The sequence below is a fragment of the Euphorbia lathyris genome, chromosome 1 (genome assembly GCF_963576675.1).
Source record: "Euphorbia lathyris chromosome 1, ddEupLath1.1, whole genome shotgun sequence".
NCBI lineage: Eukaryota > Viridiplantae > Streptophyta > Magnoliopsida > Malpighiales > Euphorbiaceae > Euphorbia > Euphorbia lathyris.
This window is the reverse complement of record NC_088910.1, coordinates 88,000,676-88,072,764: the sequence shown is the minus strand read 5'-3', so window position 1 is coordinate 88,072,764 and position 72,089 is coordinate 88,000,676. Positions and strand designations below refer to the sequence as shown.

The following is a 72,089-nucleotide window of genomic DNA, read 5'->3' as shown; positions in this document are numbered from 1 at the left end:
ATCAAACCACATAGGTTTTTTTTGGAATTTACCCTATTTTCTTTTTCTAATTCGAATTTTTTGAAATAATAATAATAAAATAAGAGATTAATTAAAAAAGTATATTAGATACAATGAAAAACCAAAAGTTAAATTAAACTACAATAAAAATTCAACATTATATCTATCATACAAAAAAAATTATATATCTATGTTGAAATGAGAGCAACATCAATTTATTATGCTATAAACTACTACAATCAATATTTTTCTAATGTTGTACATGGAGAGACTTTATCAATTGCATATGTTAGATATACACATTTGATCTTTGCATTAATAAACTTCAATTACTTATAAAAATTAAAATTAATAAAAATTATTTACAAATTCATCTTGATGATAATCATTTTGCTTAACAGAATTTCATGATCATCAAAGTATTCGAATTCAGTTATTCATTAGGTTACAATAATCCAATATATCTAATTGTATCAGCTTAAGGTGGCGAGTTCCCATATTTTAATCTTATAATATTTATTCAATCAATCTATTCTTCATTCTTTCACTATATACAATATTAGTAACGCTCGCAGATATCATTTCTCTAACTTCATTAATATTTTCTAGTAATCATATATCCTTGAATTCCGGAAGCAAAAACACAGAACAAACATTGGAATAGAGACTAAAAATATAAGGACGAAAAGGATAATTGGAAGAGAATTATTTATGCCCCGTTTATTTATTTATTTCGAAAATAAGAGAGAATGTCAAGATATAGACATATAAGAAGGGGAGTGGAAATGTTTTTGATCCATTAATTCAAAAACTAATTTTTTTTAATGAAGTATTTAATCCATAAATTAATTTGAGTTAAACAGAATTAAATTGCAATTCTAACAACTTAGTACCAAAAAAAACGTTAAAAATTAATATGTGAAATTAATTCTATTAATTAGATTCATTAAACTCAACATTTTCAGAAATTGAAAAGACTCAAATATAATAACATTTTTCAACAACTTGTCCTATAATCATGTTTCATTATATGTTCGTTCTCCTAACAATTATAGATAGAGACAATATTAACTTGTGTTATAGATTGGAGTTAATAATTAAAGAAATATTAGGAGACAAATTATCATTTTCAAATACTATATCAAGTTCATCCTTAAAAATTTGAAAAATAGATAATCATTAAGGGTACGTTTGGTAAGACGTAATGGACTTCGTAATGGAATGCCCATTACATCAAAAGCCCATTACTATGTTTGGATGCACTCTATAATTTTATTGGAATGTAATGGGAATTCCATGACTTTAATTTTCTTCAATAAGTTTTGTAATGAGGATTACCAAAAAAATCAATAGGAATTCCCATTACATTCCAATATGTATTCCTAATTCCTTCAATCTAACATTTTCATTTCCTCCATTTTTTACATCACATTATTATTAATTTTTTATTATTACTATTGTTATATATATTTATAAGAGTAAATAGAAATTTATGATTATACATAGCAAAACAAACATGATAATTAGGGGTGTGCATCGGTTCGGTTTAAACTGCATACCGAACTGAGTGAATTCAGTTTTTCGGTTCGGTTTTTTTAACAATTCAGTTCGACATCGATTTTAATTTTAAGTTTACTTCGGTATTCGATTCGGTTCGTTTAGGTTTGACAGAAAATGTAAAAAAAACGAACCGCACTGAATTACACATATTTTACATTTATATAGTGATTTTTATTTGTTATTTGTTATTTTTAACTTAATTCGGTTTGTTCGGTTTAAACCGAACCGAACCGCATATTTCGATTCGGTTTTAATTCGGTTTTACCTATTACTCGGTTCGGTGTCGGTATGAATTATTTTGATCATTTTGGTATTCAGTTTTTTCGGCTCGGTTCGGTTTTGCACCGATGCACACCCCTAATGATAATGTAATGGTAATTACATTACATCAATTGTAAAATTTTACTAACCAAATATGGTAATGTAATGGTTATTCCATTCCATTACATTACAACATTGATTACATTACAATCTTGATTACATTACATTGCATTACAGCGTACCAAACACACCCTAAGAACTTACCAAATTAACATTGAAACCCAACTCTTCATAGCTAAATGAACATTCAAATATACAGATTAAAAATACTTATGGATAATGAACATTCAAATATACAAATTTACCCTTTACATATGGATAATTTGCAGACTTAGTTCTTATATTTGTTCCAAATTATTCATTTTTCGGGTAAATAATCACGTTATTAATTTTTGACAAAATGCATGTGTTTGTAAATTGCTTGAGCTTTTATATTATATAGATCAAATACAATAGATACAACAATACAAACAACAATTTACTGTCCATTTTCCCATGTCAATTCTGAAGATTCTCACATGACATGAAGACTTCTAATTAGGAGAATAAAAACCTTCGAAATCTTCAAAAAGAGTTAATGTGAATGCAAGAAAAATCTTTTAATGGGCTAAACACTATCTCACTATCTCACAATAAAATTTGAATATTTTAGTCTGCTATTTAACATTACCAGAGAATATGAATTCTTTTTTTTGGTGACCTAGAGGGCAAAAGCCCAAGAACAGAAAAGAAACAAAGAAGGAGAAAGGAGCAGACTACACAACACGGCTCAGAGTAGTTCCCATCTGATCAGCAAAAAGGATGTTCCGAAGGTCTACAGGAGGCACATCAAACTCATGATGACCCAAGGTGTGATTCCCTGAAAAGTTCGCCAACCAGTCGGCAGCCCGATTCCCTTTCCTGTAAGTGTGGGTAAACAAGAGGACCCAATTCCTATCACGTAACTCATGACACTTGGAGATAAACCAATAGTAAGGATGATAGTGTTGTATATCCCCTGTCATAAAGCCCAAAACAACTCTAGAGTCAAGCTCCACCACGAGCCGATGAAAACCTCTCTTCCAAGCTGACTGAAGGCCAAAGTATAGCCCCCAGAGTTCAGCAACAGTCACAGTACATATGCCTATGTTCACAGAGAAACCTGCAATCCACATACCCCTTTCATCACGAATAATACCTCCAGCATAGGCTCTGCCCGGGTTCCCTTTGCTTCAGTTTGACCCATCCAGATTCCAGAGGGGTCCAACTCACCCAAATAACATCTCTTGGCAAATTCAGATTAGTACCACCCTGAAGAAAAGCATCTCTACATTCCCTTGTCTTCTCTAAAATAAAGGACACCCTGTCTCGGCTACAAACTTTGCCATTAAAGATAAACTCATTTCGCCATTTCCAGATCCACCAGACTGAGACGGAGAAGATCACAGGCCAATCAAGGTTCTTGAAAACAAAGTGAGCTTGGAGATTCCCATCTAACCAGTGATTCCAATCCAGAGAAGGGACTAACCTGTGCCAAATGGATCTTGCGTTGCGACAATCACGAAGAACGTGCAAGACCGTTTCTTCCTCACCATAAACAGCACAATCAGTAGAGACACTGAGGTGTCGGGCCACGCGAAGCGAATTACACATTATTCTTTTATGTCTCGTCAGCCAGAGAAAAACACGAATTCTTTCCGGTACCTTTCCAAATCAAGGAACAGATTTTTTCATGAACACTAGGAGCGCTCGAGGTCAACAGAGTGTAGCTTGAGCTAACCGTATAGGAACCCAATGCTGAGGCCGTCCAATACCACCCGTCCCTTTCACTATTATCCGGAAATAAAATGAAAGAGGCAAGACGAAACAACACATTCTGAGGGAGCAATGGAGATAGCACCTCCCACTTCCACCCGCCGGAAGCCAAACAAAGATCTGAAACGCTGCTTTGGGTGTCCACACTTGCAACGTTACGGCCTATATACTGAAACAAAGGCTCCTCCCCACACCAACGATCAGGCCAAAAGTTAGTGCTATCCCCATTGGTCACCATTTTTCCCAAACCACTTCGGAGGACAACATTACCCTTCACGATTCCCCTCCAAGTTGCGGAGGAGTTGCTCGGACACCAGAACATATTAGGGCTCGGGCACTGCCCCCCATATTTCTCTTTAAAAATCTTGACCCAGTGAGCATCTTTCTCCATTAACAGTCTCTAACCAATTTTCGCTATAAAAGCAAGGTTCAACTCCCTAACCTGTTTAATCCCAAGACCACCCTCAGATTTAGGACGACACGTTGTAGCCCAGTTCACATGATGTATGCGTTTAGAGGAGTCAGTGGAACCCTAAAGGAAGTTTCTATTATAAGCCTCGAGCTTGTTATAGATAGAAGAGGGGAGAACTGCAGTCTGCATGGCATAACTAGGGATCGAAGAGGTGACTGAGCGGATCAATGTAATTCGAACAGCCGTAGAGAGACATTTGGCTTTCCATCCTACAAGTTTTTCTTGTACTTTGTCGACCACATACTTGAAAGTATTTGTGGAGACCTGGCCATGGATTATGGGCATGCCGAGATACCTTCCAAGATCCTCTGATTTAGCAAACCCGAGGATGTCACACACCCCTCTACTAAGCTCTTTCGACACATTCTCAGAAAAGGATATTCTGGACTTTACATTGCTGACTTTTTTATCGGAGCTGGCGCAGAAGTCATGGAGGATGCTCCTAATTACACATGCCTGCTCCACTGAGGCTGCTGACATCAACACAATATCATCCGCAAAGAATAAGTGGGAGAGGGGGTCCCTCTTTTGGTGAGGAGGATAGGCTTCCAAACATTACTATTCATAGCATCATTAATCAGATGGCTCAAACGCTCCAAGCAAAGAACAAAAAGGTAAGGGGATAGTGGATCACCTTGGCGAAGGCCCCTGGAAGGTTTGAATTCTTTCAATTTCTCTCCATTCCAAAGATTTCTTATGGTTGCACTCGAAACACAATTCATGATGAGGGTAACAAACCTGCAGGGGAGGCCTAAAAAGAAAAGAGTATCTTGCAGAAAATGCCAACTCACATTGTCATATGCTTTCTCCAGGTCAAGTTTCATAAGCATGCAACCTGACTTCCGTTTTCTATACCTCATAGAATGGATGACTTCTTGGACTATAAGAATATTGTCTAAAATCTAGCGACCCGGGACAAAGCTGCTCTGAGTGGGGCTGACCACATACCGAAGAAGAGGCTTTAACCTATTGACAATGCACTTGGTAATCGTTTTGTATAAAACATTACAAATGCTAATCAGTCGGAATTGAGTCAAATTTTCAGGATTGGGGAGTTTGGGAATCAGCATGATCAAGGTGCGATTCCAACTGTCGCCCAAAATTCTAGAGTTGAGAGCTTGAGTAACCGCAGAACAAACCTGATTGCCCACTGTTCCCCACATCTTCTGGTAGAACACTGCATGGAAACCATCTGGACCCGGGGCTTTATAGGGATCCATACTAAATATAACACTTCGTACTTCATCAGGCCAAAACACTCCCTCAAGAGAAGCTGAGATAGTAGGGTCCTAAGGAGGAAAACTGGTAGAAGTAGTCAAATGTGGTCTTGAAAAATTCTCTTCCAAGTTCAGAGTAGTAAAAAAGGAAGTAACCAAACCTTTGATGACTGCGTTGTCCCAAATCCAAATGTCATGTTCATCTTTCAAACCCTCGATCTTGTTTTGATGACGACGGATAAGAATGGAGGTGTGAAAGAAGGTCGTGTTTTTGTCACCAAACTGAATCCACTTGACTCGGGATTTCTGGAACCAGAGGATTTCCTCACGTTGCAAAATCTCATTTAGTTCGTTGATCAACTTCCTCTCGATCTTCAAAAGGCCTCTTGTCACTCTATGGCTAATGCAGTGTTGAACCCCCTCAATTCTCTTAGTTAAAGTCCTTTTCTACTGAAAAACGTTGCCGAAGACACTACTGTTCCAATTCTGCATCAAGGGTGTGATGGACTGAAGGTTGTCAGAGATTTTCTTATCAGTTTCCCAGTTGTTATCAACAAAGGGTATGAACTCTGGATGTTGCAACCAAGCAGCTTGAAACCGAAAAAGGCTTAGCAATTGGGGGGCCCTTCATCAGAAGTAAGTCAATAAGAATAGGACAGTGGTCTGATTTGTTACAGATGAGGTGACGAACCACGGCTTCCGAGAAAAGATGACGCCAATCGAGATTAGCTAAAGCCCGATCGAGACAACAAGCAACCCTAGTCCTTGGAGTAGTGCCCCTGAACCAGGTGAAAGAGGGACCAACAAAGTCTAGATCAACAAAACACAGCTTATTAATCTAGTCGGTGAAGAAGATACACCTACCCAAGGTGCGAATAGAGCCTCCTTTTTTCTCTGTCGGAGACTTTATACAGTTAAAGTCACCTGCTAAAAGCCAAAGACCACTGATGGAATTTTGGAGAGTACAGATATCATTCAGAAAGATTCTCTTATTGCAAAACTGAAGGTGGACATACACTGCAGTAAACAGGAAGCTCTACGCATGAAGAGATCTGTCCATAAAGCTAACCTGGCAATGAAAAAAATGAAAGTTCTTTTCTACCACACAAACATTAATCTTATCAGAATGCCAGAACAACCATATCCCCCCACTGAAACCATCAGCCTCAATACAAACAACATTTGAAAAATTAAGTGTCTTACAAAGCTTGTCCGCACAGGAACTCGGCAGTCGAATCTCTAGCAGTACAAGAATCATATGATCATGGAGATACAACAAGTGACGAAGAGTCCGGTGAAACTCATTACCACCGGCTCCAAAGCAATTCCATGTAATAATCATTAACAAAAGAGCAAGAAATAACAAACCGGGATGGGCGTGCTAAACATCTCCACTACTGGCAGGCCTCACATTTGAGACGTTATCCATATTTGCATCAACTTCAGTCAACGGTTTCGCCTTATCATCACTTGCATGAATGCGCTTGGAGCGATTGACACTGAATTTAAATTCAACAGAATTTTCCTTACCAAGCGTCTGATCCTCATCCATTTTATCCAATAAATTATCCATCAAACCCATAAATGTATTTTGGATAGGAACCGTGGAGGTTGGACCGAAAGTGTTGTTGGTGTGCTGATTATCAAGAGCCTCACCACGTTGATTGTATTTGAAGCTTCCTCGTCCTCTATTGGAGCTAGAGGAGCCCCGACGAGGGAGGAAGTCAGCTGCTGGTACCTAAGAGAAAGGCTTTGCAGCAACACCATTAGGGGTGGTCTTCTCTACCTGCAAGGTGCTAACAACAGGATTATTGTGATCCGTTTGATTCCACGTGGGCGGGTGTTTAGGACGGGGAGTGTATTTCCTACGGGGAACCATCATCCATGGTCCATAGTTCGGGGTTGTCTCAAGCGGCACAGGGGCATTAGCCACATTGCCAAGAGTGCTTTCATTAGCATCCAAAGTTTGCATCACAACGTCTCCAGAATTTTCCACAGGGGTGGCGAGTTCAGGGCTAATGGCACTAGGATGGAGACAAGATTCTTTCGCATGTCCATAGTGACAACAGTTCATGCAGGCAATATGCAAACCCTCATATTCAACCCGGTATTCCTTCTTATTCAGACAGAATTGAGCAATGAGAGGCTTGTGGAGATCAATTTCCACACAGACACGTGCGAAATGGCCACGAGTTGCCTGTCTTGTGTTCTTATAAACCTTTACTGCCTTTCCCAAAGAGTTACTTACTAGCATCAAGCAATTCCCATCATAGTACTGAAGTGGAAGATGTAGACAGCGAGCCCAGACTAGAGTTGATTCAATTGCAGCTTCAGTAGGAACAAAATCTGGGGACCAAATATGAATAGTCAAATAATGCCCTTGAATTATCCAGGGACCTTCCCCGATCACACGATCTCTGTCAGACAGAGATGAAAATTGCGCTACATGGAAACCAAACCCAATATCCATTAATTTATTTTTCCCTTTTAGTTTCCATACCTCAAGAACTCTGTTTTGCAGAGCAATGAAACCAACATTCTTACCCAACACCTTGATGATAATTGCATCTTTCCAATTTTCTGACTAGTGTTTAACAAGGCTTGGAGCAATGGTAATTTCAGGTCGCAGGGGGTTTGTGAAATCGATCGATGCTAATCCTTCCTCTCTCAAATCAACAGTTGTTCTGATTGTAGGTTCATGTTGGTTGCCGATTACGGAATCGACATAGGATCTTGGAGAGGTTTGGGTAGGAGACTCGGAGGCGCCACCGTCTAGCGGTTTCTGGGGCGGTGGTGCTGGTATTGTGCAGCCGTGGGGATCGGCGGCAACCATCGGGTTGAGCTTCCCCCTTTGAACCGGTGTCAAGCGGCGCTGCTGTATAAGGGAGAAGACGAAGTCACTGTAGCAAAAAAGAAAACGAAACTACTGTTCATAGAAGACCTAGAGAGGTAATTTATAGTGACAAGTAGGGGTGAGCATGGTCCGATTCGGTCTAAAAACCGAACCAAACCGAATTGGACCAAACCAAATTACCTCTATTTTTTAAGACCAAACCAAAACAAATTATAATTCGATTTGGTCTGGATCGAACCAAATTATTTCGGTACAGTCCGGTTTGGTTCATGTTTGGACCAAACAAAGCACTAGAGACCTACAACTACTTGCACCTTCACTAACTAAACAATTATATAAAGAAAATAATCATATAATTACTTTTTCTTTGATATATATAATTAGTTGAGAGAGAGAAAACATGTTTAATTGTTTTTTCTTTTCTATATTTAATTAGTTAATTAATTTAAAACCTTAAAATTGAGAGTAGTACATATTGTATTTCGGTCTGATTTTATTCGGTTTTGGACCGGACCAAACCGAAAACCAAACTAGCTTAAAAATTAGGACCGAATCAAACTAAAATATAATTCGGTCCGGTTTGGTTTGATTTTTTCGGTCCGGTCTTTGGATTTTTGGTTCGGTTCTGCTTACCCCTAGTGACAAGGACAACTTAAAGGTGTGCAAATCTAGAGAGTATGAATTCTAAATGCATTGAATTAGGATATAAATATAAGAGGCAAAATTATACATCCTTTTCAAATTATGGTTTATGATCAATTTAGTGTCAAACTATGCAAATCTTATAAAGTTTTTCTAATTCAAAGATAAATAAATATTCTCGTGACATTTAGTTTTTTCATATTTCTTTAACATTTGATATTAGAAAAATAATAATAAAAAATAAAAACTAAATGAAGAAGAAAAAATAAAACCTGGACGCGGGAATCGAATAACAAAAATATGGACATTTATAAAAGATTAAGGCTATAAACTGTTAGCCCCTTTAGCACAGCAACAGTCCGTGAAAAAGATTAAGATAAAACATTTGTTTAAAAGATTGGATGGATCCTGGTAGTAGCTAATCATACCAATATGCCACAAAATCCCTTAAAGTTGTGGAGAATAATCGCTACATGAGAGCATCAGTCACCGTTGTGGTCTAGAAAGCCCTAAGGAAAATTTTGACATGTAGAGTAGGGTCAACCATACCATTGTAATCCTTGAGGATTGGGTATTTGAATCCCTGTGGTATGGTCCGCACTGAGAGGCCTAATTTCTATGCCGAAAGGAACATCCCCTTCGAAAGTCTCTTGCCTCTTGGAATTTAATCCCTCATCCTTCATTGTCTACCGAAGCTCTTTGCAGAAGAGATTATAAACCTCATCCTTCAAAGAGTTTGATTATTCCTTCTTTGGCTCTAGCTTGTATCACCGATTTCTTTGATCTGGAGATTTATAAACCTTCGGCTTCTTCTTGTGTGCTTCGTAGCGGCGAATCAAGGATTCAACTGAAGGCGAACGATAATGCCTTCGATATGGAAGACTAGCATGTTTCTCCCTAGATCTCTGTCATGCTACCTTTGGTTGAGACTCCTTAGAAAATCCTCTTTTCTTAGGACATATTTGGTTGTCGTGATGTCCCGTTGAACAAGCTGTTGAACTATTTCTATCTCCATATCTACTAGCTTCCCTAGCCTCATCAAGCTCTATTCACATTACCTCCATCTACGTCGCATGCTCTGTTCTAAGAACATTCATACATTCTTGAACATATCCAATATTGTATATTAATTGCTTTGTTAGGCCATTCATAAACCTACGTTATTCGTGGTCTAACGATCCCAAACAAGGGTCTATCATTTGATATACGCTTGGACAAACAAGTAATAATGGTAAAGGATTATTGCTTGAATCAACGAGGTCGTTATTAGGTACAACCGAAGTACTTAGAGCATCGCCATCTTGTTGAATAATCAGTTGCACCGCAAAACTGAGTAGATTAGTCATTTTTACGAAGATCGTCCACCTTCACCGCACCAAATGATGTTTTCAATAATGAACACACTTTTCGATCACGTCTTCTGATCACCTGAACCAATAACAAACAGTCAGTGAGGGTCCAGATTTCGATGTCCCCTCTCTGATGCTTAAGTCCGCAAAGTACTTGAGACTAGACCTGTTCAAAAGCCCATTGGCCCGCCCAGTCCGTCCAAGCCCGCTCTTCAAAGACTGGGATTGGATGTATATATTTTGTAATAGGCCCGACCGGTCCAAGCCCGCTTAGGCCCGAATACAGAGTAGGTTGGGTTTGGGATTTGTCTCAAAACCCAGGCCCAACCTAGCCCGGTCCGAAATTTTAATAATAACTTTAATTTTATAAATTTTAAAGTTTAATAAACTTTATATTCCAAAGATAAAAATTTTAAATTTCTTCAACATCAAATTTTCCAAACCATATATTTTTTAGAATTGGTAAACATATACATATTTTTGTTACTGTTTTATTTATTACTATCAAATGAGTATTTTTTTATTTAGAATTGCGTTAATTGATTTTTATTGAAATAATCCTCGGGTAAATTACATAAGTGGTGTACAACCTTTACCTGTTTTCACACTTTGGTGTACAACCTTTAATTTTGCACACTAAAGTGTACAAACTTTAGGTGACCTCTCACTAAAGTATACAGCCGGTAATTGTGACCGGTCAACCCAAAGTCAACGTGCCACATCATCATTTTCATCCTACCCATTATAAAAAGTGGGACCCACTCCTTATGAAATTATAAAAATACAATTTACGCTTATATAATTACTAAAATGCCATTGTCTTCTACCTTCCTCCAATTTTTCTCCATCTTTCTTTTTCCTTTTTTCTCTAAATTTTCTCTCTCTAACTCCTCTCTCTAAATCTCTCTCACTCCTCTCTGTCTTGGATCATCACAACCTGAAATTTATTACCATTGATAAAAAAACGAAATGGTTGGTAAAACGAAGTTTATTACTTTTAATCACCTCACAGGAGATATGAGCAGCACATGTTTTCCATCACTCCTAATTACATAAACAAAAATGGAAAAGCCATCTACTTTTATACTCTATCTCTTCACCATTGCCATTTTATCCACCATTGCACAAGCTTCAGTTCCTCCTTCTGCTACTTTCAAATATATAAACCAAGGCGAATTCCGAGAATACATCATTGAGTATGGCGGTAATTATCGAGTTTTATCCCCGTTCAACCAGCCATTCCAACTCTGCAAGTTCAGAAAATGAGATCCCTAACCCAAATTCTCTTCAATTTTGCTTCGATTTCACTTATATTGTGAAACCCAAAATCGTCGATTTCACTTCGAGGCCGGATTTCCAAAGTTCGAAATCGATTTTGGCTGCACACTCACCAGAGAAAGTCGACTATAATAGTAAGGGTGCAAGACGGAAAGAATGGCTTTGAAAGTTCTTGTTGTTCTCTGATTCCAGTGCTACTTCCGATTTTCACCGCCAATCGTCCATCCCCGATCTCCATTACATGAAGAGAGTTAATAAATGAGTTTTGGAATTCAATTTCAAAGTCCCTTTAGAGAGAGATAGGACTTAGAGAGAGAAAGGGTAAAAAGAGTGGAAGCTTTAGAGAGAGAAATTGCAAAAAGAAAATGGAGGAAGAAGAAAGGGTTTTTTTAGTAATTATATAAAGAATAAAGGGTATAAAAATAATTTTATATTAAGTGAGTCATTTTTTGAATTTTAGAGAAGTCAAAATGGTGATGTGGCGCGTTGACTTCGGGTTGACCGGACACAATTACCGGCGGTACACTTTAGTGGGAGGTCACCAAAAGGTTGTACACTTTAGTGTGTAAAATTGAAGGTTGTACACCAAAGTGTGAAAATGGATAAAGGTTGTACACCACGTATGTAATTTACCCAATAATCCTCTAAAATTTAGTTTGTTGTATTTTATTATTTATATTTATAGTTTAATTTTAATTTTTAAAAATACAAAAATATTACTTGGGTTGGGCCGGGTTGGGCTTGGGAATTAGTTCTTTTAGCTTGGCCCAGCCCGGCCCGAGCCCGATGTAAATATAGTGCGCGCTGGGTTAGGCTTGGACAAAGTAATTATGTGACAAACCCGCTTAGGCCCGGCCCAAACCCAACCCATGAACAGGTCTACTTGTCTCTACAAAATAACTTGAAAACAAGTGATAATAGAAGAATTAAATAAGAAAGGGTCTCTCTGCTAGGGCGAATTACGTCGTGAGAGTGTCGTAGTCCCTCCGAACAACTCTGTGAGGGTGTCGCCGCCTGTAGACACCGAGTCGGAGAACCTGTGACGAAAACCTGTAACAAGACGGTCGAAGCGGTTGATTCTGGAAGTTTTAAAGCAAAAAATATATAATAAAAAGACGTGAGGTCAGTAGGAGTTGCGGTCGTCGAATGGATGGCTCGCGAGTGCTCGGCAACGTGGTGCGAGCGCCTAGCGATAATCGGCGCACGCCCGACGACAGTTGGACGCACGCCCGACGTCCGCTGGGCGCGCGCCCGACAGCGCGGGGCGCACGCCCGACGTCCGTTGGGCGTGCGCGCCCGACAGATACCGATCTTAAGGTATTATCCGAGGACTAGACTCATTTTATTTTATTTAAATTATTTTTCTTTATTTATTTTTATGTTATAGTTTTTTTATTTATTTCGTCTTTTATTTATCACATTTTATTTAGGGAAAAGTACAAAAATAAACCTTGTGGTTACACCTGTTTTCGAACAACACCCATGTGGTTTAAAAGTTTGCAAAATGGTACCATGTACTTCATTCCGTTAGCAAACACATACTAAATTGACTAACGGTGTTAAAAGTCAAAGGAAAAAGAGTTAATTTGGTCCTTATATTTATTTATTTTATAAATTAACCTCCATTATTATCTAATTATTACAAATAAACCCCAAAATAAAAATTAAAAATCAAATACATCATCTTTTCCATCTCTTTAATTTCTTATTTTTATTCTTCTTTCTCTCTCTTCTTCTTTCTCTCTCTTCTCCCTTCTCTTTGTTAATTTCTCTCTCTAAAATCAATTGAATTCGAAGGTGTTTGATACTTTTCTAAAGATGGAAATTCTCTAATGGAAATTCTAATAATTACGTGGTAATGCTACCATTTATGGGTCAAGGCCATCTGATTCCTTTCCTCGACTTAGCAACAAAACTCATTCAAAAACACCATTTCATAATCACAATCGCAAATACTCCACTAAATATCAATTACCTCCTTCCACAATCTCCACTTCTTTTTCTTCATCATCATCTACCAAATTCCGATTCGTTGAGCTTCCTTTCTGCAGCACAGACCACGGCCTTCCACCGGGAATTGAAAATTCCGATAACCTCTCATCTGAAGAAGAAATCGGGAAATTTATTTTAGCATCAGCTACCCTTAAAACCCCATTTCTTCAAGCCCTAAATGATATCATTACTAAACAGGACGGCCGTCCACCTCTCTGTGTAATCTCAGATGGCTTTTTCGGATGGGCTAATGATGTTGCTCAGATTGTAGGAACTGTTAATCTCTCTTTCTCTGCTTCTGGTGCTTATGGAACTTTGGCTTATGTTTCTATTTGTCAGAATCTCCCTCATCTAAATAGTATTTCCGATGAGTTTAACGTGCCTGGATTTCCTAAACGCTGCCGTTTTCATGTAACTCAGTTGGATCAGATTTTCAGAGAAACAGATGGAACTGATCCAGGATATCGATTAATGGAGTCACTATTTTCATCTTCCTTGGAGTCTTTTGGATGGTTATGTAATACAGTTGAGGAAATTGAATCGTTGGGATTGGATTGTTTGAGGAAATATACCAATATCCCTATATGGGCAATTGGGCCTCTTCTTCCTGGAAAAAGTATGCGACGAGTAGGGAAGAAACCCGGAATTTCAATGGCGGAATGCTTAAAATGGCTTGATTTACAAAGAAAATATTCGGTTGTGTATATATCATTTGGTTCGCAGAATAACATTAATCCTTCACAGATGATGGAATTAGCAACCGGATTAGAGAAGAGTGGACGGCGGTTCATTTGGGTAATACGGGCGCCGGCGGGTTTTGATAGAAAATCTGAATTCAAACCGGAATTGTTACCTTTAGGATTCGAAGCAAACACCTTGAAATTAAAGAAAAAATGTTGAAATTCAATTGATTTTAGAGCGAGAAATTAATAAAGAGTAGAAAGAGATGAGAGAGAAAGAAGAACAAAAACAAGAAATTAAAGATATGATGTATTTGATTTTTAATTTTTATTTTGGGGTTTATTTGTGATAATTAGATAATAATAGAGGTTAATTTATAAAATAAATAAATATAAGTACCAAATTAACTCTTTTTCCTTTGACTTTTAACACCGTTAGTCAATTTGGTATGTGTTTGCTAACGGAATGAAGTACATGGTACCATTTTGCAAACTTTTATACCACATGGTGTTGTTCGAAAATATGTGTAACCACAAGGTTTATTTTTGTACTTTTCCCTTTTATTTATTATTCCGTATTTATTTAATTTTCGTCACGTGTTAAATAAACGTTCGGTTTTGTTTTGAAATAAAAACCTCGTTTTAATATCCCAATACGAACCGGGATCCGATTCAAAGGTAGTTCGGGAATTAAAAAACGTTGTAATTATAAGTTTTTTGAAAATATTTCTAAATAATGTTAATAAAACGTCGTTTTAGAGATCTCCGTTATAGACTATGATCCAATTTTGGTAGTTCGGGGACCCAAAACGATAGAATAGATCTAATCTAAAGCTTTTGAACAAATCTGGAAACTTCTGGACTGTTTCTGTAATTCTGCCTTTTCTGTTGCTAACAGCAGATTGGCGACGGATTTCCGTCAGTAATCTGCTGGAATCCGAAAATTCCATTTTTAACCCTCTTTTCTCTTCTTTTTTACATTTCTATTTGTATATATACATATTTAATTATGTTATGTATTTGTAAAAATTATTTTTGAGTCCTATAACTATTAATTACGTATTATGTAGCTATATATTTCGTATTTGGGTTTAATTCATTTGGATTTGGTTTGGTAAGGTATGATATTCCTATATATATAGTTTTGACACATTTAAGATATATTAGCTATTATTTAGGGTGAAAATTATTTTCTATATGTTTATTACTTAAAACCATTTGGAACTCAATGTTATTCTTCCCATTTATGAGTTTGGCTCATTGTTTTTACATGTTTTGAATTAGAATAAATAGGTATTATATGTAGTACTCCTTTTCATTTTCTTTATTATATCATATAGTATTTCGTACTCCTTTTTATTTATAGGTATATCCTTATTTTTAGATAAAATTATATATATATATATATATATATGTATTTCTATTTTATTTTTGTGTATATGTATATATTCCAAATGAGTTTTACTTGGTGAATTTTGGTTTAATTGGTTCATTAGTGTAATTATGTTCAAGTAGAGGATAATTGAGTGAAAAAGGGAAAAATAAAAGACAAAAAGAGAATTTAATTTGTTTGTTTAAATTAAAGTTTTTCTAGATATTCTTAAAGTGTAAATAACGTTTTCTTGACGTTTTTTTAAACCATTTCCAAAATATCACGTGTTGAAACCTTAATCCGTTCCAACGACGGATTAGGCGAACATTGTAATTAAAATTGTTTTTCTTGTGAATAATGAAGTTTTGAATTGTTTTCCTAAGTAAATGGTTTTGTACCAAATAAATTGACTTGTATGATTAATCACGTTTTTAGATTAAAACTGTTTGCTCAACGTTTTCAAACGCTCGAGTCGTTCCAACGGTGATTCGAGTGAACATAATTAACAGGGCTTTGAAACGTATCTAAATCGTTCCAACGGCGATTAAGGTACGAACCGTGTAAATAAACTCGTTTTTTGGGAGTGAGATTAGCGTAGATGTAATATACGACGTAAAGCCTAAATCACACTGTGAATAAATCAATTCTTCCTTCTCCTCCTCTCTCTCCTATGTATTTTAAATTTATGCAAAATGGGTGATTCTTTACTAAAGTGGCTTTTAATGACATGCTCAAAACGGTTTTCAAAAGCGAGAAAGAAAAGGTTTCAAATGAATTTTAAACTTAAAGAAATATGCAATTAGTCCGTTATCGCCTAACACGCTGAGTAGGAGGCCGGTGGTTCATAACCGGGCGATGTCGGGGTGCCTAGTAGCCTTTCTCCAGAAAGGAGCTAGCCTTCTCGGCTCGTACCTAAGTTTTCCGAACCCTCACCGGTCTCCCGCAAGGGATCGGTGTTCATTTTTCCATTCGTGGGTGGCGACTCTTCCATACTCCGAGCTCCGGTCCTGCCGAGCAGCTTGATTCCACGATTGGTTGCTTTCGGCGCCAATCACCGCTTACGTCGCCATGAGGTGTCCACCCCCCGGTCCGCCCGGGCGAGGCCGTTCGGCACCTTGTCTAACACCGCCGCTGGTGTTAATCAGGGCTGGTTGGATGTGCGTGAAGTAGAGGAGTGATCTTTTGAAAAACAAAACCTACGATATATCAATACTGGTGATAACCGAAATAAAAACTCAGAAAATAAAACCTATACCTGCGTAGAGGAAGAAAGGAGGTGAAAGCAAACAGCAGACGAAGGGATTATTGTGATTAAAAGAAAAACAAATGGAGGAAAACATGGCAAACCTAAACATCGAAGATGAGGAGTACGAAGGAATGGAACTAAGCTTGAACAGGGGAGAGGGGGAGAAGGAGGTAAGGGGACTGAGGTTTCTGGGGACCTTCATAGCGGACAGACCTGTAAATTTCCAAGCAATGAAACTGAAATTAGCAGGGCTTTGGAGGCCAGGGAGAGGCGTTACAATTACGGAAATAGTGCCCAACCTTTATTCATTTGAATTCTTTCATGCCATGGACAAGAACAGAATAATGGCAGGGGGACCTTGGAGTTTCGACAACTACGTGCTAGTGATGAATGAATGGCCTGAGAGAGTAAAACCAGAAACGGTTGAGCTCCACGTGATGGCAATATGGGTACAGGTACATAACTTACCATTTGGTGCCAGGAACGAGACCGCAGGCAAGCAGATAGCAGAGTTCCTAGGGGAATTTGTGGAGTACGATGCTAAGAATGGAGCTGGGGCTGGGAATGCCTATATGAGGATTAGAGTAAAAATTGATGTCACACGGCCATTGAAACGATTTAAGAGAATAGGTAAAACAGATACAACACCGACCTTCATACACTTTAAATACGAGAGAATTGGTACTTTCTGTTACTTATGTGGCTTGTTAGGACACTCAGAACGATACTGTGAAAGGCAATTTGAGGAAAATAGCCAGGATATCCCGAGGGAGTGGGGACAGTGGTTGAAAGCAGTAGTTAGAAGAGGGGGTGACCAGAGTGGGGCAAGATGGCTCAAAGAACCAGGGGACCAGAACGACGACCCCAACATGCCAGGAGGAAAAAGATTCACGCCCGCAGGACAGATGGTTAAACACAGACAAGGGTTTTTCTATCACGTTGGGGCATCGGGAAGTGGTCAAGGGAGGATATATGGGAGCCAGAGTAATGTACTGAAGGAACAGAATGTTGAAAAAGAAAAGGGAGATGAGGATATGATAATGGAAAGCGCTGAAGAGGTGGCACTAAGAATTCTGGAGGACAGAAAACGCAGGAGAGGAGAAGTGCAAGACCGGGGAAAAAACATTGAGGAACCAGCCACAACTACTGGTTCTAATACGGAGGAGTCCCATTCCATTCTGGATAAGGATTTTTTCACTGAAGTTGTAGCGGCGAGGCCCGAGGTACAGGCCCGCCGGGAGGAATGATTTGCATAAGTTGGAACTGCCGAGGTCTGGGGAACTCTCGAGCAGTTAAGGCATTAGGGGATATGATCAGATCATGTCAACCTGATGTAGTGTTCCTCATGGAGACTCTAGTAAACCAGAGTCGAATGGTGAAACTAAGTAAGAAACTGAAGTTCGATGGATGTTTTGTAGTGGAAAGCAGAGGACACAGTGGGGGCCTAGCAATGATGTGGAAGACAGAAGTAAAACTGAGCATCAATAAATACTCTGATAGACATATTGATGCAACGATCACAAATACAGAAGAAGGGAATTGGAGGTGTGTAGGGTTCTATGGGTATGTAGAGAGACAGCATCAGGTGGAATCTTGGGTAATCCTCAAAGCTATAGCACAGGAATCGAATCTACCATAGGTAGTAATGGGAGACTTTAATTGTATTAGGGATCAAACTGAGAAGCAAGGAGGTGCAGAGTATCCCGAAATTCTTATGCGAAGATTTAACGCAGCGCTGCAGGATTGCGAGATTCATGAGTTAAGACAAGGAGGCAGCCCTTTCACTTGGGAGCGAAGTCGTGGCTCTCCGAGATGGGTTAGAGAAAAGCTGGATAGAATGTTTGGGAATGGTGAATGGATAAACCGCTTTCCGAGATACCGGTTGATTAATACTATTACTGTTTATTCGGATCATTACCCACTTGTACTGACAACAACAGAACCCAAATCAAAAGATGGAAGAGGAAGGTTTCGATTTGAACAAGCATGGCTGCAAGAGCTAGAATTTGAACACCTTGTAATAAAGCAGTGGAGGAGCAGTGCAAGCAGATGTATGCAGGATAGACTGGCGTTCTGCGCAAAGGAGATGGAGATGTTTGGGAGAGGATGCAGAACCAAATTTTTGAGAGAAATTGAGTTTCTCAAACGCCAACTAGTAAGATTCAGAGATAGAAGAGATGAAGGGTCAGTGCAAAAAATAAAAGAAATCGAACGGAAACTAAATCAGGCCCTGGAGAAGGAAGATATTTTCTGGAGACAGAGGGCAAAGTAATTCTGGTTGAAGGGTGGGGATATGAATACAAAATTCTTTCATGCATGTGTAAATGCCAGAAAGAAGCAGAACCAAATTTTGTCTTTGCAGGAGGAGAATGGGCGTGTGTTGAAGGACCAAAAGGAGATGATGGAGCAAGCCAAAAGGTACTTTCAACAAGCGTATAAGCAGTCGATGGAGTGTAATCTAGAACCGGTTAGTGTTCTTACTGAAACATTCTCGGATAGATATAATCTAAGCCTAACAAAGCCTTTCACGATGGAGGAGTTTAAAGTTGTCGTGTTCCAAATGCACCCTGACAAATCACCGGGACCGGATGGACTTAATCCGGGGTTTTATCAGTACTTTTGGCCAGTAATTGGGAAGGAAGTTTTTGAGGCCTGTAAAGGATGGTTAGAGCGCAGGGAATTCCCTGCCAACTTGAACGACACGATTATTGTTTTGATTCCTAAAATTGACTCTCCAAGCTCGATGTCAGATTTCAGGCCTATCGCACTCTGCAATGTGTTGTACAAAATAATCTCAAAGGTCCTTACTAATAGGTTAAAGCTAATCCTCCCTAACCTTATTAGTGAGACTCAAGCAGCTTTTGTCCCTGGAAGGTCAATAATTGATAGTGTCCAAGTAGCCTTCGAGGCCATACACCATATGAAAAGGAAAAACAGGGGGGAGCAGGGAGATGTTGCACTCAAAATTGACATAAGCAAGGCCTATGATAGAGTGGATTGGAGATTCTTGGAAGCAGTAATGAAGGGAATGGGGTTTAGTGAGACGTGGATTCAGTGGATAATGTTATATGTATCGACAGTTACATACTCTATTGCAGTGAATAAAGAGTTGGCGGGGCCGGTCAGCCCTGTGAGAGGAATTCGACAAGGAGATCCGCTCTCACCGTATTTATTTATACTTTGTGCGGAAGTTCTGTCCCAGTTGATATTTAAAGCTGAGAGAGATGGCCTGATTAGAGGGTGCAGGGTGTGTCGAGGAGCACCAGTGGTGGCTCATCTACTCTTTGCAGATGATAGCTTCCTATTCTTTGGGGCGTCAGATGCAGATGCTGAGAACATTCTAAAGATCCTATCTGATTTTAAGAAAGCTTCAGGGCAAGCTGTGAATGTTAACAAGTCAGGTATTTTCTTTAGCACTAATGTAAGTAGTGAAGTCAGGAATGGTATTTGCACCAAATTAGGTGTATACTCCCCTTTGAACACAGGAAAGTACATGGGATTGCTTTCTTTGATTGGGAGGTCGAAGAGGAGTTTGTTCATGTTCTTAATTGATAGATTAAGGAATCGAGTTAATGGGTGGAGTTTTAAATTTCTGTCTAGTGCTGGGAAAGATGTGCTAATCAAAACGGTAGCCCAAGCGTAGCCTACTTTTTGTATGAGCACGTTCCTCCTACTAAAATCAATTTGTGAGGAACTACAAAGAATAATGAATTCGTTTTGGTGGGGCAAAAAGGAGAATGGGGCAGACAGAATGCATTGGTTTGGATGGGAGAAGTTGTGTAAACCAAAAGAGAAGGGGGCCTGGCTTTTAGAGACCTGCAACTTTTCAATCTAGCCCTTCTAGGAAAACAGGGATGGAAATTCATTGCCAAACCTAATATGCTAGTCAGTCGAGTGTTCAAGGCCAAATATTTTCCAACTGACAATTTTCTAAATGCAAAGTTAGGCAGAAATCCTAGCTTTATTTGGAGAGGTATATGGAAGTCAATTGAAGTTCTAAACCTGGGTCTGAAGTGGGAAGTAGGGAATGGAGAATCAGTTAGAGTCTAGAAGGACCCATGGATTGGAAGGGAGGGAGCGTTTCGAGTTCGATCTAGAATGGTGGAAGGAATGGAGGAGTTGAAAGTGATAGATTTGTTCGAGGAAGGGTCGAGGAGTTGGGATAGAGGGAAGATTAATGAGCTGTTTACAAGTGATGAGGTGGAGGAGATTGATAGTATAATCTTACCCTTGAGATCTAGGCCTGATAGATTGGTTTGGCAATACACCAAAAATGGATGTTATTCGTCAAAATCGGGATACAAAGCACTGGAGAAATTGAAATGGCAAGGGGAGCCTACTGTTGAATGGAGTAACTTGTGGGACTTACTGATACCACCTAAAATGAAATCATTTGTTTGGAAACTGGGATCAAAGTGCTTACCTATGAGATCGGCACTGAGGGCTCGCCATATGTTGATTCCTAGCCACTGCTTAGTGTGTGAAGTTGACATTGAATACAGCTGGCACTTGTTCTGTGCATGCCCGTATGCAGTAAACTGTTGGCAGGAGATGGGACTTAGCCCGCCGGCTAGAGAGTATGATGATGTGGTGGAATGGCTCCAGGTAAAATGCTCCAGCGAAAGAGTGGAGGTCTTAATAAAAATTATTTGTGTGTTGTTCTCCATTTGGCAACACAGAATGACGTATTGTGGAATAACGAGTTGATAAATGCAGCAGTGAGGACCCAGAGAACGTATCAGTATGTAACTGAATGGAAGGAGGCGAGGGAGAAAGTAAGGAAGATGGCGGTAAGTGACCAGTGGGAGGAGTGTGAAGGGAATGGGGAGAGAAGAAACGAAAGGGTTAATCAGGAGGAGGGGCGTCGGGTAAGAAACAGGGGGGTGGAATCAGAGAGAGGACGGAAGGAGGAGAGTGAGGTCAGAGGAAAGAAGAGGGATGGATCGAAGGATAGCCGAGGAAGAAAACCCTTGTACCGAACAACAGAATGGACTGGGAATTGAAAACCCAGAAACAGGAGAGCAGCAGCAGATGCAAGGCGTGAGATCTGCAGAAAGGAGAACCCAGCAGCAGCGCTACAGGGGGTTATTAGGGGATTCGATTCAACAGCAAATGAGGAGGTGGCAAAGACCGAGAAATGGCGGACTAAAGTGTAATTTGGATGGGGCAATCTTTGCGGACTCGGGTCAATGCGGGTGGGGGGCAGTGGTAAGATCGGATGATGGGCAGTTTATGGCAGGAGCAAGTGGAGTGGCAAGAGGAGTTCACTCGGCTCGGGTTGTAGAAGCACTGGCTCTGCGAGCAGGACTACTTTGGGCCCTAGAGGTGCATCTTGACAACGTAGAATTTGAGATGGATGCCCAATTAGTGGTTAAAGGGATTAAAGCAAATGAGCCAGATTTATCAAGTTTTGGAGACATTATTGAAGATTGCAAAGAATTGTTGAGTAAAAAGACGTTTTCTGTGTCTTATGTTCCGCGACTAGCGAATAGAGCTGCTCACCAAATAGCTAGGCAGGCTCGTTCCAATGCTAGTTTTTATTCGTTTTTTGATTTGCCGGATTGGCTGATAAATGTAATTGAAGAGGATATTAATGCCTCAATCGTTTAATGAATGAGTTTGAGTTTCAAAAAAAAAAAAAAAAAAAAACAAGTGATAATAGACAGTAAATGATTATGATGTACCTGGGGTTTAGATTCTATAACTATTATAGGCAATTATGTACCTGAAATACGTATGTACTTTACATGTGTCAGCTTCTAATTGGCTTTGATAATAAGTTATATACGTATCAGCATGTGATTGGCTTCAGAATCTTTCCTTTTATATCATTCCACAATACACGACTTGATATGGGGTTAGGAGCGTGCCTTTGGAATCCGGAACAACCATTGGTCCACGTGCCCTCTTAGACAGCTTCCTGAAGAAGCTTTCATATGAGCAGGCTTTCACAACCTTTATTTCCATGGGCTTTAGATTAGGCCCATATGTTGGATTCAATTGGGCCATTGCCCAAGCCCATTCATTTTATGCTATATCACTATGTTTCCATGGATGTGGAGATTTTATGAAAAAGAGTTCTATTTTTCTAAGGATGTGTCACTTATTCCTCTCAGGGGAGATTAATAGTAAGGAAGATGAACAATTATGGTTAGCAGAAAAGAGGTTTTGGTAGTATGATGAACAAAGTGGTGATGACAAGGTGGCTGAATATGAGGGAGAGAGATCGGCTAGACTATTTCAACAGAAGTATTCTCGTAGAAATGGGACAGATCCTCCTATCAATGATAATACTATGCCATCAGATGACTCTTCAAAGATTGACTCCGAGGTAAATCTCCAGTTCCCTGAAAACCAAAACTCTTGTTTGGATCAATCCGTTGTTCCGATTTCTTCTAATAATAATTATCAAGTTAAAAGATATCCTACTCGTGAGCGAAAAGAACCAGATAGATTTGGATTTTCTAACTCTTCTAATATTGCCTATCCAATATCCAACTTTGTATCATATTGTTTCCCCTACAGTTATGTTGGGACTAACTGAGAAGGATCAACATAGAGGAAGAGCCAGAGAATTGAGCTCAGTTAGCGCGACTTGTGAGAAACATAACAAAATGGCCAAACGATGGAAGAAGCAGAGTTTATTCACAGCAGCAGCTTACTCCACGAAATGGCATAAACGTGGATAAGAACGTGGGTAGTTCATGACGTGGGGTGAATCCGCAAAAGGAACCATAGCCCGTTGCACAGAGAGAGCCAATGAAGAGAACGTGGGAGCGGCAGTTATCAGAACCACGAAGCAGTATTTAAAAGAGAAAATAAAGAGAAAGATGGATTCAACTCAAGCAATTCAACAACAATGAAATCAAATCAAATCAAACCTTATGGACTCTAGCTATTCTACAGCCATAGTTTGTTCATGAGAATCTTACTTTCAATTTGTAAGCACTAGCTCTAGTCTTTTAGTTCGATCAATACAAACATCTCAATTCAATTCCAGTGCACGTTTCTCTTTTTAGATTCTTTCTCTTGCAACATCTTAGTGTAGTCATAACCAATCTTCTAGGTTCCACTACGAACTTTTGGCATTTTATGTCCTTTAAGCTTTTTACACTTTCGTTTGATTAGAAGTTAGATCTTAGTTATTAACTCTTTTTGTAGTTTTTCAACAAAGCTACTAGCACGCTCGCAATTCGATCCAATTCACACCAAAAAGGCACGAAACACATATCATTGCCTATCTCAAGGAAATCTAATCTTTGGTCTCTAGTTACCTTCGGATTCAATTCCTAATAATATTCAGGAAGCCTTAGCAAACCCAAAAAGGAGGGCAACAATGGAAGAAGAAATGACATCGCTTCAGAAAAACACTACTTGGGAGATGTCGAATCTGCCTCAAGAAAAACAGAAGATGGGATGTAAGTGGGTATTTACAGTGAAATACAGGCCAGATGGAGCATTAGAAAGTTACAGGGCCAAGTTAGTTGCCAAAGGTTATACACAAACTTATCGCATCGATTACTAAGAGACTTTTGCTCCCGTGGAAAAAATGAATATTGTTCGAGTTGTACTATCACTTGCAGCCAATTTAGATTGGTCATTAAGGCAATTTGACGTAAAAAAATGCCTTTCTCCATGGTGATTTGATTGAGAAAGTTTATATGGATCCTCCTCCAGGTATTTGATTTAGAAGAATTCAAAGCTGTGTAGGTTGAGGAAGGCGTTGTATGAGCTAAAACAATCACCTAGAACATGGGTTGGGAGATTAAGTTACGCCATGAAGACGTATGGATTCAAATAAGCTCTCAGCGATCATACTTTGTTTTACAAAAGAAACCATGAAATATTACCATACTTCTTGTCTATGTTGGTGATTGTTACAGGTAATAATGATAATGAAATCGAGAAGCTTCATAATTACTTGGCCAAAGAGTTTGATATGAAGGATCTCAGAGCTCTAAAATACTTCTTAGGTATAGAAGTATCTCGGTCAAAGTAAGGAGTTCTTCTCTCAACGGAAGTATGTTTTGGATCTTTTGGTTGAAATCACATGTTCTGCATGCAAGCCAATAGATACTCCTATTGAAGTTAATCATAGGTTGTCCATCTATCCAGATCAAATTCCGACCAACAAAGAAAGGTACCAGAGAGTTGTGGAAAAATTAATTTATTTAACTCACACTAGACCTGATTTGACATATGCAGTTGACGTTGTGAGTCAGTTTATTTATAATCCGAGTGAGCGTCACATGAATGCAGTAAATCGAATTTTAGCCTATCTCAAGTCTTTTCAAGGAAAAAGTGTCATGTTCACTAAGAATGATTATTTAGATATTGTGACATGTATAGATTCTGATTTTGCTGGAGACAAAACATACAAAAAAAAATATACTTCAGGCTACTTATCATTTGTGGGATGAAACTTGGTAACTTGGAGAAGCAAGAAACAAAATGTTATAGCATTATCAAGTGCTGAAGCAGAGTATCATGCAATGCATCACGGAACATCCGAACTCACTTGGTTGAAGATTCTCTTATAAGAACTTGGGTATGGATAAAAAAAAAATCTATGATCTTGTTCTGCGACAATATGCCAGCCATTGAGATTGCAAACAATCCAATTCCACATGACAGAACTAAGCATGTAGAACTTGACAAGAACTACGTTAAAGACAATTTGGATTCTGATGAAATTGAAATTCTATATAGACACAGTTCAGACCAGCTAGCAAATATAATATGAGTATATTCTGTATAATTGTTCTACCACTTATAGAATTCTGTAATCAGTATAAATATCCTTCAAAAATTAATAGAAAAGTATTCCGCCAAATTATTTTCCACTCTTTCTTCTAAGAGGGTATAGACCTTCCCAAAATATACTTAATTTCCCGAACTCGTTAAGCTTAACGTGATGAATCTCAGAAACATTTTCTAGATTAAATCTAAGTGCCAACTCTATTCTCCAACACGTCAATCATGTCGGACGTGATGAATCTTGAAAATATTTTCTAGATTAAATCTAAGTGGCAACTCTATTCTCCAACACATCAATCATGCCGAACATCATCATGATCCTATGTTTAAACTTCGAGTTCAACCAGTATCGTAGCGTCAACCAGACTCTCAATGAGGAATGGTATACCGACATAATTTCCTTATTCCATGGCTGTAGTAAATAAAATATACACATGAAAAATAGAATGTAATATCCTTCCTGACTGAAACAGTTAAAAAAATAAGAATAAACCCTTTATAATTTTAATTTTTCTGGTGGAAATTCTTATAAGAAAGCTATTAACAAACTACTAGTATATTTTAGGCCTAATGCATACCCAGCCTCCTAAAGTTGTCCGTTTTGTTCATTTAACCCCCTCACCTTACGGGATAACCCTTTAACCCCCTAAACTCCATAAAAATGGTATTTCTCACCCCCTTAACTTGTCCATTTATCCCCCCAACTCATAGAATGTTCTATTTACCCCTTAACTTCATAAAAGTGGTATTTTTCACCCCTTACAATCCGTTATCGAAGCCTAAATTGATAACTTTTTTTAAACGTTAAACCTATATTTATGTTTTCCATAAAAGTGGAACCTAAATTGATACTTCCCCAAAAATCATAGGCCCATTTCGGTACATTATCCCTACATATAATGTATTTAACTTGTTTATATTAATGTTCTTGTTATTTGTATTTTTTATTCGTTCTTTCTTCATTCAACTTTTTTTACTACTATAAAGGGATAAAAAATACCATTTTTATGAAATTAAGAGGGTAAATAGGATCATAAGTGGTGAGAAATACCACTTTTATGGAGTTAAAGGGGTAAATAAGATATTCGATGAGTTGAGAAGAGGTAAAATGATAAATTTAGACAAGTTAAGGGGGTGAGAAATACCATTTTTATGGAGTTTAGGGGGTTAAAGGGTTGTGCCGTAAGGTGAGGGGGTTAAATGAACAAAACGGACAACTTTAGGGGGCTGGGTATGCATTAGGCCTATATTTTAATAGCTTTTTGTTTGGTACGAAAAGGTTCACAAATCGGTGATAATTACAAAATTGAATGTTTAATATCTTAGTTTTATAGTTAAGAGACAATTTCAAAAACCAACCACGCATTTTAACCGAGAGTTGATCTGTAACAAAACTTCAACCCGTAGGCAGAGGATAAATGGTCAATTTCATCGTCAACATTGATAAATAAAATCAAATAAGATCAAAACAAACTTTGAATATCAAATCGATCCTAAAACTAAGCAGCAGGATTATTACACATCATCAATAATTTTTGAACATGTAAAAAAGCCAATTTGAATGACTAAACTGTATGTAAAGTTCATTTTTAGAACTAAACAATTTAATTCATCCCTTATAAGTTATAACAAAAATCTAATAGAGTTTTTAAAAACACAGTGGTAATGTTCACTTGGATGGCAACTTGAGTTTGGTCAATCACCAGCCAGCCAATGAACATTACAGTAAAAAAAGAGAATATACCCCAGTGATCCCTTTTATTTATTTCCCACCACGACAGTGACTGGCCAAATGAGTTTGGTCAATCACCGCTCAAGTGAACATTACGCTGAAAAAGAGAATTCACCCGGCCCCCTCCCCAAAAAAGTAAATTTTTATAAATTTAAAATAATAATAAAAAGAAAGTGTTTACTTGAGAAGGATGGAAGAAAAATGGGGGAGGGACAAATTTAGTGCATCACCTTGCAAGCCAGAAAACAGAGCATTACTAGCTGCTTGCTTTAAACTCGCCCCGAGTGTAACGATAGGAAGCAAACAGATATGGCACCAGACAAGCATAAAATCAAGTTGGCACATGGCTATAAACAGCCAACAGATAAAAATAAAGTGCATTTTGTATTGGTTTGATAAGCAATTAATGTTAATACACGATAATAACCCTAATTAGAAGTAAGTGCTGCAATTATTACCATTGATCTAATTCTGATGGGACATAACTACGACTAGCCATAATCATCTCTAGCTCTTCTAGAATGGATAAGACACCCGATTACTTTCCATTGTTGTTCTTTTACATCTGTTACTAATTTGATTGGTAAAACAATCCTTTTCTAGGAAATTTCTAGATTAGATTGGAAAAATAGCTCCACATATGTAACTCTAAAAAATGAAGCGTTTCCATGAATTTCCAACAGACTAACAAAATAGAATGTCTTCTATAGCTTAGTTACCTATATATGTGAAGCTATACATGTGAGATAATCTTTACCCTTCTAACAATTTATTAGAGTCTAGTGCTCAAGAGTTCAAAATTCAATTTGTTACTTCAATTCAACACATGATAAAATGGCAACACTTCAAACACATGATAAAATGGCAACACTTCAAGCCTATTTGTGCGTGAGGTGTTTAAAAAATAATAGTAGAAGTAGTAATTCTTGGACTTTAGCTTTCAAAATAAGCTTCTGGGTCAAGCTTGACAGTCACAACACAAAAACCCAATCAAGTCAAAACCTTTATACAAGGTATTTTCATACAATCAAAAATATTTACTTAATAATACTAGGTGATTCTCATACAAACTCACAAAAACCTCCTAAGATAACACACAAAAGTAAAACTAATAGACAATGAATGGTATGTGAAGCTAACACAAAGAAAATTTCATCAGAAAAAGATACTGCAAGCAACTAGGAAAAATATATATTCCATTCCAGCAATTTTAACTGTCAGAATTGAAGTAGATAACAACCAATTCACAGATAAAGTCACTAGTGCATAGTAGATGCACTACACTAGCTAATCTGAAGAAATTCCTTCATAACAACTAAGTAAGCATATCATTTAATCAGAAAAATCAAGCCAGTAATTAGAGTAAAGCATAACTCTCAACAACCCAAAAAACAAATGCCAAGCCAAGCATATATCTGATTTGAATCTACCAAAATTGAAATTTTTTTTCTTCACTCAAAGCCTAACCTCTGAATCATGAGCGCCTAGCATAGTGAATGTACACCACAGCAGCCGTAGCAAGAAAGGCACCTGTTAATCCAACTGCCAACACCGGCATCCCCACCTTCAACCCTTCCGTCCCCTTCCCTATACTCTTCTCTCCTTCAAACCCATTCACAGCATCCATACTCCTTTCCTTCAATCCACCAATTGAAATTTCTGCTTCCTCCACCTTCTTCTGCATCTCCAAAACCTTTCCTTCCATTTCACTCAGCTTCTCCTCCGAGGCCTGCAATTTCTTCTTATACTCACCCATCTCTTTCTCTTTTTCATCTAATTTCTCTAGCATCTCCTCCTCCATCCTCACTTTCTTACTCCTCTCCTCTACTTCTTTTACCTCCAATGCACCAATTTTTTTTTCCAAATCCCTAATTTTATTCTCTTCCTCCACCTTCTCTCTCCTCAACTCCTCCAGACTTAGTTCCTTTTCTCCCAACAATTTCTTCATCTCCGAAATCTCAGAATTGGATTCCTCTCCAGCGCTCATAGCTGAAATCAAGTCATGTTGAAGCCTTACAACCTCACTCTCGAGCTGCTGAGCTCTATGAGCAATCACATCAAGCGCTTTCAAGTTCTTCTTTGACTCTTCGTTCTCTCTCTCCATTTCTCCCAACGTCAGCTTCAGCTTCGAAGATTCGGATCTCAGCGACTCAATCTCGGCTTTGAATTGCACAATCTGAGCTTTGATGTCTTCGTTCTCGCTGATCAGGGAGAGTTTCTCCTGCTCCAAGGCATCGACCTTCACCTTCATCTTGGTTTCGTTCTCGCGCTGATCAGGTTCGTAGAAGATCTCAGTCGTGGAATCGTCATTCTCTAATCCAACGCCGTTGGCGATCGTGTTGTCGTCTGCCATAACTTTAAACTCTAAAACCAGAGAAAAACAATATATATAAAAAAAAAAATCAGATTAGAAGAAAATCAGAGGGTGAATACAGTAATGTTTTCTGGGAAACCAAACAGAGGGAGGGCGTAGCAATACCTAGAGGGGTAATTGAGAAAAGAAAAGGAGACCTTTCCGGGAAAGTGAGGAAATGGGAAAAGGGAAACAGAAAAAAAGGTCCAGCCTTATTTCTTGGAATGGGATTCGATGGAAGGAATGATAGGGTTTGGTTTGGTATTGAAATGGACGGCTTCAGTTAAAAGAAAATGGTCTGTGCAAAGCACGTGTCTAATGGTATGGAGTCCACTACATGAGAGCAAGTTCCGGCTCTGATATTCCTTCACCTATCAAGATTTGACTTAAATTTGAGTACCTCAAAAGCATAGATCTAATTGAACTTGATTGCACTTCACGTTCCAAATTTTTGATGATTTAATCAATCTTTCTTGGGCGAAACAGAGGATATCTCAATCGGGTGAGAGAACGGGGGAATTCCGTATGACCCCTACAACATTTAGGAGCTTTTGGTCCTAAGCCCTTATTTGGGGGTTAATGAAAGTTTACGAGAGTAATGGAAGGTTAAATACCAAATTAATTTTGTTTGGGAATTGTTTTTTGGGAGTAAATGGAGGTTAATAAGATTAAATATTCACTTTCTCTAACATCCAAATTTGGGGTAAATAGGAATAACGTAAAGTTTTTTATAATTTTTTGTCTCTGCAGAGTAAATTTAACTTTATTTTCCCTCCATATTTAAACTCACAAACGAAGTTAAACATTTAATCTTATTTATATTCTAGGGTAACTAATTTATTAGTCCCCTGGTTTTTACCTAACACACTGTTTAGTCCTTCTATTTTGAAAAACACATTTTAAGGTCCCTATCTTTTGCCAATATTAACCATTTGGTCCGTTTATCTAATTTTTTTAGACTTGTAACCGTTATATTTTAGCATAAATAGACATATATAAAATAACAGAGTAACATGGTCAACTTGTATTGTACTGTGGTTGTCCTAAAAGCTAAGATATGTTCGGTTAAAAATATAAAAAAATAGATAAAAGGACCACAAGGTTAATATTTGTAAAAGATAGGGACCTTAAAATGTGTTTTTCAAAATAGGAGGACTAAACAGTATGTTAGGTAAAAACTAGGGGACTAATAAATTATTTACCCTATATTCTATAAACTCCCAAACAAGGTTAATTTTTAACTTTCATTTCCATCACTTCCCTTCCCTTTCTATTATCTCCTTTAACTCTCAGCTCCATTAACCTTCAAACTCCCAATAAGGGAAAGAATTTTAAAAAGTGAAAGGAGTAAAAGAGAAATCAATGACTTTAGGCGTTGTTTGATAGAGAGAGATTTGAGGTAAAATTAGTTGTTTAAACCACTCTAAAAGTCTGAATAAGGGTTTAAAAGAGTTTCTTGAGCTCAAATCTCTAATTATGAAAAAATTTTGGGGTAAATTACACCCATGGCCACTGAACTTTACCAATTTTCACATTATGGCCACTGAACTTCATTTTTTTCCGGTATGACTACTGAACTTTACACTTTTTAACATCGGTGGCCACTTAACGCCTCAAAATGACCATTGATGGCTAAAAATAAAAAATCCAAAGCGTTAATGATATTCTAAGGAACTTTAATTCTTGAAAATTTTCGTTTTGAGGTCATTTAGGTGTTGTTTGGTTAGGAGAAAGAAACTGAATTTTTAGAGAGAGAAAGCTCCAAAAAATGTGATTTTCGAAAATAAAAAATGTGGTTTCATGGTAAATATCGTTCTGAACAACTTTAATTCTTGAATATTTTCATTTTGAGGTCGTTAACGGTCATTTTGAGAAATTAGTTAAAATTGAGTGGCCACCGGTATTAAAGTGTAAAGGGAAGAAATAAAGTTGAGTGGTCATAATGTAAAAATGGGTAAAGTTCAATGGTCATGGGTATAATTTACCCAAAAGTTTTTATGAGTTTTTCTAATTAGTTTATTGCTCCATTTCTTTTGAATGACATTTTTATCAGATTTTTCCTCTAAATAATAACTCTATTTATCGCATTTATCCCTATGTAAATCCAAGTTAACAATCATGCACGATGTACTACTTAAATTTTTAAACATGGTCAGCTAAAACTGGTGATTCATTCACCGGTTTCGTACTTCGTTAAGACCTCGGTTTTACAATAACCGGGGTCACTGCCATGTCTACCACAGACAGACATGGCAGGCGTGAGACCGGTTATTTATTAATTGGCCTCATAAAACCGGTTAATAAATAATTGGTATCACCAACACCAGTATTTGGATAACCGGTGTCAGTATGACTTGACAACACATTGCTCGAGCAGTGTGTTGTGTTCGGCGTATTCGAAAAAAGAATATGGTAAAGTTTCATTTTTAGTCTTTATTTTTACCTATAAGTTATAGTTGTAGTTTATATTAGGTTTGGGTAATATTTATAGTTTTTATAGACATGCATAGTATATTTATAGTCAGTAAATATTTAGTAGTTAATAAGATATGAAAATGTTTATATTTGTAAGTAAATATATTTTTAGTTAGTAAATATATATAGTTGGTAAATAATTTAAATAAATATATTTAGTAGTTAAGAAGTTATGAAAATATTTATATTTGTTAATGAAAATGTTTTTAGTTAGTAATGAGTTAAGTAAATATATTTAGTAGTTAAAAAGTTATGAAATTTTTTATATGTGTTAGTAAAAAAAAAGGGTTAATTACAAAAAATTATTCTGTGGTTTGGCCGATTTGCGATCTGGTACCTGTGGTATTTTTTGTTACAAACAGGTACTCGTGGTTGTCACCGTTAGCAAAATCAAGGAGACGGTCAGAATTCTGTTAAAAAGCTGACGTGGCATAGGGGTAATTTCGGAAATTTGATTTTTTATTTTTTTTTTTAATTTTTTTTTTAATTTTTTCTTTCTTTCTCTCTCTCACCCTTCTCTCTTCTCCATCCACGTTCTTCGTCTTCTCCATCGATGTTCTTCGTCTTCTCCATCTTCTCCTTTCTTCTTCTTCTTCTCTTTTCTTCTTCTTCCTCCTCTCTTCTTCTTCTTCTCCTTTTTTTTTCTTCTGGTGAATTCCAGAATTCTGGAATTTCTGGAATTTCCAGAATTCTGGAAATTCTGGAATTCCAGAAATTCCAGATTTCCAGAATTCTGGAATTTCTGGAATTCCAGAATTTCCAGAATTCCAGAACTCTGGAAATTCTGAAATTCCAGAAATTCCAGAATTCTGGAAATCTGGAATTCCAGAAATTCCAGAATTCTGGAAATCTGGAATTCCAGAAATTCCAGATTTCCAGAATTCTGGAATTTCTGGAATTCCAGAATTTCCAGAATTCCAGAACTCTGGAAATTCTGGAATTTCTAGAATTCTGGAATTCCAGAAATTCCAAAATTCTGGAATTTACCAGAAATGAAAAACAAAAAAAGAAGATGGGGAAGAAGAGAAGAAAGGAAGAAGAAGAAATGAGAAAGAAGAAGAAAAAGAAAAAGAAATGAGGAAAAAGAGAAGAAAAGAAGAAGAAGAAATGGGGAAGAAGAAGAAAAAGAAAAAGAAATGGGGAAGAAGAGAAGAAAGGAAGAAGAAGATGAAGGAGAAGAGAAGAAGAAAAGAAGAGAGAGAAAATCGTTAAAGAAGAAAAGGAGAGGAGGAAAGAGAGAAGTCAACAAAAAAGTCAAAAAAAATCTGTTTCCGAAAATACCCCTGTAATTTAACAGTCAATTTTCCGTTTCCTTGATTTTGGTAACGGCGACAACCACAGGTACCTGTTTGTAACAAAAAATACCACAGGTACCAGATCGCAAATCGGCCAAACCACAGGGTAGTTTTTTGTAATTAACCCAAAAAAAAAATTGTTAGTAAACTAGTTAAGTAAATATATATTAGTAGTTAAAAAGGTATGAAAATATTTATATTCTTTAGTAAAATTCTTTTTAGTTATTAGTAAATGAGTTAAGTAAATATATATTACTAGTAGTTAAAAAGGTTTGGAAATGTTTATATTTGTTAGTAAATATATTTTTAGTTAGTGAATGAGTTAAGTGAATATATTTAGTAGTTAAGAAGATATGAAAATATCTATATTTATTAGTAAATATATTTTTAGTTAATAAATGAGTTAAGTAAATATATTAATTAGGGGGTGTTTGGTTCAAGTTTTGGAATCAGAATTAGAATCGGAATCGGAATTCTATGGAATCAGAATTGGAGTTTCTATTTATTTTTTTGTTTGGTTTAATCTGGAATCGGAATCCAATTATTATTACAAGTATTTGGTTCAAATTTTGGAATCAGAATTAGAAAGCGACAAAATTAAAATTAATTGGATAAATTAAATTATAACAAAAAAAATATGAAAAACTAACTCAGTACCAACTACAAATCTAGGACTTCTTTTAAAAAAAACAGAGATACGTGAAAGTGAGAAAAAAAAATTGTTTTTTTTTTATCAATTTTGATTAACATATATTAAGGAATGAATGGGTCATTCTTTGTTTAAAGAATCACATTTCCATTCTATAATTAAATTTGGTTGACCAAACAGTTTAAATAAGAATAACCTATTTACATTCTCATTCTTCGATGTTGACCCAACCTAACACTCTTTTAGTAGTTAAAAAGGTATAAAAATATTTATATTTGTTAGTAAGAATATTTGGTTTTTATGTATTTACCATTCTAATTAGTCAAAATATTATACTAATCAAATTTTATTATGATTTATTACGTACCTGAACTCTTAAGAGACAATGACATATGGAATAAGAGTTGAACATATTGTACAATCAGATCCACATAATGTAGATTTATTGTATTTACAACTCACTCAGTGTTCGCAAAATATATGGATGAACCTGATAAAAATTTCAAATTTAACATATTAGTGTTAATAACATTAAATGTATGCATATTACTTTTAAATGTATTCCAATAGTATTATATACTACGTTTATAAATGTATAGGATGATGATGTGGTTTTACAATGTCAGATAGCATCGGGATTCAAGGCATATCGTAACATAGATTCAAAGATTGAGGAATGCCTTATATCATTTGGATTTAGTTGTATTGCTAGTGTTGGCGGTATGTCAATTGATCAAAGTTTAATCATTGTACTAGTTGAAAGATGACATCCAGAAAAACACACTTTTCACTTCACTGTCGGAGAATTAGCCCCAACATTACAAAACACGGAGGTAATTGTTGAAACATCTTTCCACATGATTTTGATTTGACAAAATTATTTAAGTATATGATTAAAGAATATTCTAAACACACTAAGTTTAAATGCTTTGATTTATTACACTAATGTGTTTGTTCAATATTGAGTTAAATTTTTTATAAGACATAAAGACTAAAAGGCTAAAGGCCCAAAGGAAAGTCAAAGGCCCAAGACAACTCGGCCCGTGTAAACAAAATGCTGTCGTTGTGAACAAAACGCAGCTCAGCATGAAGAAGGATCTGGAAGACTTTCTTTGTCTACTTCGGAACGAAGCTGCTGAGTTGGACGACAAAGAGTACAAGACAGCAGCTGAGCAAAGAACAACTTCAAGAAAAAGTATTTCTACTTTGGGTAAAGTTCAGAAGACACAGAAAGCTGTCTGGAAGACTTTGCCATAAAAGGAGAAACATTCTGCCTGTCTGTCTAAAAGCTGCTCAGCACTGACCGAAGACAGAAGATACAATAATCTGATTGGCCAACGGCACTGAGCGTATACTGAGTGACAACGACATCAAGCTGTTTCCCTCCAACGGCTATTTCGAAATTTGAAATAACCGATACCTCAAGTGTCACTATAAATAGGCCTTTCAGTTGCTTCATTCGATGCAGATCTTCACCAAGCCATTACGCTGACCAAATTTCTACTTGAAGAATCTGTGTGAAAAAGCAAAGCAAATACTTACACCAATTTCCATATTACTGTGTAAAAGTCTAGAGTGATTATCCAATCATCTAAAGTGTCTTAGCAATTGTTGTTTAGGACAAACTTATTATCATTTCTAGAATTAGAAAGGAGAGACTGAGTACTCGGTTATAGTACTCAGCAATAGAATAGGAGTGAGTAGAGGTATAGAGGAAGGTACTCTTGTTATACGCAGCTTCTTGTTGTAAAAGGTTTGATGCTCTACCGTTAAAGAGCTCAGTAGAGAATTCGAAAGCTCGGAACGTGTTCCGGGGACAGGACGTAGGCATAGAGGCCGAACCTGGATAAATCTGCTGAGTAACATCGTTCTAACCTTAAACTCCTTTAATATATATATTGCTTGCTTAAACAAAACTGACCAAGTAAAGAGGTCACGCTGAGTTGTGTGCATTGAGTATCTGAGTTCAGGAATAGACTCAAGTGTTATCTCCTGACTCAAAGAAAGAAGCTGACTTAGTCACCAGTTGACTAAGCTAGTGTTTTACTTCACTCAGCGCGCTGTGTAATTCCTTTTTAGAGAAAAAGAAGTTAGCCTTAACGTACTAAAATTTAAAATAGTTCATATCCCCCTCTTGGAACTAATTCGTTACGTTATAAGGGACCAACAGTAATAACATAGGTGATTGGTCATGTACAGAGGGCTGCTGGTTCTTATGTTATTCCAATGGTGACTGCCAATGGTATCAGCGACCTGCCGGCAAGCTAGGTTCCTCCATCGTCTAGGCAATTCAAGTTGAATTGTGATGCGACAGCTAGTCCGGTTTCACTACTAAGCTCTATTGGTTTTATGGTGTAGGATGAGGCAAGGGAGGTCCTTTTATCTGGGATGGGCCTCTGGTTCTTGTACCATCGGTCTTGTAGGCGGAACTCAGCGGATTCTCGGTTTGACTCGTGAAGTGGGCTTCTCCTCTATCATTGCAGCCTCTGATTGTAAGAAGTTGTCCAATTGATGGTAAGAAGATTAGTGGGTATAAACTGACTGGAAATCCTAATTAATAATGTTCCAATCACAACTGACTTCATCTTTGCACGACGAACTGCTAACACGGCCTCTCATCTACTTGTAGGGTGGGCTAGACCCTCGAGACGAAATTTTTGTTGAGGATATCCCTCCTTTTCTTTTAGCTTGTATTGGTTCGTACTCCGATTTTTATAAGTTTTATTTTTCTGGCTCTCAATCTGATAAAATTGTCAGCTCAAATCCCTATGAATTATAGGATAAGTCAAAAAAAAAAAAAAAATAGAAAATTCCATGAATTTACAAGGGATGTTTTCTTGTGTTGCAACAATTTTTTTTATTAAAACTAGTAAAGGGTTTTTTTTTTTTTGGCTGAAATGGAAAACAAAGAATTATCAAATTAAATCAACATACCACATCATTAAATTAGGTAAAGGCTATGCTTACTTTGTTTTTTACAAAGTAAGCCTTACTTTGTGTGTTTTTACCATTGGATTAATTTTATACTTCATCATCCAATGATAAAAACACACCAAGTAATGGTACTTTGTCAAAAACAAAGTAACCATAGAAGGCACCTATTATATCACCAGCATTAATAATAAAAGTCCATAAATTATTAATAAAAGTATTATACAGTCAACAAATCAATATATTATGTCATCAGATACTGAAACACTATAAAATGAGATTAAGGAATCAATTTGACCAAAGTCTATCTATTTAACCTTTCAATTTGCCTGCTAAAATCAAATTTATTTTAAACTAGTTTTGTTTAAAATTTGATGATTCAGTCAAAAGTATATCATTTTGAATTAAGTTTTTAGTTGTGAAAAATACCAAGTCAAAAGGTGAAGTGAGCCGCAAACCAAGCTAAAGGACCAAATCCTCTTACTTTATTGGTAACGAAAACTAAACTCATTATAATTCCATGACATGTATGTATACTTAAAAGTCACATGTATTTTTACTTCTTCTTTTTTTTTTTTTTAATGATCAAACCTAGTTTCTAGAGAATCCTCAACTGTATTCTTTATCCTTGAAATGATTATTCCCTAAATTAATCTTTCAGTACATCTTTGTCATACCATATTGAACAGTCCCAACTTTCCTGTGAGAAGCAACACTAGCAGCAGGAGCAGCAGCAGCAGCAGCTGTTATACCACCATACTGACCCTTCGCCTGCAACAAGTTTGTGTTCATTGAGATCCGCTCATCAACATGCTCCACCTTATTAATTCCTGCTCGGGTCATAAAGAAGGGGTTGGTGTCAATGTTTATAGCCACATCCGGCGCAAATTTAGCTCCAATGCCACTTTGCTTTTGTGCAGATGATTCCCTCTGAATTTCTATAGGTCTCTCTTGCTTCCCCATGCCTGATCTGCGGTAACCAAAGGCAGGAGGAACAGCCTGTGAGGGACCGATTGCACCTCTCATGTATGTTCTTGGGTCATACCCATCTTTCATCATCCCTCCATTATCATATGGAACCGCTACTTTTCCCTGCTTATCTGCTGAACCACATCAAATAAAATTTTCAGAAATGGTGTACATATTGTCTACATAGAGAGTCCAAAATAGAGAGTACCTATTGGACCTCTTTGTTGTGCCTGCAGGGATGATATATTTACATGAATTCCCTCCAGATCTTTAGCATTTTTTATGTGTGTTTCTTCTGCAGTCTGTCTGTCTCTCATGGAAATAAAATTCTGGTCTTTGGGATGAATACCGTTCGAATGCACTACTGTAGACCTGAAAATGACAGATGGAAATTAGTTCTAATCAAACAACAACAACAACAAAGCCTTAGTCCCGAAATGATTCGGGATCGGCTAACATGAACCATCATATAAAACCGTCAAATCAAGTCGTGTCAGCGACACAAATTCGCTCCCTCCACTCCGTCCTATCCACTACCATATTTTCCTCAATTCCCAGTAAACTCATATCACTCTCGATCACCCTCCTCCAAGTTTGCTTAGGTCTTCCCCTATCCCTCACCACTACATCCCTTTGCCACTCTTCGGTTCTCCTAACCGACGCATCAAGCGCTCTACGTCTCACATGGCCAAACCACCTTAGTCGGTTTTCTCTCATTTTATTCTCAATAGATGTGACTCCTACTTTTGTCCTAATTATTTCATTACTCACCCGATCCCTTCTCGTATGACAACACATCCATCTCAGCATACGCATCTCCGCCACCAACATCTTATGGATGTGGCAGTGTTTCACTGCCCAACACTCCGTACCATATAACAATGCTGGTCTAATTGCCGTCCGGTAGAATTTTCCCTTCAATCTATCAGGCATGCCGGGGTCACAAAGGAAACCCGTAGCACTCTTCCACTTCGACCAACCAGCTTTAATCCTATGAGCAACATCTCCATCTACTTCTCCATCCGTTTGGATAATTGATCCTAAATACTGGAAGCAATCCGAGGCCTGAACAACTCTCCCATCTAGAGTGATTGTCCCTGCCTCCCTTCTCCTATGGCCGCTAAACTTACACTCCAAATATTCTGTCTTACTTCGGCTCAACTTAAAGCCTCTAGATTCTAGAGTTTGTCTCCATAGTTCCAACTTACTCTCCACTCCTTTTGTCTCATCAACCAACACAATATCATCTGCAAACAGCATGCACCATGGTATACCATCTTGAAGTGAACTTGTTAGTTCATCCATAACGATGGCAAAAAGAAATGGGCTTAGTGCGGAACCTTGATGCACTCCAATCGTAATAGGAAATTAGTTCTAATCACCATGAAATTTCATAGGCACGAAAATTTAAACCTATCCAATATAATTAAAGCCTCCAAGGTGGCAAGGATCGATCATATAAATGTTTCACGGCCAAGGTGAGGGTGAAGACATAAAACAAACAATGCAAGCAACACAAATAGCCACTAATACATCCACCATTTTTGCATTGATCATTCAACACAACTGCATGTTTCCTTCTTCTCAAGTAATGGCTTCTCTAATTCCACCTGCGAACACCTAACTTTATTTAACTGTAGTTTTGTTCTGAAATTTCTAGATTGTTCTTAGAATGACTCGGCAGCATAGAATATCTTATTGTAGATGGACGGTCATCCAAGTCATGAAAATATTCATTATGGTCACAAAAGATATTTTTCCAGAAATGTGACGATTCCATTATTGCAGTCTCATTAAAGTAATAAAAAAACTCTACAATTCGGCCAATAAAAAGTAGAAAAGTTGGACTCACACCAGACATGTTAAATTATGAGGAACGTCATATCATCATGTCAAATTATATTTCTAGGGAAAAAACAGGGGTCAATCCATAACGAAGTCCCTAAAACTGAATCCAATTCAAAATTACTCTTCAATTTTTTGAATTGTATGGTCTCTTTCAATAGTGACAAGTTCAAATTAAAATAGCCTAACCCAACAGTGGTCCCTTTCATGCCTCTTAGTGTTATTACATCCCTAGTGAAAAAATTCTATAATTTTGTTGACATCTCGTGTATTTAACCCAAGTATAGGTACAACAAATCCCTATTAACATCAGCACCACCACCAGTATATAAACTTTGTTTATTCACTATTGTCAAAGGCATATAATTACTTTTGAATCCCCATTCTAGCAAACATGTACCTGAATCACGAGTCAAATGAATCTTTACTAAAGTGGAATTGATAAAAATTGATTTGACAGGTGGATTTTTTTTCTCTCATTTGACAGGTGAATCACGAGTCACATTCTGCATAACCAAACAATTCCATCCCTCAAAATGCTATATTTTGATGTATTTGACCAATGTTGCATGGAAACAGACATGAGGGTAAGTATGTCTAGAACATAGGGAATGGAAATGTGGGGAGCATGTAAATAATAAAAATGGTCTCTGCAAGAGATGAAAGAAGATAAACAAACTATTATAGGTTTCAATTAATTCAATAATTAACGACAAAGTTCTATAAAAGAAAAATGTATCAGTGGCTATTTGTGTTCCTTGATTGTTTGTTTTAAAGTAAATATTAGTATTTACTTATTGCATAACAGAAACTCCCGTGTACCAGTGAATCAAAATAGTTTGAGCGAAACAATTGAACAAAATGTCTTAAGAGCCAAAAAAACAGTTGTAAATAAACAATAAGCATAACTGAAAAAGAAAACCTCACATATATTTACCTAGGAAGAGATACATGTTTTCTTTCTAGGGGAATTGCTGGCACACTCTTACCGCCATTCTCCTCAAGATGTGCAAACTGCCTTCTAAATTGATCAACAGCACTGTGTGAGCAGGAGAAACAATATTCAAAACAAAGTGGAAACAAAGGGAATATGGTACCATGTCAAGTATATGAGTAATTCTAATTGAGAAAACCAAAATTAAAATCATAATTCAAATAGATTGAGGGAGAAATAACCTTGGATAAAGAAAGTTAGTCCTTTCAGTTCCATTTACGTAATCCTTGAGCAATTGAGGATGGTATTCCAGTATCTCTCGAAAAATTAGCTCTCTAATATCCTCTTTTGTAACCCTTCGTCTTTCAAATTCAAATTCCATTTTTGTTATTGGCTGACAGGAAGGCTCCCTTTCAACTTTTGCCAGTCCCTTAAAGTAAGGATCTGCTAATGCCTGATGAATTACCAGATGAAAATAAATATATAAATAAATAAAGCAAAATTTATATATATATATATATATATATTACAACTCACTGTTAACCACTTTTAAGGCAAATAGTTGAAGCAACAGAATACAAAACAATCTTATTTAGTGATTAGGTACAAGTTACAGGATAATGGTAGCAGACCTGTTCAGCTGTTGGTCTGTCTTTCGGATCAAAAGCAAGCAGCCTTTCCAGCAAACGCAATGCCGAAGGATCAGCATTTGGAAATTTCTGAGCAAAAGAAACAGGCTGCTTCTTCCTCATACTATTCAGATATCTCCTTGCCTTTTCATTTCGAACCTGTATGGTTGTGTGGCTGTGATTATTTAGTATCATATGCATGGTAATTCATAAGCAGGAGAAGTTGCCACACCATGTGAGCCAGCAAGTGGATGTGAGCATATACAGAGGATGAATTCCAACTTGATCAATCTGACCAAATATTACAAGATTATGGGGGAAAATGGCTTACCCGTGATATTGTATCTAATGAAGGGGTACCAAGCAGATCTGTCATCAAATCTAGCTGGTGAACAACATTTTTTCCAGGAAAGAGTGGTTTCCCAGTTAAAACTTCAGCAAAGATGCAACCAATGCTCCAAATATCAATTGCCGGTGTATACTGCATCCAGATTACATTGGATAAAAACAACAAAACAAAAAGAGCCAAAATACAAGAGCAGATATATTATCACGCTTTTCATACAATAATTTTTACATATGTAATATGACCACAAGAACAATCAAAAGGGCCTAAATGTATGCCTTCTGATTCCCAGTACAAAACATTTTATTCGGTAAGGGTTGTTTACACTGGCTAGACATATTAAATAAAAGAATAGATGAATAAGATGTCTTTGATATTCAAGACACAAGTCATGAGATGCATAAAAGAATAGATGAATAAGATGTGATCTGTTAAATATGTTAACATCTCCTATACCTAAGTCTTGCATCACCAGCACAGTAAGGTAAAACAAAATAAGATATTAAAAAAAACGAAATAAAAGAAAACAAGATATAACAAAACAGAAAATAAAATATTGATCAGACAAATATTGGTATCATAGGCTGGCAGAATTTACCAAAGGCCAGCAACACCTTATAATCATTGGTGCCCACAATTCATGGACAATTTGAAAAAAAGGGAATGCGTCCTTGTTTCAAATGCATACCAAAAATCTATATACCAAAATCTGAAGAATATATGGGTCTTCTTGCCAACACATACATGAGATGGGAATCGAAGTGCTTCCCAAACTACATATTGATATTGCCCAACAGTGCATAAGTAGAATTCTAACACAGGCAAATGCATTCTTCATTATCTCCCAATGGGCAAAGCAGAAGAAGGTTTTGTGCACCACTAACAGATAACAAATCCCCATCATCAGAGTGAATAATTTAATAATGGATCTCATACCTAGGTCAATTCCAACGACAGGGAGGTCTGTAGAATGCCCTGAATTATTTGAGATATAAAACTAAAGACCCTCACTTATAAGAAATTTCAATAAATCCTATCACATTAATTAATATGTTAGCCTGAGATAAAAAGGACTCCATGCTTATTCACAAATGGCACCTGGAATGCACCAAATAAATTGTTACCAGCGTCCTAACTGACAAGTCAAGTACAAGGTTGATTTGACTTTTGACACATCTTCAGAATGGACAAGTAACATGAGACTTATATCTCTTTCCTAATTCAATGCTCAAGATATTAATGGACACCAAGGCCCTATTGAGGAACAGCCAAACCGATTCAGACAAGATGGAACCAGAAAAAAATCTCCCATGAATGCACCATAGAAACCAAAACTAGGATTTCAAGACTCAAATCATGCGTTAAAAGTACTAACCAATCACACATTCCTGAATCTACAGCAGTAAAGCATTTAACATCACAAGTTCCTTCTTATGGAAGTGCAGTCACATAATTAGGGCTCTTAGAGAAAGACAACTCAACGTAGTACATCACAGGTGCCAAATGATGAACTTATTCAATTTCGGATCCAACAAATCACATATTCAAAGACATACCTTTGAGAAAAATGATCCACACAGTTCAGGAGCTCTGTACCATCTGGTAGCAACATAGTCCTGTCCATACACCATAAAGATCTTAAGCTTCAGCTTAAGTATCCCTCTTGGACACAAAAGCATAAATACATAAAAATCTGAAAAAACAAACAAAATTCCATGGATCGCCAAGGTCAAACATGTTAGAAAACATACCGTCCAAAATATTGTAGAGGGGGTATCATTAAAAGCCACTCTTGCTAGCCCAAAATCACAAATTTTCAGTTTACAATTCGCATTTGCCAATATATTCTTAGGTTTTAAATCTCGATGATAGACATTTGCTGCATGAAATAAGATAAAAAGAGATTAGATACTTCCCATATTTCTCATGGCACTTGAAGAGAAAAGGGAAACTGAAATAGAAGAACAGGAATCGAAAAGCAAAACTAGAAAATTCTTAATGAACAGCATTCACAATTTCAGAAAAGAGCATACTAGAACATTAGAACAAAGTTCTGATTTATATAAGAACAATATTACAATGCAATGATTGAAAAGGTTCACAAATTTAATGAATTTCTCCCCAATCTGAAAAATGGTATGAATGACATGAGGGATGAGGCATAATTGTAACACCTTATCTTTTTACATTCCATCCACAATATTTCCTAAATTGTAATTGGTTGCCAATTTTTATCTTTACAATTACTAACTGACAAAAGCAATCAAATCTTGTACCTGTGTGAATATATTTTAATGCGCGAAGAAGCTGATAAAGAAAAAATTGATAGTGCTCTCTTGTCAAGTCATCATTTGCTTTAATTACTTGATGCAGATCTGACTCCATGAGCTCAAAAACAACATAAATGTCTTTAAAATCTCTTCTTGATGGCGGAAGCATAATATGTTTGATTTCCACAATATCTGGGTGTCTCAGGAGTCTAAGCAATTTTATCTCACGAAGAATACGAGCAGCATCTGAGATGTGTTCGAAAATATCATGTATTTTCTTTATTGCCACTTTTTGACCAGTGTGAGTATCAATTGCTGAGCAAACAACCCCGTAACTTCCTTTCCCAATAACTTCCTGAATTTTGTACCTGTTGGCATCACCGTACTCAGAGAAAAATTCCATCTCTGTTGAATTCTGAAGCAATTAGTTGCGTGTTAGCCAGGATACAAACAGATAACCACAACAAATATACCTTAAACTTAAGCCAAAAGTCATCACACATGTATGGTAGCAACAATGCATAAAATATATTGAAGTGCCGAGGAAAAGTTTGCAGAGTATTGAATCCTATTAGCATTAATTTATGAAACCTAAACATAAAGCACCTGAATTTATATTTATTTAAGATCCTCTTACACATTCTTTGACATTACAAATATTTCAACATAATCCTATTTTTGTTAGGAATAAATCTCAAATCATGACCAATGATAAAAATCCAGTTCAACTGTTAACTTATAACATCATCAATCAAAGAATGCCCAACTAATGAAGACTGAACCTATACGCCATCCTTCATATTTAATTAAAAAAAAACTAGAATATACTGTGTTCTCCATAATAAAAGCTATATGCCTTGCAAACCTTTTTTTTTTTATTTGTTTTCCTAAAAAGCCCAAGATGAAATACACAAAAAGGAGAAATAGTTGCCAGTCCAACAAGGAATTATTTCCTACACCTGTGAAAGAGAAAAATAATACCTACGATATCATTTATGATTCATTACAATTTATTTCCAAATAGCTCGATTCTGTAACATTCTAATCCATCTTACATTTTCTCATGCTTATAAAGTAAATGTGAAACACAGTGACACACACACAATAGTGTTCAGTAACTAGATATGCTCATTTCTTACAAGCTTGAATATCCTAAACAAGACAGATTCTATTAATTTTCAAAAAGAAAACAAACAAACCTTGGAAAACAGAAAATAAAGTTTGCAATTCTTCCACAAGACCATGAATGGCTTGTTTAGAAAGAAAATTACAATGCAAAGACATCACCAGCAGCTGCCAAAATCCATAATGCAGAAAAAGCAAAGTGACTAAAGCAGAAGACAACAAAAACTAGACAACCGTTTATTCGTAATAGCGGAATATCAATATGGAACAAGCAAAAACCATGTAAAAACATTAGAATGAAGACGACCTGTATAAATAGAAGGAAGAGGCAACTGACACGATTAAATAAAAAGGCCAAATGTAGGAACAAAAATTGATTATGGATTAGAAAATCTATTAGTGTATCCGGTCAGATTTACTTGAAATAAAAAGAACATAAAATAAAACATAGCATTTAATGGAACTGTATCCAATCTGACGCAATTAAAGGAAAAGGCCAAATATAGGAAGAAAAAATGAATATGGATTACAAAATCTATTAACATATCCAATCTGATTTACTTGAAATAAAAAGAAAATAAAGTAAAACATACTCTCCTCAGGCGTGCCTGCGTTTTGATTAATGATTAGGTTTTTATATTTTTTTACTGCTCTAGTTAAAATAAAAGGTTGATTAATCTCAACCACTTATCCTATTTACTGAACTTAAATCTAACAGTTCATATAAGTAAAAAAGAAGAAGAAGAGACTAATCATTGGTAATTCTTGCTTGGGCTGTAGAAGCTTTGGCAAATAAGAGCAGTTATCCCCAAAGAGAAGAGAAAGTAGGTGTGATATTTGAACACCATTGCGAGATCTAAATGGATGTGGTAACGGGATAGAAAGACAGGCTTCTTCCACTCGACTCTCATTAGTTGGATAGGAAAGAATCGAATAATCGCCTTAAAGGATGGGAGAGGCTAAGCACTGATGATTCCACTTTCCTGGGCGGGGAGTGAGAAAACTCAACCCATCCCCAGCCGGGATTCTAAGAGAAGACTTAGGAGATGCATCCTGGTCTGGTCCATTTATGAAACTTAGAAAACTGACTCTGTAAAAATAGGAGGGAGGGAAGAAGAGTAACAGACGTAAAGGAGAGGAGATTAACTTGGTGTTTTTGACGTTTAATATTATGTTTTTTATGTGGTTTTATCTTGTTTGTGTGGTTATAAGTGTGCTTTTTAGTTCATCATAACTTGTGCCTTAACTATTAATAGAGTAGTGACATTAGTATCAAATATTGACAATTAGATTTTCTATCTTTTTTTTTATATTCTGTGCCTTCTGTACATCAGCGGCGCGCCTGAGCCATGCGGCTTGCGCCTAGGATCCAGACCCCCCTAGCACCTTAGTGTAACAACTATGGTATTAGCATATAAATAAATGGAGTGTACGCCCAAAAAAAAAAAAAAAATCAAAATGAAACTGCTTTGTAGCTAGCACTTGCACACATTTACGCCTATACCACCACAGGACAAACAGAGAAATCGTATATGAAAAGAAGCCTACTGATACAAGATATAGCATTCATCTCACCTAGAGAAAACACCAAAAGCACAGATTTCTTATATGCCAATGTCAACATTTAACCTACCAAATAACGTAATAAAAAATTAAAATAAATAAAGCACACAGACACCTGCTACCAAATAGATTTTACTTTTCTGGAAGTTAGATTGATCCAAGAGTTAATACCAGAATTGTAGACCATTCCATGAAATGATGCAAGTAATGGAAAACGTCCATCTATAAGCTTCTACGATTAATAGATTTGTTTTTCACTTGATCATATCGGAAATTAATAACAACGATGTTGTTAAGATATCGAAGGGAATGATACAGTAACATTCGAAAATAATGACTTCCTCCTCAACTAAGCCTTCCGCAAAAAGTCGTAGCATATAAATACAATTACATGAACTGAGCCATCAAAGTCCAATCATAAAAGCATTTGGAAGGAAGTAAAAGAATGTCCAGTAATGAAGCTAACACAGGAAGAATAAATCACCTTCTTCCGGTGATCTTGCTGCATTCTGTAGTTCTTTTATACACTTTCAGAAACTGCCAAATTTAAAAACCGTTGTTTGGCAAACTTCAATTTGCTCTAGGCAGTTGAGAACTTGTGATGAAACGAAAATAAATTCAGTAATAACAGCAACAAAAACAACAAGGAAGAATCAACCACATTTTCCCCACCTACCCCTGCTCCTTATCACCAACACGAAATCCCACCTTATTCCTCTCCTGGAATCCTTGGCCACCGCACATACGATCCACACGATCACCAATTCCCTCATACACTTCTTCACCTCCTCCTCGGCTGCTTTCTTTGAATCCCCCCACAATTCAACCAACGAAACTAGCATAAAGAAGCAGCAGAAGCAGAAACTGCCGTTTCACAATTCAGTAAGAAAACGAACAATATGAGCCCTGGCATTTCCTTTCTGTCAAGATCCAAATGGATTAATTAAGAACTCTGCAAACCCTAGAGAGAGAGAGAGAGCTTAATTGTTATAGCTGGGTTTGATTTTGTAACGTTGAAGGAAGGTGAAATGTGTGGGTTAGAGTGAAGAAGCTGCAAAGATCTGAACTCAACACCGACAAGAGAGAGGGAAGCAGAAAGAGAGAGACGTATGGCGTGAATCTAGAGCGACATAAAAACCAGGACGTATAAATATACGGATAAGGCGTTTTTCAATACTCTAGTGGCAGTATTCCGTAATTATCTTAGCTTTGTTTGGGAGTTTGGAGGTTAATGGAGTTAAGAATTTTCATATGAGCAAGTGAATTTGTTCATTCACCGTTAGATATAGGCTTATTAAATCTAAGCCTCATGATGTTTTGAATCTCCACCTTAGGATTCTAATAAGCAGTGAATAAGTAAATTCTGCATGCTCATTAAGGTGCATGTGATCAAGACTGGGAGTGGAGGTGAGAGTTAAAGGAAGTAATGGAAATGGAAGAGAAGTGATGGAAATGAAAGTTAAAAATTAACCTTGTTTGGGAGTTTATAAGATGTAAATGAGGTTAAATGTTTAACCTCCTTTGGGAGTTTAAATATGGAGAGGAAGGACGGTTAAATTTACTCTGCAGAGACAAGAAATTTTAAAAAAGTTTACGTTACTCCCATTAACCCCCAATTTGGAGGTTAGAGTTTGGAGGTTAGAAGAAGTAAACATTTAACCTCATTAACCTCCATTTACTTTCAAAAAATAACTTCCAAACAAGGTTAACTTAATACTTAACCTTCCATTACTCCTATTTACTCCTATTAACCTCCTCCCAAACAAGGGCTTAGGGGTTAGTAGAAGTAAATGACAGTAATGGAAAGTTAAATATTAATGCCCTATTTGTTTGGGGGAAAATATTCTGCAGGAAAATATTTTTCCAATTTTCCCGTGTTTGTCTGAGCAGGAAAATAAATCAAAAGAAAATAAGTGGTAAGTCAATGAAAAAGGAAGGAAGAAATAAGGGAAAATGTTTTACCAATTTTCCCCAAAACATACGCATTTAGAGAAAAATGGGAAAAACGTTAAAAAATATAAAAATATGAAACACGAAAAAACATAAATAACGTGAAAACGTTACAAAACACGAGAATATGAAAAAAAACCCGCAAAAAACATGAAAAGGTGAACAAATGCAAAAAAACACAAAAACGCAAAAAAAAAAAAAACAAATACTTGAAAAAGCACAAAACATGAACAACGCGAAAAAGTGACAAAACATGAAATATACAAAAACGTGAAAAATACAAAAAAACACAAAAATGTGAAAAAACACGAAAACGGAAAACGTGAAAAATACTAAAACATAAATACGTGAAAAACATGAAAAGATGAAAAATGAAAATTCAAAAAACGTGAAAAAACCGAAAATAACATGAAAAACCCGTAAATAACACGAAAAAGTAACAAAATACGAAAATTAAAAAACGCGAAAAAAAGAAAAAGGGAAAAACCGAAAAACTAAACGTGAAAACATGAAAAATGCAAAAAAAAAAAACACAATAACGTTAATAATACGAGAAAACGTACAAAAAAATGCCGAAAATGTGAAAATGTGAAAAAACGTTTTTCGCGTTTTTAACATTTTTTTTCATATCTTCGTGTTTGTCCACTTTTTTCCATGTTTTTATTTTTTTTTACTTTTGTGATTTTCGCATTTTTTCACTTTTTGTGTGTTTAACAATTTTTCACGTTTTTGTGTTTTTTTTTCACGTTTTTCTGTTTTTCATATTTTTTCAGGTTTTCGTCTTTTTAACGTTTTCGTGTTTTTCCACATCTTTTCATGTTTTTTAACGTTTTCGTGTTTTCCACATTTCTATTCCATTCTTTGGTATATGTTCCTTTGGAATAGCAATTCTATTTCATTCCATTCCGCGAACCAAACGACACCTTACAGTTTATGTGTGTTTTTTGTGCTTAATTTGTAAAATACATGTGAATCTCTTTTTTGTGTTTTATATATACAATTGAAAATAAAAAAATACAGAAAATCTATATTTAGAGGTCGGAAAATATTTTTCAGTGTTGTAGCCAAACACCAGAAAATATTTATTTTTCTGCACAATATTTTCCCTGCATAAAATTTTTCAGAACACAATATTTTCCTCCAAACAAACAGGGCCTAAGTTAACCTTGTTTGGGAGTTGTTTTTTGAGAGTAAATGAAGGTTAATGAGGTTAAATGTTTACTTCCTCTAACCTTCAAACTCTAACCTCCAAATTGGGGTTGAATGGGACTAATGTAAAGTTTTGTAAATTTTTTTGTCAGGATCATGTCGATCCACTTCCCTCGTGTCAGCGGGATAGAGTAGCTACGGTTGTTTAGTGTCCCAAGTTGTCCCTCGCCCCTGGCTTGAAAGCAATTATTGATCAGCATTCTGGGTCTTCTCATTTACAGCATTTGTTTGTCAACAATTTCATTGCCTCAACCTCCATCCGCAAGAAATTGAATCCGGAAACTAGAGGTGGGAAAATTGCATTTCCCGCGCACGCAGGGGTCCCGGGGACTCATTCTGACTGAAACAAGGGGTGGGTCTTTACCAATTTAAAAAATATTCGATTTTAGGGAAGCCAAAAAACGTGAGCCTGATAACCTGAGGTAGGAGTTACAAGAGTTTACTTAAAAAAAACGGTAACAACCAGGGATGTCTAGCGTTAAGCGTTAAAATTAGAATAATAGCACTTATGAGTACATAAAGCTTTTTTCTCCCCCTTTTGTATCCCAGGGCCGGGAATTCTTTCACAGCCAGCCTATTTTTTGAATCGTTAACTCATCCCTCGGGGCACTATGCGTTCAACTTTCGCCACCTGCCAAACGTTTGATTGAAAAAAGGATACTAAGAGTTAACTTTACTTCCCCTCCATATTCAAACTCTCAAACGAAGTTAAACATTTAATCTCATTTACATTCTATAAACTCGCAAACAAAGTTAATTTTTAACTTTCCTTTCCATCGTTTCCCTTCCCTTTTTATTACCTCCTTTAACTCTCAACTTCATTAACCTCCAAATTCTCAAATAAAGACTTACATATTTGAGGGCGTAACTGTTATCATAATTAAACGGTAAAAGGTGAATTCAGAATGCTAATATGCAACATTAATTAGTCATACATGAATCAGTTTATAATGCCAAAACATATGTTCAAATTTTTAAAAATTTGTTTCTATAAAAAAGAAAATTTGAATTTGTTACATTCATGAATGATTAAATTAGGACAAACAATTAATAGGGGCATATTTTATCCTTAACAAAATGGTATTGAAAATTAATTTAGTCTTATTATTTTTATATTTAATATAAATCACTTTTAAATTAATTTAATCAAATTATTAAATAAATTAACATTTAAATTTACTGTATGATAAATTGTTTGAATGACAAACTAAATTTTGCTTAACTCAAGCAAAATAAATTACTATCTAAGATTTATTTTAAAATAATTGGCTAAAATACTATTTTGGTTTTTTTATCTACCTTAATAAGTTTTTCTATTTCAACTTCGCTTTAGTTTTTTTGGAAGAGAACTTGGCTTTAGTTAATTTTTGCACTTAAATAAATCTACCTAGGGATGGCAACGGGTAGTGTATCCGCGGGTACCCGTCACTACCCGACCCTAATAGGACTACTTGTACCCTATATAAAAGGGTATGAGACGGGTATGGGATCAAAATCATTACCCGTTAGGGTAATGGGACGGGTATGGGAATACCCCCTAGGGTACCCGGTACCCGTCATAAAAAAATTATATTAATAAATATGATTGTTTTTTAGATATAAGTCGTGAAATTAAAACTTCAACCATTTATTTTTCAACAATTGAGTGATACCATTAAGCTACTTTATTCTTATTAATTAAGGTTCAATTTATTCAATTTTTAGATTGATGATTTATTAAATTTATAGTTTGTTAAATTTGTAATGTTTTTTTTTATTTATTGATTCTTAACGGGTAAGGGTACCCGCGGGTACCCGCGAATTAAATGGGAAGGGTATGAGATGCAAAAAATATATCCGTTAGGGTAATGGGACGGGTACGGGTAATTAAAAAATAAAAGGGTAAGGGTTTGTGAATGACATTACCCGCGGGTACCCTACCCGTTGCCATCCCTAAATCTACCAGCAATATTATTTTGGAAAAAGTACGAAAAAAATGTTTGTGGTTTAAAAGTTCACAAATAAAGGTCTATGGTATGTTTTATTTACAAAACAAAGTATTACAATTACACATTTAAGTTCTAATTACAAACAAAGACATTTTTATCTTAACAAAAATTATACTTACATATCAACAAAACATAACATCCGAAAAAAATAACTTTCTAAATCGAAACAATAAATAGTATGGTGGAATGTTACATTTTTTACTAATCTGACAGTTTATGAATTAAATTGATATTTAAGTTCATTTTACACAGTTGCAATTTGATTTTGGGATCTGTGTTTTGTTAATATATAAATGTAATTGGTAAAAAATTAAAAAATGCTCTTATTGTCATCGATTACTTAAAAGTTTAATTTTAAATACCTTATTTTATAAAAAAAGCATACCACATACCTCTATTTGCAAACTTTTAAACCACAGACCTCTATTTGTAAATAAGGTAAACCACAAGCATTTTTTTCGTACTTTGCCCTATTATTTTTGCCCTTTTAAAAATCATATGGTTTAACGCTTTAACATTTTGAAGATTATAACTTTTTATTATGATAAAATAGTGTAGGTGATTATTTCATATTAGTTTCTTCCTTGCGTCCTAAGGATAAAACTAGTTCCATAGAAACAGAAACGACGAGGTCTGCAGGCCAGATTCACCGATCATTATGAATTGCTTGAGTTAGAATTATTGGGGTCTCGAGAATCCCCGAGCAGTTTGATCGTTGGGTGAGTTGGTCAAAGCTCACAAGCCGTTAGTGGTTTTCTTGATTGAAACATTTATTGACAAAGCCTGGATTGAGGGGCTTCGGAAAAAGTTGTTATTTCATAGTTGTTTTGTAGTGGATGTGTGGGGTCATAGTGGAGGGCTCACTATGTTTTGGAATGACAGTTTAGGAGTCTCAGTCACTTCGTTCTTGGATCATCATATTGAACCAGCAATTGCGGATTCAGCTCGTGGTGATTGGCAGTTAGTCGGTTTTTATGGACTTGTGGATTGAAGTAAACATAGAGAGTCGTGGGAGTTACTTGGGAAGCTAGCTAATACATCTATCCTACCTTGACACATTATTGGTGACTTTAACTATATTTTAGCTTGGAATGAAAAGCTAGGAGGCCCAGGCTATCTTAGTATCTTATTATTCAATTTGTAGAGGTTATCTCTGGCAATTCACTATACGAACTGGGGATGAGAGGGAGTAATTTTACCTAGGGTTGGGGGTAAGGGCACGACATACTAGGTATATGAGAAACTTGATCGTGTGTGTGCCTCAACAGCTTGGATTGCTCATTTTGTGGATTATCGATTGACAAATCTAATAGCTACCTATTCAGGCCACTTGTCATTGCTCTTGGAAACAAGTCACGACCTATAGCGACAGAAATTTCACAGATTTATATTTGAGCGTGTGTGGGAATAGGAGGCAGGGCTGGACGAAATCGTTACGCGGTGATGGGCTGCACAAAAGCGGGATTCGGTTACGGGTAAGCTACAAACGTGTTGTGAGGTCCTAGCACAGTGGGGTATAGCTTTTAAGGGAAAATTTAAGCGAGGAGTTGAACAGTGTAAGAGGTAGCTGCTCTTATTGCGTGATAAGCAAGACGAGACATCGATTTAATAATAGTTTCGGGTGAAGCGAAATCTTAATGTCCTTTTTGAACAAGAAGAAATATATTGGAAATAACGTTTTAAGAACTTTTGGCTAAAGGAGGGTGATCTCAACTCTAAGTATTTCCACGCTATTGTGAATGTCAGACAAAAGGTGAATTCTATTGACCCATTGATTAATGATGTGGGAGGACGAAAATGGTATCCGTAGTATTGTGCAAACTTATTTGTTAATTTATTTAATGCAGCCCAAGTTTGTGATTATTCTGTTGTGGATGTGATTTCTTATACTATTACTGACGATATGAATGAGGGTCTTATAGGCCCATTTACTGTTGAGGAGTTTAGGATTGCGGTGTTCCAGATGCACTTAGATAAATCAACGGGCCCTAGCGGGCTTGGCCCTGGTTTCTTTCAACATTCGGAAGCATATTAGTCAAGAAATTGTTATTGTCTATTCAGGTTGGCTGGATCGCCTAAATTTCCCGGGTAATCTAAATGATACAATAATTACCCTTATACCTAAGTGTGAGAATCCAAAATGTATGACGGAGTTGCGCCCTTTTTCATTATGTAATGTTTTGTATAAAATCATTGCTAAAGTACTACTTAACAGACTCAATTCATATTGCCCGATATTGTCTCTAAGAGTCAGTAAACTTTTGTCCTTTGTAGGTCCTTAATTGATAGTGTGCAGATTGCATTTGAATCTCTCAATTACATGAAGCGTAAACAGAGAGGTGGCATTGAAAATTTATATTAGTAAGGCATGCGATCGGGTTGATTGGGGTTTTATGCGAGAAGTGATGAGTAGAATGAGATTTCATAACAAGCGGGTAGAGCGGATTATGTTGTGTGTTAGCACGATAAGTTACTCTATTTCGTTAAATTCAGAGCTGGTTGGGCCTATTACGTTGGGTAAAGGGCTGAGGGAAGGAGATTTGTTATCCCATTATTCGTTTATCTTTGTGCGCAAAGGTGTTATTGTTGGGGTTTTAGTGTCCTATAGACAATTGTTCTAGGATATAAACCAGCTGTAAATGAATTGTTCTTTATGTCATTTGTTTTAATAAGATATGGTTTCATAACTGTATAAAGGCAATTACTTTTAAGAACTAAATAAGTCTAAATAAAAGGAAATCCCTAAGTTTATTTAAAGTGATTATAAAGTGTTCATACAAGCATGAAGTGAGACAAAACATTATAATAAACTAATAAACTTAAAACCATCCCAAGTCAAGTAATATGTTTTGAATAGGGATTGACATAATACTGTTGAGACTTGCATGTAACAATGTTTTCTGTCGAGACAGAGAGCTGATCTCACAAGCTTCAGATATGCAAATATATGGACAGTTACATGAATCCAGTGAAAGAGTTCATTAGTATTGGGGACCCGACTTGAGATAACAGGATGGATAGATTTATCCTTGTCACCTGTTCATCTCATTGGTATTAATAAGTATAAGTAATCCCCAGACTCAAAAGAATGTTAATTAGTGATTCTGGATTATGGAATGTGATGTTTTGATCCTATTCGTACACGATCCATAACAGGGATGACTCTGGGGTGTGTTCGGCAGACGTTGTGTATCACAGGAAGTAATTGTAGGGTAGTTAACATTGGATTGAGCATTTGTCACTCCTGATAAATAAGAGATACGTCCAATGATCGCTTGTGGAAGACTTGACTCTAAATCCTTGCAAGGTGATAACTTAAGACTTGAAATGTAGATTTCACTTAACCTATCTAATTGGAGTTAACTCGGCCTGTACAAGTAAAACGAACGTCTCGCTATATGTGACTTGACATAATCCATAGTCATAAGATTCTGTTCAAGGATGTAGTTGATAAAGGATCGAATTATACTGTAACTAATACGGAAAGATCAACGACGGAATCAACCTGTCTTCTTATAGCTCTGGGGGAATGTTTCGGATCTGCAAATCACAGTTCGCGCACTCATTCCGTTATACAAAGATTGAATGTAATTTTGAGAAATTAATTTAATGGTTGTATACGGCTAGAAGCAATAAGAACCTAATTGGTCACACATAAAACTTGGCACAAAAAAGAGAATGGATATTAATTAATTGATGGAAGCCCAACTTAGTCCACTAAGGCCCATATATGGAGGGAGGCGAAATTCATGTGTTGGGACACATGTGGGAATTAATTTAATTTCGACAATTTTAATTAGATTATAATTATGGATTAAATTAATTATAGGATAATTAAGTTAGAAGGTTTATTGAGATTAAATTGCTTCTAATTATTATCCTATTAAATAAGTTAATATTATCTTTATATATTTAGATATAATTATAGATAATAATAACAAGAGTATTATTCCGAATATAACTCTTAATAGGTAATCTAATTCTATCTAAGTAGGGTTTAGATACAAGAGGTTATATATACCCCTCCCATTGCAAATTTCGGCCAAGCCTAGTCCTTCTGAGGAGAGAGAAATTTCGACCCCACTGTTGAGGACGAGATTTCCACCGCTTGCTTCCATTCAATTGATTCTATCTATTTCTCTTTATCCTTGATCTTGTGTTGATTAATTAGAGGCAATCCATCTTGATTGCTATTACTTGGTTGAGTTCTAATCGTTTACTTATATGTTTTGTTATGTTCATGAAAGTAGAAAAGACATACAAAAGGAGAAATTCGTTTTGCTTCTCCTACATCGGGTCAGTTCATGATTTCGCGGATTCCGGAGATTAAACCGTCGGATCGTCACGATTTTTGGACAGGAGCTTCTAGACACATTCTTCCTTGTTTGCACCGTTGGGATTGTCATTCGGAGGTCTGGAAGGTCTGTTCGGGTAGGGACAAATTGGTTGATAGATTCCATCTCTTTTAAAGTTGTGGGCACTTCGTTTGCAACGGTAGATTGATCGTCATAAAGACATTTATGTTTAATCCCTCTTTATATGAAATAACGATTAACGAATCTTAGAAAAAGGAAATAGGTAAAAATTTTATATTTCCACTGCCAAACGTTTAATCCCTCTTTATGTTTAATCCCTCGTATTATGACTCATTCGAATGTTAACCCTTTCTATCTACCATTATTCCCGAGTTTCTGGATTTAGTTCTTTTGCAAGGATTGTTCTGATTATTAATGAAGTTTTGTTTCTTTGTAAAAAAGACAAACAGTATATCTAAAATAAATCTGAAATATAAATGTGAGACAAAATTAGAATATTCCAAAAAAAAAAGAAAAAGGTTAAGAACATACTGTATTTTTTTTTGAATAAAAGAACATACTGTATTTCATAAGTCATAATTAGGACGGCGGAGTTTGGGTTGAGAAAGTTGAGGAGTAGAGTGTAGATGTTTTGTCACATCTCCGACACGTGTTGAAACGTGGCAAAATCATGGGAGTTAGACTTTCACAAAGTGGGACCATGTTTTTGTTCTATATGGTACACACGTTTGATCTACGGTGATCTTGCCATCCGAGAACTTGCAATACATAAATGATTTTTCTAGATTACCATTTTTTCAGTTAAATTTATGAAAATCTGAAAATTACTCCATCAAACAAATTCACAACATTAATCTTATGGATAAAGGTTTTTATATTTTCATGTCAATATATTTTTAAATATAAAATTTGAAGTATTTTTACTTTCCTATAATTCTGTTAAATTTAACCTATTTTTTAAGAATTTTTTTTTATTTCATTTTTGGAAAGACAGGACATCTCGATCTAAATAATTAAAAAATACAATCTAAAAATACACCACAGAAAATTAAATTTGTATTTTTAATATCATAGAAAATTGAATTTATATTTTTAATATCATAGATTGTGATAAAATAATAATAAATGATGTTTGAAACTGTTTTTGATTCAACAACGAGAAACACACTCCACTAAGAATCAACTTCATAGTATTTTTCTCTAGGAATTACTTCATGATTTTTCAAATGAGTCATATTTATACGATGATAGACAAAACTCTTCTACTGAAGGAAAAAATTACAACCACACATATATGGAGACACTTATAAGAAAATTTAGGGAGTTGGTGAGATACTTATAAAGTTTAGGGAGCTAATACACTTTTATGGACAAGTTCAGAGAGTTTGTGATATAGAATAATTAAGTTCAATAAGTTGGTGAGACACTTGTAAAATTTAGGGAGTCAATCTACTGTGATGGACAAGTTGAGGAACTATTGATGTATTAGGTCTAAAAAAAACTTGTTGGTGGGGATATAAACATATTGTGTATTTGTATATGTATATGTATGGCCATACTTGTTTTTGTATTGTTATTATGCTTTTGAATATATATATATATATATATATATAAAATATTGTTGCTATTTTAGAACAGTAGAGAAGTGATTAAATTAAATTTGATTACACAAATGATCGGCAGAAAGAAACAAAATGTGTTTGAGATCTTCTAACAGAGAAACCAACTAAAGATTCCTAATTTGACCAGAAATAATAAAATTTTCAGATACCAAATAATTTCATACTGCTTCTTTAATTTGTAAAGTCAGACTACAAGCCAAACAAACAAGCTTTTTTTTTTTTTTTTTTGCCACAAATAAATAAATAATTCACATTATTTATTTTTTGTTCAGCACTGTAGCTAATAGTGATACAAATTTAAAGCGATTCGATACATTTAATATATCTAAATTAAATTCACAAATATCAAATTTTCATTTTAAAAGAAAAAAATGTAAGTTATTTGATTAATAAAAATAAATTTTGAAAGCACATCGTCAGTTTTGGAAACTAATAGTAAACAAATATCTTAAAGTACATCAAAAGATGAGTTATATAGCTTTTCAATTTAACAATGTGAGATGTTTAATAAGTCTCCTCATGGGGATATTAAATAAATGGAATTGGAATATCGATGGAATATAATGAAATAGAGCCATTTTGCGGTTCGTTCAATTCATTTGGTGTATGAGGCTAATGTCATTAAGACCTCAACATTAAATTATGACTCTGATACCACGTAAACAAATGCCTAACTCACAAAAAAGGTACCATTTGAATTTCAAAACGTTTAAAATTAACTCCTTCAAGTTGCTTACTTGGAATAAATAACATCTCAAATGTCACGAACAACACGTGATTAGAACTTTAAAAAGTTACAACTAACTCTCCAATATCACGCGTTACCAATCACATATTGTCACATGACATCTGAGGGGTTATTTATTTCAAATAAGTAATTTGAAGGGGTTAATTATAATATTTTAAAGTTGATGGATCAATTACAGTTTTTAACAACTTAAGGGGCTGAGGATGTATTAGAAATTTTTTAAAACATTATGATAAAAATATATTTTTAAATTATATAAAAACTAACCTTCACAAATATATATATTTTTAGTGGGTATTAGGCATTATGTACTGAAAGTGGGGAAAAAATTGTAATTGGTATTGGAAACACAAACGACACCGTTTTGCTATAAAAAAATTAAAGGGATAAGGTACCAAAATAGGTCTAAGGTTTTTGGGGAAGTACCAATTTAGGCTCAACGTTCAAAGTAACACCAATATAGGCTTAACGTTTACAGCATAATATCAATTTAGGCTTAACGTTTACAATATAGTATCAATTTAGGCATCACATACAAAATAGCACCAATATAGGCTTAATGTTTACAAAATAATATTAATTTAAGTTTAACGTTTTACAAAATATATACAATTTAAGCTAAACGTCATAATTAAATTAATCATATTATATTTTTTCCTATTAACTTTATATGTTATCTTTTTATTTAGTTCTATATTCTTATTTATTATAATACAATTAATTAGTATTCTTGTCCATTAAAATCTTATATTCGTTTTTCATAAATGATTCCATGACTACTAAATTTCATTGCTCATGTAATATATGCAAACTAAAAGTAATTGAATATCTACAATATTTCGAACTATTGTAGATATTCAATTACTTTTAGTTTGCATATATTAAATTAGCCATGAAATTTAGGAGTCATAAGGAATGGTTGATGGAAAACAAATATAAGGTTTTAATGGGCAAGAAAACTAATTAATTGTATTATAATAAATAAGAATATAGAACTAAATAAAAAGCTAACATATAAAGTTAATAGGAAAAGAATATAATATGGTTAATTTAATTGTGACGTTTAGCTTAAATTTGATATATTTTGTAAACGTTAAGCTTAAATTCGTATTATTTTGTAAACGTTAAGCTTATATTGGTGCTATTTTGTACGTGATGCCTAGATTGATGCTATATTATAAACGTTAAGCCTAAATTGATATTATGTTGTAAACGTTAAGCCTATATTGGTGCTATTTTGAACGTTGAACTTAAATTGGTACTTCCCAAAAAATTTAAGCCTATTTTGGTACCTTATCCCAAAATTAAAATTGGTACTGTTTCATTCTTTCATGTTTATATGTATATATAATTTCAGTGAGAGAAAATGAGCTAATGGTTATTGAGATTTTTTTTTTCATAATGGGAACACTTGCAGTTAAAGTTGGGACAGCTTCAAATTCTTAACCATGAAGCCATCGACCTAATTGATTTAGGGCGTGTTTGATATTATTTTTCGGACCTTAAAAACAGCCAAAGTTAAAAACAATGTTTGGTAAAAAGTTGGAAAACTGTTTTTAGAAAATATACCATTTATAGTCTTTGAAAAAAGTAGTTATTTACAAGTTACCAAAAAAATGATATTAATTTTTCTAGATAAAAATAGTCTTAATTTTCAATATAATCTAATATTATATTTTTTTATTTCTTAATTTTTAGAATTTTTTTTTGTATTTTCACCAAACACTCATTAGAACTCTTCTTTAAAAGGTTGAGAGAAATATTCTAAAAGCTAATTTCACAAAGCAGTATGATTGAGAGGAGAGAACACATGTGATTTTGGTACACCTTTGTTGATTCCTTTTAATATATTAGTTGGCACTCTTTTTCTTTCTTCGATGAAAGTTTTTTAACGACTAATGAGAATAAGAGTCAGTTTAGTCATTAAACCGAAACCACACGAGTATCTCAGTTTGGAGTTTGTACAGTCCTAGTCAAAGTCTATTTCATGTATCACAATAGTGGTTATGAATTAGACTTGTATAGTTGAGGATATAAACACGTGTGTAGTTCACATGTTTAATTAAGCAATAATACTGGGAATTATTATCTGTTATGTGGTATCGGAGCTTTTTCAGGGTTTAAACACCAAAACCAAAAGTATGAGCACCGTTTCTTCAAATTCATCTTCTTCCCATGACACAAGAAACTCGAGTGGGATGAACTCCTCTTTTCTGTTCTCTCATGTCTGTTCATGCCTAATTTATCATATATCTTGACGGTAAAGCTAGATTCTACAAATTTTGCGTTGTGGAAACACAGATGGAGTTACCCTGGAAGGATGTAGACTGCTTAACTATGTTGATGGAACTGTGGTGACTCCTCCCTATAATTGTGTTGATCTTGTTGTATGGAAACAACAAAACAAGCAAGTTCACTTCGTGATGTTTCAATATGCGGATAAATCACTCCTCCAAACCCTAATAGGCGCAACATCTGCACATGAGGCTTGGCAACGCCTCCATGATGCCTTCTCTCAAGGATCTCGACCTTAAGTTTACTTTTTTTTTTTTTAGAAATTAGTTGATGAAATTGCACTGTGATTCCGAATCTATTCCGGTTACATGCAAAAAGCTAAATCAATACTTAATAGTCTAGCTGTTCTTCCACATCTGATGCAAATGGATGACTTTATTATTCCATTCTCTCTGGTCTATGCGCTAATTATCGCCCTTTTATTAGAGCTTTAGAGGCTCGACTTCAATCAATATATTATGATCGATTATATGGTCTTCTCATGATTGAAGAAGCTCAACTTCATCGAGACATGAGTGCACCGACATCGTAGTATGCTGCTAGTCGGACTTCAATCGGTCGTGGGAGGGATCGAGGAAGGGCTAGTCGGGGTGGTGGCAGATCGAACCAGCCCTTCTAACTAAAAGAATCATTTAGGGAAAAAATAATAATATTGTATGTTGGGTATCCACAAGTGATAAGAACCCACTTAGTGACTTATCGGAGTGGCGGTAATGCGAGCCAAATTGACTTCTTCTTAGTAAGGAGTGCTTGGAGAAAGAGGTATATTGATTGTAAGGTGATCCCTGGTGAGAGTACGACAACCCAACATAGAGTAGTGGTGCTAGATTTTCGAAGTAGGAAATGTATAAGAAAACAAACACCTCAAGTAGAGACTAAGATTAAGTGGTGGAAATTGCAAGGGGAGAATCAACAAAAATTTGTGGATGAGATGACCAAAAAAGATATTTGGACTTGCAATATGGATTCAGATATAGATTCGATATGGAATAAGATGGATCATAGTATAAGGGAAGTAGCGAAGGAAGTTCTAGGGGAATCTAAAGGTAGCATGCCACCGGGTAAGGACACATCTTGGTGGACAGAAGAAGTACGACAAGCAGTAAAGAGTAAGAGAGAATCCTATAAACTATTGGGGAAATGTAGGAGTGACGAGAACTACGAAAAATACAAAGAGACTAAAAGGGAAGTAAAGAAGGTCATACGAGATGCTAGAGCAAAGGTGAATCGGGATCTGTATACAAGATTGGATACGAAAGAAGGGGAAAGAGACATATATAGAATTGCTCGGATGAGAGATAGGAAGACGCGAGATCTCGGAAAAGTTAAATGTGTGAAGGATGTGGACCAGAAAGTCCTAGTTGGAGATAAGGATATCAAGGAACGATGGAGGTCCTATTTTGATGACTTATTTAATGGAGATCGCCAACAAGATGTTGGAGATATAAGTATCCATCACGACATGATAAATCATGAATGCCTGCGGAGAATTCAAAAGGGTGAAGTCAAAATGGCATTAAGTAAGATGAAGTTGAAGAAAGCAGTAGGACCTGATGGCATCCCTATTGAGATTTGGAGATGTTTGGGAGAAAGAGGAATCGAATGGTTGACGACGTTCTTCAATAAAATTTGGAGAAACAATAAGATGCCATCAGAATGGAGGAAAAGTACCTTAATCCCTTTGTATAAGAACAAAGGCGATGTCCAAGATTGTGCCAACTATCGGGGAATCAAATTAATGAGTCACACTATGAAACTTTGGGAGCGAGTGATTGAACAAAGGCTAAGGAGGATGGTGAAGATCTCGAAAAACCAGTTTGGCTTTATGTCGGGAAGATCAACTATGGAAGCCATCCATCTAATGAGACAATTAATGGAGCACTATCGAAATAAGAAGAAAGACTTGCATATGGTTTTCATTGACTTGGAGAAAGCATATGATAAGGTACCAAAGGAAGTACTTTGGTGGGCCTTGATAAGGAAAGGCATTTCGCGGAAATATATTGACATCATAAAGGACATGTATGAGGGAGTATGCACGAGTGTACGTACTAGTGTTGGGAAGACTGAAGAGTTTCCTATTACGATTGGAGTGCATCAAGGTTCCGCACTAAGCCCATTTCTTTTTGCCATCGTTATGGATGAACTAACAAGTTCACTTCAAGATGGTATACCATGGTGCATGCTGTTTGCAGATGATATTGTGTTGGTTGATGAGACGAAAGAAGGAGTGGAGATGCAGTTGGAACTATGGAGGCAAACTCTAGAATCTAGAGGCTTTAAGTTGAGTCGAAGTAAGACAGAATATTTGGAGTGTAAGTTTAGCGGCCGTAGGAGTAGGGAGGCAGGGACAATCACCCTGGATGGGAGAGTTGTTCAGGCCTCGGATGGCTTCCGGTATTTAGGATCTATTATCCAAACGGATGGAGAAGTAGATGGAGATGTTGCTCATAGGATTAAAGCTGGTTGGTCGAAGTGGAAGAGTGTTACGGGTTTCCTTTGTGATCCCGGCATGCCTAATAGATTGAAGGGAAAATTCTACCGGACGGCAATTAGACCAGCATTGTTATATGGTACGGAGTGTTGGGCAGTGAAACACTGCCACATCCATAAGATGTCGGTGGCGGAGATGCATATGTTGAGATGGATGTGTGGTCACACGAGAAAGGACCGGGTGCGTAATGAAATAATTAGGACAAAAGTAGGGGTCACATCTATTGAGAATAAAATGAGAGAAAACCGACTAAGGTGGTTTGGCCATGTGAGACGTAGAGCGCTTGATGCGCCGGTTAGGAGAACCGAAGAGTGGCAAAGGGATGTAGTGGTGAGGGGTAGAGGAAGACCTAAGCAAACTTGAAGGAGGGTGATCGAGAGTGATATGAGTTTATTGGGAATTGAGGAAAATATGGTAGTGGATAGGACGGAGTGGAGGGAGCGAATCTGTGTCGCTGACACGACTTGATTTTCACGATTTTATATGATGGTTCATGTTAGCCGACCCCGAATCATTTCGGGACTAAGACTTTGTTGTTGTTGTTGTTAGTTGGTACATAGTAAAATAATATTACAATATGATTTTACCTTTACAGAATTGTAGCGTGGGTCTTATTATAAGTAAAATTGGAGAAATTATACCATGTGCCTAGCATACCACGTCACATACTGACGTGGTATGCCATAACCAATAAAATGATAACACATGGTAATTATATTAATTTAATTTTTTTATTAATTAAAAAAATCGTTATTATCTCTCAAAACAAATATGGGTTTTTTCCCTTCCCCTTCTTAGTGATTCACGATAGCAACTTTTGAGTTGGTCGATTGGTTTCTTTTGATCTAACTTACTTTACCTTTCGACCAAGATCCACTCGAAGACATTGAGGAAACAAAAATTCAAGAAAAACTCTTGCAATAATTTAATTTATTTAGACAGTATAAATTAAAAGGAATTCGTTTCTCCAAAGATGTTAGATTCTTGAAACCATTATTATCCAGATCTTGTTTCTTTTATTAATTTGAATTTCTCTATTGATCCATGGTAATTTTGTCTTAAAAGTAGCAACAACAACTTGCATTTATCTCAGTTTTTTGCTGCTGTAATTCTTCTTTCTTATTCCCATTTTTGTACATCTTCTCAATCATCAAGCCTATCGCCATCCTCCGAAGCTGCAATCTCGCATTGTTTCTCATCTTCAAATTCTAACGCTGATTGTGGGTTTCTGGACGACAGGAAAGAGAAAGAACGCAGATGTGGTTTTGAGAGAGGGAAGATCTAGATCTAGAAGCTATTCCACTATACTGTCGGATCTTCAAACGAAATCAAGTGGCAACCGGTGGAGGAGAAGGGAGGTCGACGAAGGAGAAGGAATGCGATTGGAAAGGATAGGCGGCAGAAGTAAGGAAAATCAGAAGGAAGGAAGAGACTTATTAATTTTGGGTTTTTAACCTATTCTTAACATATAGCTTACATTTATTGGCTAGGTATACCACGTCAACAGTATGACGTGATATATCCGACACACTATAAAATTTCTCGTAAAATTGATATTGAAGCTTCTCTATAAAATAAAAAAATTCAAAGCAACTTTTTGAATAAATGAGTTAAGAAAAAAAAAACAATAAAATATGTATCATATATATATATATATATATATATATTTTTGAGATGAAATGTATTATATTGTTAAGAAGCAGAATTATGAATTTTTTTTTTTGGTTGATATTGAATGTTAGAATAAGATACAGAATTTGAAGAGATAAAGAACATCTCGATGGGGGTTTAAAACATGTTATGTATTTGTATATGGCCATTCTTATGTACTTCGTTTTTGTATTGTTATTATGCTTTTGAATATATATATGTATATATTAATATTGTTGCTAGTTTAGAATACTAGAGAGGTTACACAAATGATTGGCACAAACAAACAATTTGTGTTTCAGATCTTCTAACAGAAAAACCAACTAACTATTCTTAATTTAGTTTGACCAGAAATAATACAATGAATTAAAAAGCTAGGCTTAATGCTGAATCCCTCAACTTGTCACTTTTTTCTTTTTGTCACTTAGCACCACCCTAAACTTAAAATTTAGCAAATTTTTACCTACAGTGACACGACACATACAACATGTGCCATGTAAGTAAAAATGAAGAGGTTAAATGTGTTACCATTATTGAGTTTAGAGGACTGAAAAGTTGGCCATTAAATACAGTGGGCTAAATGATAAAAAGGGACAAGTTCACCAAGATGTTAAAGAAAAAGAAAATCAAGTTAAATTCATCAAGTCAAAGTTTCAGATGAAAGTCAAAATTAGGCCACATACATGGAGTAAAAAAAAATGTTTTTCCACAGATATGAAACCAATTCCAAAAGCTTAGTTCCATTTCAACCTCAAAGTAATTGCGATGAAGATACTTAACATGCATATTTTCTTCATGGAGATCTCATTTTATATAGTTGGTGTGTCTCTCAGATAATGAGTGTCTAGGAACATCAGAATTCCATTCCATGGTTATGAACCCAGTGCTGAAACAGAATACAAAAATACGACAAACATGTTAAAGAATCTTTTCATAGGATTATCAGTGCTTACTCAAATTTGGAGAGCATCAGCAATGGACCCGGCCAGACTTAAAATTTCAAACGGAGATTTATTTGCTATTGCCTCAACAGTTAGAGGGCATGAATCTGTGATCCAAAAGTAGGCAAATGCGTTCTCTGAGGTTTCTTCACAAAACAAACGAGTATATGGTCCAATAGTTAGTAATTATGTTTCTAAAATGATCGAGGAAAGCGTATGGAGGTTCAGGTCTTACCATCACTTTTGTGAGTAAATCGCTCCCAAGATCGCTTTGGAAACACGCCATGGGTGACGTATGCACTCACCTTAGCTGCACCATGAGCTGCCAATACTTTCTACAGGAACATGCATAGAAAGAATATCGATGTCGAACATTAGGAACTTGCTATATATTTCTCTTAAAACTTCAAAAATATATCAGGCCATGGTAACAACGTGAACATGAAAAGAGTAAGCGGCATACTAAACATCTAATATTCCCATCCCATAAAAAAATGGGTTGTGTACATAGTTATGGGGAACCATATTAAAAGCACATAGTATTCCACGTCATCAATTCATGCAATTCACTTCAACACACACCATAAAATCATCTGGGTAACAACAAAATATATGACCCATGTATTATTAACTATGTCTTTTGATCCATAACCGAGAAATGGAAAAAAAAATCAAATGACTTTGGATAATTCAGTTTTTAGAAAATATATATATACCAATTATGTGTTCTTGTGTAGGGATGGAGGAAGAGGTGCTGGGTTTATGCCATTATTAAAATGATTGCACTTTCTAGAAATAATTTTTTTTTTTTTGGTAATTTCTAGAAATAAATTAGAATAGTACAAACTACAGGATTTCCCAAGTAGAATGTGCTTTAGCACTCGGGTTCTCCTTTAACATCAAAATCCATGTTTGTATGGAGCTCAAATTTAATTTTTCTACACAACTAGCATATGTGAATTCAAGACTACAAGAAGCAGCAGCAGGTCTGATGAGATGAACAATATTTTACTAGAAATTCAGGAAAGGATAAAAAAACATAATAGCAGTTTATAGAAAACTTCGATTATGATATGAGAAGCATATACAGCCTTTATAAGAGTATATGAGTTAACTATGACTTTTTCTAACTTGAAAGCAAAACTAAGAAAGTTTGGATTTTAACAATAAAAATAATACCTGACACTCAATTAGGGTACCTCCTGACTGCACCAAATCATCAACAATTACCACATGACAACCAGCAGGATTTCCCTCTTTTATACGAACTATCCTCTTATCACCTTCACGAACCTTTGCGCACACCACCTGACATTCAAGAACACCCTTTGCCATACAGAAATTGGATTTGCAAAATCATTTTCTCCATTTAAGCAGAAATTTTGAACCAACCGTTGGAAAATGATCTAACAGCTTGTGGAACCGCTTCCAAGCTCCATCATCAGGAAATGCAACAACAATCTGGAAAATAATGCTATCAAAGAGGAGAAATACAAAATCACCAGAAACTGAATTATGCTATCATGCTAGGAAAAGTCAATCTTGGAGAAATACTACAGTTATAATTATAACAATAACAAGAAACAACACAAATGTATCTCAGATCAAGAAGAATTGGGATGCAACATACATTCTCAGAATCCGGAAGTTGTTGAAGACGTTGCATCAGTAGAGGAATCCCAGTCTCAAACAACGGCAAAACATGGTCTCCAAAATAAAATCTTTCCTGCATGTTAAAATAATAATGAAATGAAAACTTGTAATATTGAGATGGCGGTCTAATGCTTACACAAGAAGATAACAGCAATTTTTTTTTTTTGAGAGAACGAAATACTTGAACAAAGGATACAGGCAGAAAGGAAACAAACGATTAACACCCATATGAAACATGACTAAGAAACATAAAGTCCCACAAATTATATAATAAGAATAGGAATGACAATACAATAATTATTCATAACTAGACTAACAAAAAGGAAAATAGTATTGGGGGGCCTGAAGTATATTTTGACTAGTTACAGGACGAGGTATTAACTACTATTTCTTTCCACATCCTATTGATTTATAGTTTCTTCACTTACTGAAAGTGCAACATAAGGGAAAGCAGAAGACATAAAACTTTCGGTTTTAAGAAATATGAACAAAAACTTTAGATAATATCGCCTAGAGAATTTGAACGATACATGTATCAGAATACAAACCATTCACACAGATGCAACATGCCTCTTTTTTATTCTTGTTTCTTTCATCATACATATGTTTATGTTATAATCTACAATAAAAGAGCATAAGCATGTGCACATGCATCACATGTATAAATATAAAGCATGCTTTTCATGTTTAATCCCAAATCACTAATTTCAGTTGGTATAAAATAGAATTTCCAAATCTCTACTTTGACCAAAAGCCTCTCAAAATCTGGAAAAGAAAGTTATATTCATGCTTTGATTCTTACACTTCTACCAACATGCTTTTTTCCAAGTAAAATCACTCCTCGGACTTTTACTTTTCTAATGAAGCCAGTGAATTCTTATATATTAATGTTGTTTGTAAAAACAATAATAAACTTTCTAAATTGTCTTACGTTTCTTATTTTCAGCAAATGATGACTAATGGAACTTTTAATACAAATTACATGAATGGTCAATAAAGTCCCCACCAAATTCTACTGACATGACAAAATTTCTATCTGTTAATACAGAGTGTTTCGCTTTATTCTTATTTGGAGAGAAAATAATTAATCACCACGTGTTCTTATGTTTTTATAAAAATTCACAAAAGAAATAGAACAGGCAATTGGTCAAGTATTAGATTCAGCAAAGAGATAAGGAAACAACCAAAAACATGCATCTGTAAGCATATAAACTACTACAAACTGGGTGCAACTAGAACATATGTTTGCATGCAAAATTATTTGGAGAGAAGTTGGGAAAAAAAACCTGTAGAGCATGTATATCATAGATGACTAGACTAGTGGGACCACCCCTTGATATGGGAATATTTGATAATATCCTTGCCATAGTAAATGCAGTTGCAACATCCCCCTCTTCTTCCATTCGTTCAAAGGAACCAGTTGGAAAGAAAGGCAAAACTAGAGTGAAGGAAGCAACAAAAAGTCGCGGGAGCGCATAAATGACAGAAAGTTGCTCAAATATAACTGCAGGGGAACTAAAAGCCCCGAGAAAGGCAACATGTTGACCTCTTATTTCTTGTGCATTGTTTATATAAAGATTTGGAAATCCATCAGCAAAATTCCTGGAAAAAAAATGCACATACACTCATCTCATATCCGCCTCATAATTATATGGAGGTTGGCTATTAATTTGAACATAATTTCACACATGCACAAGAAGGAAGCAAAGCGAACACAGTAGGCAATTGTTTAGAATCACTAATCGTTACTTCAGCGAAAGATATGGAAATCTGTCACGATGAAAGTCAGTCTTCATATGTATGCACACCCCATTTCCAACCCAGCTTGATCACGTGAACATAGTCATTTTTCAATTGGTATTGAAATGTCAGTAAATAGATATGATTATTTCCACAATCAAATAGTTAATCCCGTAACCATTCTTTCAAGAATCCCCACAAAAACACTATCAAAGTAATGGAACCCAATTGTTCTTGAAATGTCAGTAAATAGATATGATTGCTTTTCCACAATCAAAATCCGAAACTCAAATAAAGAGATTACAAGTAATTTTGACAATTAATACGAGTCTAGTTTTGAGGACCTATAAGAGTGTGAACATAAAGCCATCGCTATAGTTTCCAGGTTTAGGAAAACATCGAAAAGACAAGGGTTATCGAAAGCATAAAGAAAATAAAAAGAAAAGCAGAGGAAGAAGAAAGACCTCCAGTTGATGGATTGAAGAGTGATGAGGTCGGATTGAGAGGCAACTTTACGGGCAAGGTCTTCGCAGTCGGCGCAGTAAAAGAGATGCACTTGCTTCTTCACCGCCGGAGGCTGTAGCTCTGCTTTCTTCTCCATTCTTTTACTCTTTCTTGCTATGTGTCCTAAAAGGAGACTTGAAGTTGAAATGTAACAGATACACACAGCCCAGGGGGGTTTTCTTTTCTTTTATATTCAGGGTTTCAATCTTACCCCTCAACAAAAAGATTTACTCATCAATTTCGATTGAATTTGACACATTAAACACTTAATTAATTACAAGTATACACATTAAACTTAGTGTGTGGTTTATTCTAGGATAAATAACTTTTTATCTTTATTTAAAAAAAAAAACTAATGCATTAACCAATAATAGAAGTCCTTATAAAGAGAATCAATCAACCAATCGAGAATAGAAAAACCGAAAATTCACTAGCATTGGAAATAACATGTCGTGCACCAACATGTGCAGTCCTGTTCGCTAGTTGAGAAGAAAAAGACACCTTAAAATCATGTCTGCTACCCAAAAGAGCCTTACAAGTCCTAAATAATGTATCAAATTCCAACCAATCTTCCACTACGGACTATAACATTAGGTTAATTAGTTCCACTATTTCGAAAACCCCATACAATACCATTTTTCTTAAAAAAAAGGGAGATTTATTTGATATAGAGTTGGAGCATACAAAGGAAATGAGGTGAGTTACAAAACCCCTTCAATCAGAAAAAGAACCAAACACTCTAGCTACTACTTAAGCATAATGGTTCACTGAACGTTTAACAAAACTGAAATTACAGTTCACAATATCTTGTAACAAAGACTTACAATCGTTTAACATAAGACTGGACAAGGAGGAGGAAGAATCATTATAAATAAAGCTTGAACAAAAAGCTAAGAATTCGATTCTACCACCACATTACTCCAACCTTGTTGTTTAACCCAACTTAAAGCTTCTCTACAAGATTTAATTTCTGCGACCAGAACTTCTCGAGGGCAATCAATGGCCCCATTATAACAAGCAACAAAATCGCCTATTGAATCACGCACGACCACCCTAAAGCCTACATGATCATTGCCACTAAACAAGGCACCATCGAAGTTTGCTTTAAAACTACAAGTTAAAGGGGCTACCATTTAGAGATTAGAGTAGGAGGGGGCTTCTAAACACTATCAAGCAATTGGGTTTATTTCCACTGTGACAGTAAAGCTATGACACTACTAAAAGAAATCAAGGTTGGGGCGAATCGGTGATTTCATACCCAGGTGTTGTGTTCTATCTATAACAATCGGCACAAGATCAATGCAAGCTCCACATCCTATTTGCTAAAAATACGATTTAAATGCTCCCAAAAGATAGAGAAGTCAGAGAACAACACATTAACGTCACCAACTACTGTAAAGTTCCAGAGCTGACGGGCTTTCCAACATCCCATTAATATGTGATACACGTTTGGATAAAACTAACTACTTAGTGATGAGGACATCTTTTCAGCAAGTTCCAATTCAAGATTAGGAAAGTAGTAAGGTAACAAATTCCGTCAGATATGTGGGGGAAGTGGTTCAGAAGAGGAGAAAGATACACCTAAAATTTCCAGCCTATCTTTTCTTCTGGGCGGATCTACCTAGCTGAATCTACTCAACGTATCTACTTTGATGTATATCTTTCAAGTATCTAGTTGGGCGGATCTACTTCAACTTACCTACCTTAGCGTATCTGTTGGTCCTTTATAACGTAACAAGTTAGTTCCAAGGGGGGGGATAGGAACTATTTAAAATTTTAGTACGTTGAGGCTGACTTATTTTTCTTTGAAAGAGAATTACACAGCGCGCTGAGTGAAGTAAGACACTAGCTTAGTCAACTGACTAAGTCAGCTTCTTTCTTTGAGTCAGGAGATAGCACTTGAGTCTATTCCTGAACTCAGATACTCAATGCACACAACTCAGCGTGACCTCTTTACTTGGTCGATTTTGTTTAAGCAAGCAATATATATATTAAAGGAGTTTAAGGTTAGAACGATGTTACTCAGCAGATTTATCCAGGTTCGGCCTCTACGCCTACGTCCTGTCCCCGGAACACGTTCCGAGCTTTCGAATTCTCTACTGAGCTCTTTAACGGTAGAGCATCAAACCTTTTACAACAAGAAGCTGAGTATAACAAAAGTACCTTCCTCTATACCTCTACTCACTCCTATTCTATTGCCGAGTACTATAATCGAGTACTCAGCCTCTCCTTTCTAATTCTAGAAATGATAATAAGTTTGTCCTAAACAACAATTGCTAAGACACTTTAGATGATTGGATAATCACTCTAGACTTTTACACAGTAATAT

At 35.9% G+C, this 72,089-nt stretch overlaps 3 protein-coding genes and 1 pseudogene across 5 annotated transcripts; 1 reads left to right on the top strand and 3 right to left on the bottom strand.

The window, feature by feature from the left end:
* The first annotated feature begins 7,973 nt into the window (after positions 1-7,973).
* On the top strand, positions 7,974-14,379 carry LOC136218618 (UDP-glycosyltransferase 92A1-like; annotated as a pseudogene).
* Positions 14,380-28,435: 14,056 nt separating this feature from the next.
* LOC136205608 (peroxisomal and mitochondrial division factor 2-like) lies at positions 28,436-29,901 on the bottom strand. Its single transcript, XM_065996283.1, has 2 exons — positions 29,746-29,901; positions 28,436-29,630 (listed from the first exon to the last, which is right to left on the bottom strand). Exon 2 carries the CDS (start codon positions 29,617-29,619, stop codon positions 28,741-28,743), a length of 879 nt encoding a protein of 292 aa, XP_065852355.1. The 5' UTR covers positions 29,620-29,630; positions 29,746-29,901; the 3' UTR covers positions 28,436-28,740.
* A 7,526-nt stretch (positions 29,902-37,427) lies between these two features.
* Positions 37,428-47,775, bottom strand: LOC136205593 (mitogen-activated protein kinase 20). Of its 3 annotated transcripts, none has more exons than XM_065996252.1 (10): positions 47,135-47,775; positions 43,969-44,377; positions 43,444-43,571; positions 43,249-43,308; positions 41,678-41,827; positions 41,350-41,505; positions 40,960-41,171; positions 40,721-40,822; positions 38,147-38,310; positions 37,428-38,072 (listed from the first exon to the last, which is right to left on the bottom strand). In XM_065996252.1, the coding sequence occupies exons 1-10, from the start codon at positions 47,156-47,158 to the stop codon at positions 37,627-37,629; spliced, it is 1,851 nt and encodes a 616-aa protein (XP_065852324.1). In that variant the 5' UTR covers positions 47,159-47,775; the 3' UTR covers positions 37,428-37,626. The 3 variants fall into 3 exon arrangements, with proteins under 3 accessions (XP_065852324.1, XP_065852333.1, XP_065852341.1); XM_065996261.1 differs by having other exon boundaries at positions 37,428-38,069; XM_065996269.1 differs by having other exon boundaries at positions 47,327-47,775.
* A 17,757-nt stretch (positions 47,776-65,532) lies between these two features.
* Positions 65,533-69,961, bottom strand: LOC136205586 (ribose-phosphate pyrophosphokinase 4). The gene is made up of 7 exons (XM_065996239.1): positions 69,721-69,961; positions 68,803-69,118; positions 67,494-67,589; positions 67,256-67,324; positions 67,043-67,171; positions 66,099-66,198; positions 65,533-66,009 (listed from the first exon to the last, which is right to left on the bottom strand). The coding sequence occupies exons 1-7, from the start codon at positions 69,855-69,857 to the stop codon at positions 65,876-65,878; spliced, it is 981 nt and encodes a 326-aa protein (XP_065852311.1). The 5' UTR covers positions 69,858-69,961; the 3' UTR covers positions 65,533-65,875.
* Between the last annotated feature and the right edge of the window lie 2,128 nt (positions 69,962-72,089).

Bases quoted from the DNA above. Each gene is read 5' to 3' on its own strand.
- LOC136205608 (XM_065996283.1), bottom strand. From the start codon at position 29,619: ATGGCAGACGACAACACGATCGCCAACGGCGTTGGATTAGAGAATGAC.
- LOC136205593 (XM_065996252.1), bottom strand. From the start codon at position 47,158: ATGCAGCAAGATCACCGGAAGAAG. The intron at 41,828-43,248 runs GTATGTCTTTGA...ATCTGGATGCAG, and splicing joins GTGGATCATTTTTCTCAAAG to TATACACCGGCAATTGATAT. The intron at 41,172-41,349 runs GTCTGCTACCAT...GTAATTCATCAG, and splicing joins ACAGACCAACAGCTGAACAG to GCATTAGCAGATCCTTACTT.
- LOC136205586 (XM_065996239.1), bottom strand. From the start codon at position 69,857: ATGGAGAAGAAAGCAGAGCTACAGCCTCCGGCGGTGAAGAAGCAAGTG. The intron at 69,119-69,720 runs GTCTTTCTTCTT...TTTTTTTTCCAG, and splicing joins CTTCAATCCATCAACTGGAG to GAATTTTGCTGATGGATTTC. The intron at 67,590-68,802 runs GTTTTTTTTCCC...TTTAACATGCAG, and splicing joins ATGATATACATGCTCTACAG to GAAAGATTTTATTTTGGAGA.